Source organism: Malaclemys terrapin, chromosome 7 (genome assembly GCF_027887155.1).
Source record: "Malaclemys terrapin pileata isolate rMalTer1 chromosome 7, rMalTer1.hap1, whole genome shotgun sequence".
NCBI lineage: Eukaryota > Metazoa > Chordata > Testudines > Emydidae > Malaclemys > Malaclemys terrapin.
Genome location: NC_071511.1, coordinates 31801031 through 31867860, shown reverse-complemented (window position 1 = coordinate 31867860; position 66830 = coordinate 31801031). Strand labels below are relative to the sequence as shown.

The 66830-nt window shown below is 45.2% G+C and overlaps 1 protein-coding gene across 1 annotated transcript; it reads left to right on the top strand.

The window, feature by feature from the left end:
• The first annotated feature begins 9898 nt into the window (after positions 1-9898).
• Positions 9899-57468, top strand: POLA2 (DNA polymerase alpha 2, accessory subunit). Its single transcript, XM_054035594.1, has 18 exons — positions 9899-10022; positions 10730-10857; positions 11837-11922; positions 13246-13303; positions 13957-14063; positions 16257-16450; positions 18313-18401; positions 19694-19849; positions 20481-20543; positions 23440-23482; positions 24963-25087; positions 35176-35214; positions 35750-35823; positions 45853-45958; positions 48474-48580; positions 52722-52781; positions 53708-53834; positions 56918-57468. The coding sequence occupies exons 1-18, from the start codon at positions 9938-9940 to the stop codon at positions 57062-57064; spliced, it is 1794 nt and encodes a 597-aa protein (XP_053891569.1). The 5' UTR covers positions 9899-9937; the 3' UTR covers positions 57065-57468.
• The last annotated feature ends 9362 nt before the right edge of the window (positions 57469-66830 follow it).

The following is a 66830-nucleotide window of genomic DNA, read 5'->3' as shown; positions in this document are numbered from 1 at the left end:
ACATACCTAAGAGCCATTGTGACAGAGTGTGAGTAGTCTAAGGCTGACTCACCACTCTGTGCACTTGGTAAGTGTCCCCACATGAGCAGAAATTACAAGATAATTGAATAAGTACCAGCTGATCAACTAGTCAATAAGGGGATTCAGCTCATCAGCTGAGGATGTCAGAGAGACAGAGAGGTGGAAAGCTAGAGGGAAAGGCACATGAGCCCAGCATCTCAGAGAGGTGTGATGTGTCTTCCCCTCCTGCCCTGTGCCTTGGTAGTAGGTAAAGGCTTGGTGAAAAGCCTTATGTTGCAAGGAACATTGTAAATAAAGCACATAGCGTTGAATTTGCCAGTGGTGTGCATGAAGACTGTGCAGTAAGGAATCCAAGATGAGAGAACCCTGTCACTGACAGTCATGGACATTTTAAAGTGATACCTCACAGCTAGGGTTGCCAACTTTCTAATTCCAGAAAACTGAACACTCCTGCCCCGCCCCCACTCACTCCATCCCTCCATCGCTTGCTCTCCCCCCACCCCCCACATGCTCATTTTCACCACAAAGCTCAACAGGCACCAGGAGAAGACCAGGAGCTGCAACTAGGGTGACCAGATGTCCTGATTTTATAGGGACAGTCCCGATTTTGGGGTCTTTTTCTTATATAGGCTCCTGTTGCCCCCGACTCCCGTCCCAATTTTTCCACATTTGCTGTCTGGTCACCCTACCTGCAACAGTTTGAATATGGGAGATGGAATGTGTGATTCAGATACCCTTCACCTCACCAGGGAGAGATTTTAAACACTACTAGAAAATTAAACTTTTTAAACTATTTCTGAAGTGTAAAGAAGATACAAACAATATAAACCAAAAGTAGTTTTAATGAGAGTGCCAATTGAAACTACTTACATTTATACTTCTGGCTTTTTTTGCCCCATCATGCATGTATTAAGTCCAATAACTTGTTAAATAGTTTGTCTGGTTAAAGCAGGTGTCGGCAACCTTTCAGAAATGGTGTGTCAAGTCTTCATTTATTCACTGTAATTTAAGATTTCACATGCAGGTAATACATTTTACATTTACAGGGGCTGGCAGACGGAACCCCAGACTGGCAGCGGGCTGAGCAGGGCCAGTGGTGGGGACCCCGGCTGGCAGGGGCCAGCAGATGGAACTGCCTGCCAGGGTCTCGGCTGCTGGCCCCACTCAGCCCGCTGCCAGTCTGGTGTTCCGTCCGCCGGCCCCTGCAGCCGGGGTCCTGGCCGCCAGATCTGCTCAGCCCACTGCCGGCTCAGGGTTCCGTCCATCCAGCCGGCAGCAGGCTGAGTGGGGCCGGCAGCCGGGACCCTGGCTGGCAGGGGGCAGGCGGACGGAACCCCAGGCTGGCAGCAGAGTGCCACTGAAAAGAAGCTAGTGTGCCGCCTTTGGCATGCGTGCCATAGGTTGCCAACCCCTGGGCTAAAGCATATGTTCCAGAAGTGCATCTAGTCTTGATTTAAAGACCTTATGAGATGGAGAACCCACCACTTCCCATTGTAATTTGTTCCAATTGTTAATCACTCTCACTGATAAAAATGTGTGCCTTATTTCTAATTTGATTTTTTTCTGGCTTCATCTTCCAGACTTTTTTTATGCCTTTCTCTGCTAAATTAATATCAGATACTACAGGGCTCCTTATTTCCCCATGAAGATATTTCTACACCATAATCAAGTCACCTCTCAGTCTTCTTTTTGATAAACTAAACATATTGAGCTCTTTAAGCCTCTCACAGTAAAGCATTTTCTCTAGTCCTCAAATTGTCTTTGTGGCTCTCTTCTACGCTCTCTCCAATTTTTTAACATCCTATTTAAAATGTAGACACCAGAAATAGATATAGTATTCCAGTATTTCTTTCACCAGTGCCATATACATATACTCCTACATGCTAGTGTTGCTCTCGAGAATGGATGAATAATAAAAGGGTGAATAGGTCAAAGTGAATTTAAGCTTCAAATACAGGTGATTAAGACAGCTAGTAAGAATATAACTTGTAAAATTGATCCCCAATTTCTGTTTTACTTTCTTGGGGGTTAATGGGTAATCCAAAAGGGAAACTAAGAATCTGCTCCACCCTTAGCTCTATTTTCTTAATAATTTGATTTGCTCTTGACAAGTACAAAACCGGATTTGCTCATGTCACATCATCTGTATAAATGTTGTGTATAATGCAACATTGGTGCAACAATTCTGTTCCATCTATGAGAAAATGGACTACAGTTCACATTTGTTAGTGGTGATAACTTGTGGAAGTGATAAACCAGTAAATATATTTTTATTTAATAAATGGCTATATTGTAATTTTATGTGTGGAATTAGGACCACGCATTATCACAGCTGCAATGGGTCCATTAAAGCCCAAATACAAATCCATAGAGCACAACCACAGAAATGCACACCTGTCCAGATACTTATAAAAATAAATCTGTAGAAACTGACTCCCACACCTACATGCAGATACACACGTGTATTCATGTGTACACCTCTAGCATGCACTAACACATATACTTCCACGTTATTTATTATTATAATTGTTGTTTAGTGCCTATAGACCCCAACTAAGATCAGGGCTCCAGGGTGGTAGGTGCTGGACATACACATAAAAAGAGAGTCTGCAATAAAGAGCTTATAATGTAGCTAGACAAAGGTGGGGAGAAATGCATGACACATTGGCTTTTCTGCAATTACTAGTCAACAACATTTACTTTTTAAGAAATAATACAATACATTTCTTTTAGAGTTCCCTTCTCTTTTAAAAACTTGTTATGAAATGAATACACACACATTTATGTCATCAATTTTTTGTATGCAAGCCAGCAAAAGGACTAAAAGTCAAAAAGTTAGGCTGCAAATTTTATTCACACAGGTATACACACATGCGGCAATACAAGCACCTCCCTACACAAAGACACACAGTCTCTTACACACACAATGCATGCATGCATACACTTGCCTACAGAGACTTTTTCATACACTTTTCTGGGGGCTGCCTAAATCACCCAGCCAGGAAGGGAGGAGGGTGGGCTGGAGGGGAAAAGGTGGGGGGGGAAGAGAGGATGGGGAGGGAAAGAGGCCAAGGATAAGAGCAGGGTGGGGGTGAGAGGGGGCAGTGAAGGAGAGAGGAGGGGTGTGGGGGGATATGTGGGATGGGGATGCAGGGGGAGGCAGAAGGCTACAGGTGCATGAGGATGTGGGGGGCACAGGGTGTATAGAGACATAATGGGAGTGCAGCAGTGTATGGAGATGAATGGGGTGCAGGGATGTGGGGGGGTGACAGACATGGGGGTGGCAGCTCTGGGAGGTGGAGAGGATGGGTGGGAGAGCGCTGTAAGGGATACAGATCTGGGATGGGTAGGTGTGGGGGGCAGGATGGGATTGGATAGGGGAGGGATGCAAAGACGGGGATGAGGGTGCGGGGTTTTGGGATGGGGAGGGATGCAATGAGGAGGATGGGGGTGCAGCCCCATTCTCAGCACTCGGAGACGGGAATACACATATCTCCAACTCCTGGGTGCTACCAACTGGGCAACAGACCGCGGTTTGCCATAGCTCAAGCCCAGCCACATGAGAAGCATGAGGAGAAGAGGGCTGGGCAACAGTGGGAGAAGTGCACACCATGTGACCCCTCAACTGCTGCCTGGTGAGCGCTCACGAGTGGCACTAATTCCTCCCCTACTCTGACCCAGCCAATTGGAGCTATGCCTGAGGGCGGGGCAACACACAGACCTGGCAGCACCTAAGGCTAGGAGACAGACATGCCAGCTGCTTCCCGACCTAGGAGCCATATGGTCCACGGCTCGGCGGTTAGCAGGGAGCCTACCAGCCCCCTTGCAGCCCTACACAAACCAGACATTCAACGGCCCGATCAGCGGTGCTGACCGAAACTGCCAGGATCCCTTTGTGAGACCTGAGGGATCTAAGATTTGTTTTTTAAAGTTTTAATTCTTTTATGCATACCGATGTCCCTCTTAGGGAAGTTATTAAAGATATTCAGTGCCTACTGAGAAATCAAATAGAAAAATTCTTTGCAAGTCACCTCTAAATTTTACATTACAGATGTGATGAGTGGTCAGTTCTTATCCTGGTTACTTATTGTATTCACTATTGAATTCTACAAAATTGCTAATATTATTAGCCCAGAAAAGCAAGTATTACTATTAGCTGTATTGCAATGGTGCCTACCCTAGACCAGGGGTTTTCAAACTGCGGGTCGCAACCCAGGTCAGCATCGCCGACTGGGCCATTAAAAGTCCCATCGGCAGTGCTGCCTGGCTAAGGCAGGCTAGTCGCTACCAGTTCTGACACTGCGCTGTGCCCCGGAAGCGGCCATCAGCACATCTGGCTCTTAGGTAGGGGGGCCACGGGGCTCTGCAAGCTGCCCCTGCCCCAGCCCCAGGCTCTGCACCCGGCCAATGGGAACTTGGCGGCGGGGGGGGGGGGGGGGGGAGTACTGCCTGCGGGCAAGAGCCACATGGAGCAGTGCTTCTATATCCTGGGAAATTTCCCAAAATCTGGGAATTTTTGAGTAAAGTGGTTCAACTTGGGAAATTGGGAATTTTCATTCAAAACCTAAATAATCCTGGGGAAATTTCATAAAAAGTAAAAGACTTTCCAAATCTCAAAAATCCTGGGAAGTTTTCATAAAAAGTAAAATATTTGCACTTTTTAAATTTCCCTCAAAATGCATTCTTCCATTGGTGAATATTTGTCACGTGATTTTCATAATCGGGCTGTCCTACTCTCCTATTGATGGTGCTTCAAAGTACTATATCATGACGGCACAAGTGAAGTGACAAGTGCGCACATGCACACACAACAAACCAACCTCAGCAACAGCTGGCTGGCGGGTAATGAGGAGATGGTTATCAAATTTATCTTCTAGGTAAGGTTTCTTCCAATAATTAAATATATTGCAATACTTACTGATTATGATTAGTTTCTTGATCTGTCATTAAATCTCTAAAATTTTGTATTTCGTGCTTGCAGTTGCACAGAGAATGTGGACCAGAGCATTCGGCTGTTCATAAATTTGTAACAGCACCTTCCTCCAGGCAAATATTAAATATCTTCGCCTACTGTGTTAGGTAATAATATATAATATATTCCCCTCTTTGATTTAAATATAAATTGAAATGTACATTATACTAATTATCGCATTCCATTATTTCAGAGATCTCTTTCAATTTTTTATCTAATGTAAAAAATGAATAAAGAGACCGGTAAGGCTGGTGAGAAGAGGAAGTAGGAGTAGACAAAGATCTGTCCACGTCGAAACGAAAACAACGGGATAGCACCCCCGACAGAGTATTGAAGACTCGGGGTGAACCTCCACCAAAAGAGAAGCCATCTACTTTAAAAAAAGCCTTTCAAGACTCGTGGCTTCAAGAAGGTAAATACAAAGACTGGCTGCAGAAAGTAGAAAACAATTGTTTTTTAGCTTATTGCAAATGTTGTGATGTAAAAATCCAGGCAGGTATTAGCGAGTTAGATAAGCACGCTAATGGTAAAAAACATAAACAAAAGGTTGAGACAGTATCTAATACAAAGAAAATTGATGATATGTTTAATAAACAAGATTGTGAAATTAAAAAAAAGCACAAAAATTTGAAGAGCAAGTTAAAAATGCAGAGATTAGAATGGTCTGTTACTTTGCTGAACACAGTGTCAGTATTCAATCTGTAGAACACTTGACTGAAGTACACCTCTATCCCAATATAACGCGACCCGATATAACGTGAATTCGGATATAAAGCAGTAAAGCAGCGCTCAGGAGGGACGGGACTGCACACTCCGGTGGATCAAAGCAAGTTCGATATAACGCAGTTTCACCTATAACGCAGTAAGGTTTTTTGGCTCCCGAGGACAGCGTTATATCGGGGTAGAGGTGTAGTTAAAAAAATATTTCCCTGATTTCAAAATTGCTGAGGCTGTAACATTAAAGAAAGATAAATGTACTGCTCTAATTAGCAATGTTTTGGTGCAAACTGAGACTGAGGAACTTGTAGAAAAATTGAAAGTTAATGAATTTAGATTATTCAGGTCAATTCATGTTTGCAAATATATCTGAACTTTCTAAAAAGGTTTTCATATTACTGCATTCAAATGCAGCATGTCAAAGAATTTTTTCCATAACTGACATAAAAACCAAAAAAAGAAACTGTATGACAATCAAAACACTCAATTCTAGTATATTTATAAGGTCAGCATTGAAAGCTAAGCAAGAGAAATGTTCTAATTTTGTAATTACTATTAAGCACTTTTATTTACATTGTAAAAATATGTACAGTAAAAATGACAGTCATAAAACTAGTAAAAATATTAATGATGGTGATGATGTTCCTAGTGACAAGTCAGAAAATGGATAAAACACAGAGATTATAATAAGGAAAATTATATAAAAGTGTTATTTGTTAGGTTTGCTTTTTTTAATCTTATTTTATAATCATATGTTTACTTTTTATTTTTTCAAAGTAACTTTGATGTACAGTACACTGCTAATGAACTGTTATGCAATGCAATTTTTTTTGTTAGTTTTTTTTTTTGCTTTTACAAAGCTAAACTGCTACAAGTAAAGTTTAAATCTGTTTAAGAGCAACCACGTGAAAAGTTGCAGCCGTTTACCTCACTGTGTTTTACACAAGAATGCCCTACTGGGTCAGACCAAAGGTCCATCTAGCCCAATTAGGGTGACCAGACAGCAAGTGTGAAAAATCAGGACACAGGGTGGGGGGTAAGAGGAGCCTATATAAGAAAAAGCCCCAAATATCAGGACTGTCCCTATAAATTCGGGACATCTGGTCACCCTAAGCCCAATATCCTGTCTTCCAACAGTAGGCAGTGCCAGGTGCCCCAGAGGGAATGAGCAGAACAGGTAATCATCAAGTGATCCATACCCTGTCGCTCATTCCCAGCTTCTGGCAAACAGAGGCTAGGGACACCATTCCTGCCCATCCTGTCTAATAGCCATTGATGGACCTATCCTCCATGGAGTCATCTAGTTCTTTTTTCAACCCTGTTATGGTCTTGGCCTTCACAACTTCCTCTGACAAGGAGTTCCACAGGTTGACTGTGCATTGTGTGAAGAAATACTTCCTTTTGTTTGTTTTAACCCTGCTGCCTATTAATTTAATTTGGTGACTCCTAGTTCTTGTGTTATGAGAAATAGTAAACAACACTTCCTTATCTACTTTCTCTATACCAGTCATGATTTTATAGACCTCAATCATCTCCCCTTAGCCATCTCTTTTCCAAGCTGAAAAGTCCCAGTCTTATTAATCTCTCCTCATACGGAAGCCGTTCCGTACCCCTGATCATTTTTGTTGCCCTTTTCTGAACCTTTTCCAATTCCAATATATCTTTTTTGAGATGGGGCAACCACATGTGCACACAGTATTCAAGATGTGGGCGTGCCTCTATATAAATCTATGGTAACATGATATTTTCTGTCCTAGTATCTATCCCTTTCTTAATTATTCCCAGCATTCTGTTCGCTTTTTTGACTGCCGCTGCACATAGATTCATAGATTCATAGATTATAGGACTGGAAGGGACCTCGAGAGGTCATCGAGTCCAGTCCCCTGCCCGCATGGCAGGACCAAATACTGCCTAGACCATCCCTAATAGACATTTATCTAACCTACTCTTAAATATCTCCAGAGACGGAGATTCCACAACCTCCCTAGGCAATTTGTTCCAGTGTTTAACCACCCTGACAGTTAGGAACTTTTTCCTAATGTCCAATCTAGACCTCCCTTGCTGCAGTTTAAACCCATTGTTTCTGGTTCTATCCTTAGAGGCTAAGGTGAACAAGTTCTCTCCCTCCTCCTTATGACACCCTTTTATATACCTGAAAACTGCTATCATGTCCCCTCTCAGTCTTCTCTTTTCCAAACTAAACAAACCCAATTCTTTCAGCCTTCCTTCATAGGTCATGTTCTCAAGACCTTTAATCATTCTTGTTGCTCTTCTTTGGACCCTTTCCAGTTTCTCCACATCTTTTTTAAAATGCGGCGCCCAGAACTGGACACAATACTCCAGCTGAGGCCTAACCAGAGCAGAGTAGAGCGGAAGAATGACTTCTCGTGTCTTGCTCACAACACACCTGTTAATGCATCCCAGAATCATGTTTGCTTTTTTTGCAACAGCATCACACTGTTGACTCATATTTAGCTTGTGGTCCACTATAACCCCTAGATCCCTTTCTGCCGTACTCCTTCCTAGACAGTCTTTTCCCATTCTGTATGTGTGAAATTGATTTTTCCTTCCTAAGTGGAGCACTTTGCATTTGTCTTTGTTAAACTTCATCCTGTTTAACTCAGACCATTTCTCCAATTTGTCCAGATCATTTTGAATTATGACCCTGTCCTCCAAAGTAGTTGCAATCCCTCCCAGTTTGGTATCATCCGCAAACTTAATAAGCGTACTTTCTATGCCACACATTGTGTGGATGTTTTCAGAGAACTCTTCACAATGACTCCAAGATCTCTTTTTAAAGTGATAACTAATTTAGACCCCATTATGTTTTATTTATATATATAGTATATAGGGTTACCATACATCCGGTTTTTCCCGGACACGTCCGGCTTTTCGGCAATCAAACCCCCATCCGGGGTGAATTGCCAAAAAGCCGAACATGTCCAGGAAAAATACCGTCCAGGCACTTCCCCTCCCGCGGCTGCTCTGCGAGTCCTCCCCTCTCAGACTTCGGCTCTGTTTAAGAGCCAACCTGCCCGAGCCAGCGCTACGGGCTTTGGGCAGCCCCCATACCTCCGGACCCTGCGCTGCCGAAGCCCGGGAGGGGAAGCGCCTGGCCGGGGGCGCAGGGTCCGGAGGCATGGGGGCTGCCTGAAGCCCGAGCGCTGCCGGCTTCACGGTTTGCCGGGCAGCCTCCAGACCCTGTGCCCCCGGCTGGGCACTTCCCCTCCCGGGCTCCAGCTGTGCTGGGGAAGCGCTAGCTGGGGGCGCAGGGGCTGGGGGCTGCCCGGGAAACCCTGAAGCCAGTAACACTCGGGCAGCCCTTTTCGCGTGGCTGGGAGTGGGAGGGAGGAGGGGGCGGAGTTAGGGCGGGGGTGGGGTGGGGAAGGGGCGGGGGTGGGGAAATGGGCAGGGCCAGGGCCCCGTGGAGGGTCCTCTTTTTTTATTTGTTACATATGGTAACCCTAATATATAGTTGGGATTAATACCATGCAACACAACATTGTGTGTACACTAGGCCTTTAGAGGGGTGTTTCTCCCCAATCGCTTCTCTGCTAATCAAAGGACCCTTCCCCCCGCTTAAAACATTTCCCCTTCAGAGCTCCCCCGCCCCATCCCTGGGGCCTCCTGGCCTGTCTCCCACAGGGAGAGGTTATTAGCAATTCCACCCTCGGGGGAGGAATAGGGAGGCTCTATTTATCTAATCCCGCTCAGGAGGCGCCTTCCCAGCTCGCTCACTCTGCCCTCATCCTCCACCCTAACTGTCTCGTGCCCCCGCCCGCCTTCTGAGCGCTATCGGCAGCGCGAGACCAACCAACCAACGAACGAACCAACCCTCCCCTCCCCTCCCCTCCGGAGCTCCGCGAGCCAGCCTCCCCCCGACACCCGCCCTTCGTAACTCCCCTCGCGAGCTGAAAGAGGAGAAACAGCCCCGCCCCTACCGGTCTCCAGCCCCGCCGAGGGCTTCGCATAGGCTGCTCGGATGTGTAGCCACGCCCATCATCTATTGTTTTGGTCACAACCGACGCGGTGTTTCTGAGGGAGCTCCCCCGCCTTCTCCCTATTAGCTGCTCAGAGGTAGCTAGCCACGCCCAGTCAGAATAGACCCCGCCCCTTTGGCTGCTGGAGGCCGGAGCAGGCAAGGTGACGGCCGCCGTAAAGTACTGAAGTGTCGTGAGGGTGGCGGGTTTTTCGCTTGCTTTCTGTCTCAGCAGCCGGGGGTAGCCGATGGGGTCGGTTTGTGTCGAGGAGCTGCTGGAGGATCTCAGGGTCTTCGGGGTGGGCTATGAAGAAGAGGCGGTGCCCGACAAACGTGAGGGAGGCGGCACGTGCCATTAGGGGATGAGAGGGGAGGAGGAGGCGGGGGGCACAGGCGGGGTGTGGGGGGGAGGTAGCGGGAACCGAAGCGGGGTTTGAGGGAGAAATTGGGACGGAGGGGCTTCTAGGGCAGGTGCAACAGGGGTTGTGGGGGCGCAGGGAGCGGACCAGTCGTGCGGGTGTGTCCTGGAGCTTGTGAGGACGGGTGGGTAACGGGGCTGTGGGGTGGCGGCAGGTGTTGCGTGGTGGGAGTAAGGGGATGGGGTAAGCTGAGATCCTGTCGGCGAGGGGGATTGCGGGGGGGGGGGGTCTGGAGGAGAGGTTTTGGGGGTATGAGGCAGAAAAGTGATGAGCGGCATAATTTGCTCTTTGGACGCCGCTTCCTTCTGCGCTTAATGTCACTTGTTGCTCCATTTCCTGTGTTTAACATGGGGAAAACTAGTGTTGGGGACTAGATGCTGTTTGTATCACGGTTGCCAGCTGATAAAGTTGTGTTGTTCTGTCCCAGAGGCTGATAGAGAGGACAAAGTGCCTCTTTTGCTTGGTCTGAAAATAGCGAGGAACAATTGTGATTTGACTCTAATTTATCCTCTGCAGTGCTAAACAACTGTAGTTGTGGTGTCTGCCTATTAAAGCAAGAGAGATGACATCTGCAAATTCATCAGTGATTCAACTCTGTATAAAATATCTGTCCTCTTGCAGTGGTTGAACTATGCATGACGCACAGACTGGCACAGAGTGACTTGGCTAATGAATTAGTTGCCTTCACTACAACTAAAGAAGACGGGTCTCGTCTCACTGTAGAGATCCTGAATGTCTTTGAACATGAAGTAAGAATGATGTTTAGTAAACAGCTAATAGCGGGCTGGGAGGAGGTGTAGTTTGCCTTCTGTAAACTGGGGGAAAAGGTCATATTTTTAAGAACATATAGCTAACACTAAATTCCTACACTCTGTATATACCAGCAGGTCAACTTGAAACCTAGCTGGGCATTAATGAGACCTGTGCCTGCAGGCACAGCTAAAGTACAACTTGCCTTGTACATGGTGCAGTTTTAGAACGTGTTGACTAGAAACACTTTCTTTAATATAATTTTATCATAATTAAGACAAATCTACCGAGAGGGAAACAAATTCAAACCCTTGCCCTAAATATAGGAATAATTGAGTATGGTGTTTTGGCTTCTTGCTGCTCTGAAGATTATTTATCTTTTTTTTTTTCTATTATAGTAACACCTAGAGGTCCCCACTGAGAACAGCAGTCCTATGGTGCTGTGTCCTATATATACACAATTAGCAAGTCCCCGCTCTGAAAAGCAAACAATCTAAATAGACAAAACGTTCAAAGAGTGAGAGAAAGGAAAGCTTCATATTTTTGAGACACTTCATCGCTTTTAAAGCAGGAAATGAAACTGCTTTATAGGTTGATATTGGATCCCCCCAATCTTATACAGGTCTATCTATGCCATATTTTTAGCGGACACTAGACATCTGAGCACGTTCTAAAATCCCAAATTACTTTTGAATTTTTTTTTTAAACTTATTTTTCAACAGAAGTCTGAGGGCTTGAGCACAGGCTGGGAACTCCCAAATTCTAATCCTAACTCTGATGCTGTTTCTCTCTGTGGCCTAGGGTGACATTTCATCTCTCTGTGCCTCAGTTTCTTCGTCTGTGAAATGGTGGGGAAGATTAATACCCAGGGTTGGATTAATTGGTTAACACCCGTAAAGATCTTTAGAGATGTGAAGTGCTATATAATCAGGTGATGTGTACAGCTTGAAGTAGTCATGGACTTTCATTATTCCTCAGGTACTCAACAAAAGAGTTAATAAAGCTCATCAAAAAAAGGACAACAGATACTCTGGAATCAAGGATATCAACACCATTCAGGGACTGTATCCTTCTCTGCTATTTGTTTAATATTAGGACTTTTAACTGAAAAGGCAAAATAAGTCCCTTTTTAGCTGACTTTCTTGATTCAGCCTGTACTTTGGTGTTACTATATAGCATAGCTTACAGGAATTAATTACATGTAATCTGTTACTCAAGAGAGAGAGGATGGTTCAGTGGTTAGGGTGCGAGCCTGGAATTCTGGAGACCGGTTCAATTACCTGCTATGCTGCAGATTTTCTTTGTGACCATGGGCAAGTCACTTAGTTTCTCTGTGCCTCATTTCTCTATCTGTAAATTGAGTACAGTAGCACTGCCCTACCTTGCAGGTGTATGTCGCATTAAAGATTGTGAGAGTCTCAAATGCTATGATGATAGGAGTCCTATAAGTACCTAAGATAGGTAAAAAGAAGAACAGGAGTACTTCTTCGGATGCATCCGAAGAAGTGGGCTGTAGTCCACGAAAGCTTATGCTCTAATAAATTTGTTAGTCTCTAAGGTGCCACAAGTACTCCTGTTCTTCTTTTTGCGGATACAGACTAACACGGCTGTTACTCTGAAACCTAAGATAGGTAGTCAGCTTTCTCTAGTAAAAGATTTTTAATATTAACGTTCTCCTAGCATTAGATCAAAGATAAGTAACAACTTACTCTGCACCACTAGGAGAAACAGCTAGAGTGTCAGTGCTTGTACTGGGCTCCTCTGTGCTTGATTCTGTTCAAAATTTAGGAAGATACTCCAAAGAGCCTACAGTGTAATTTAAGATAACTGATGTAGATATGCTGGGACAAAAACTATGTAGACAACATCAGTTGGCAGTCTCCTGTGGTTGTTATGGCAAAATTGGATTTTGAGGAGGCTTCTCCATGCATAAAAGAGCAGGATGGGAGAAAGCTGTTAACTTTAAGGTTGGAAAATGCATTCCTTTTGTGTAATGTTTCTTGTCAATATCTTAAGTTGTTCTCAGAACTGCAAACTTTTGAAATACCTTAGGCACCTTCCGATAGTTCCTATTGGAATAAATCAAGAATGAATTTTTAGTGCTTGGCAAAAATCTTGTGACCTCCATTTTACAAGAAGGGCAATAGCCCTCTAAAGATAGTTTTACCTCTATAATATCTTTGTTTTTAATCACTTTAATTGAAATTTATGGACCAGATTCTCCATTGCACTAGTGTAAATGGCTGCACGTGTGTAGGGCAATACACTTCCAAGACAGAACCCTAGGATTTTGCAAATGACTGAGTAAAGGTGCAGGGTAACAAATGGTCAAATCCTATATTTCAGTAGATGGTACTCTGTTCTCTTCCATGACTAATATTTGTTAGCATTGACGTAGAGGAGGAAGAGGAGAACCTCTTAGATGCCTACACAACACCATCAAAAGTAAGTGTATAATGTTCTGTATGTTTCTGTTCCAAAAAGTGCTACCCAGCTCCATTCTCCTCTGAGATGTTGGAAGCTGGGTGGAATTTTAAGGCTTTGGGGCATATGTGAAAGTGTTACTGTTTTATTTGCTATTTCTTCTGTCTTAATGCAAGCAAAGATTTACTCTTATCTGGGGTGAGCACAATTTTTCCTTTGGATGTGTGATTAAATATTGTTTCCCTTTCATCAGGGTAAGGAAAGGAAGATAGATCTTGTGGCTGGGCTGGACAGTTTTCATGACTGTTGCAGGGCTATTTTTAAGGAATAAGGCCCCAGTCCAGCAATGACTTCTGCGTACTGCTTTGAATTTGGTGTGGGTGCAGGGGTCCAGCTGTGCAAATGTTATTGCGGGATCGGGGCCTGTGTCACTTTAAAAGTCATAGGCCTGATTCTTTGTTGCCCTATTAATCTGGTTTGGCAGCATTTTACACCCATTTTACATGGTGTTGATCTAAACGACTACACAAGGTGCTTTGCAATGGAGAATAAGGCCCTCTCATGTGTCTCCTGAGGAGTAATAGCTGACAGAAAATGGCATATGTGTAAAACCCTCAATTGAATTTCAAAGTAATCTGGGAAAGACTGACATATCTGTTCTTCCTCTATTGTAGGGCTCTCAGAAACGGAACATAACAACACCAGAGAATCCACGATCTAAAAAGACTTTATCCACCCGTAGCCCCCACCTAGTTTTCTCTCCAAACAGCTTCTCTCCAAGGTATGGTACTATTGGTCTCCCACTTGAGTTGGCTCTTCTAGCAGCTCCCTGACTCCTCTTCACACTAACTTTGAATGTGGTTTAAATTGTGGCTGAATCTTGACGCTAAAGCCTCAAGACATATGAAACTAGAAACTGAATTTCCTCTTGTATAAGCAGGGGAATACCGAGCAGGAGTAGGGAAGTGGTATTACCTCTGTGTATGGCATTAGTGAAACCATTATGGGATCACTACATCCAGTTCTGGTGTTCATATTCAAAAAAGATTTTGAAAAATTGGGAAGGGTTCAAAAAAGAGCCACAATTATTATCTGAGGTCTAGAAAACAGACCTTAAAGTGAGAAACTTAAGTTCAGTCTCTTTATTTTACCCAAAACTCTTGGTCACTGTCCTCAAGTATGTACATGGGGAAAAGTTTTTTGGATCGTAGGCAGCTCTTTAATTTAGCAGAATGAGATCAACTTACTGAAAACTGAAGCTAGACAAATTCAGGCTAGAAAAAGGTGCAAATTTTCAACAGTGAGGGTAATTGTTGCAACATTGTAGCTATGGATGTGGTGGATTCTCTATCACTTGAAATCCTTAAATCAAAACTAGATATTTTTTCTAACAAATATGCTGTAGCTCAAGCAGAATTTATGGGTTTGATCCAAAAATTATTGGATGAGGTTCTCTGGCTTGTACTATACAGGAGGTCAGACTAGATGATCATAATGGTCCCTTCAGGCCTTAAAATATATGAATCTTTCCAACTCCTGTCTTCACAACCCTATTGATGATGGACACAGACATAGGCGCCAACTCCGTGGTGCTCCACCCTGCCCTGGCTCACCTCTGCCTCCTCCCCTGAGTGCGCCACGTGGCCGCTTTTCCCCCCTGGCTCCCAGCGCTTTCCGGGCACACGAGCACCCACCGGTGCCGAGTAAAGTTGGCACCTGTGAACACAGATTATTAACAACTATTCGGTAGCACTTAGAGGCTGTACCTGAGGTTGGGACCATATTGTGTGAGGCACTCTACAAACATAACAAGAGAATCCCTGCCCCACAGAGCTAGTTAGACATTACAGATGAAGGCTGAGAGAAAAACGGGCAAAGTGACTTGCCCAAGCTCACAAAGTAGGTAAGTGGCAGAATTTGGGAATAAAACCCAGGTCTCCTGAGTCCTGGTTTGGTGCCCTAATCCACACTGCTTTCCCAGTCTCATGGTGTATGCTAATCTGATGACATGGGGGCAAAACTAGAGTAAGTCAGGGAGCAGATCTGTCTGTCCATTTTAACCACGTATATGGTCCCTATCACTAGTGTCAAATCACCTCACAACTCCCCTGTGAGGTAAGGCAGTGCTATTATCCCCTATTTAATGATGGGGAGCTTGGGTTAAGTGATTTTTTTTTCCCCTCAAGATCACACAGGGACTCTGTGGTGGGGCAGGAATTGAACCCATGTCTCCCAAGTCCTAAGCTGGTGCCCTACCCACTGGGCAATCCTTCTGAAATGACTGACCGCTGTGGGAGGCTATCTGACTAGAGATAGCTCTGCTTTTCCCTCCCAAAGACGGCCAACAGGGTAGAGACAAAGATCTATCACTACTGGGTTTGGGTGGGCAGAAACTACTGATTGGTTAGACTACTGCTATCTAAGAGACATACAGAGTATAGTGGGAAAGACTGCAACAAGCTGCTGGCCCAGAACAGTTTCTGGGAGGCCGCTTCTTCTCCTGATACTTGCACATGCCTTTGGATAGGAAAGGCACAGGTGAAAAGAGAAACTTACTACCAGTGCCTCAACCACTTAACTCAGTGGGGTCTTCAATGGCTATGGTTTGTTTGTGTTGAGGCTTTTTTCTTTGTAAGCCTTAGTGACAATAACCCCATCACCTGGTTAAATTCCAACTTGAGTACCTATATTCTTGCCTGCTTAAAACTCCCCCTGCAGTTTCATGTGGATACAGGATTATTCTTGTTCTAAATCATTGTATAGTAATGTTATACTGTGTTAAACAGCTGCCACGTCCCACCCAAAAGGTGGCTCAATTTCTGTGGCAGAACAAGTGGTCTCTGTCTAAGATATTAGATATCCGAATAAATCCATGTTACAGAAGGCTTGGTCTAACTTATACTGGATTTGTTGCTTTTTAAAGTCAGATGAGATCAAGTTACTTTTCACAGTTCCTTTTCTTCCCTCCATGCAGCGCTACTCCCTCTCAGAAATATGGCTCCCGGAGCAACCGAGGTCAGGTGGTAACCTCATTCGGCTCTGTACAGGACACCTCCTGGAGTGGAAAAGGAGGCCATGGATCAAGTGTGAAGCTCTTTGGTTCACCAGAACAGTCGCTCACCAAGAGTTACAAATTCATGTTCCAAAAGCTTCGTGACATCCGGGAAGGTACATTAAAATTTTTTTGTATGTAAGAACCCCTAATGACTTATGGTATCTTATACTTTTGGCTCTTAACATCTTTACTAACTAGGGAAGCCAGAAGCTTCTTCCCAATGAAAACTTTATATTCTAGTGAACATTTTGAAGGCTGCTGTGAGCACATCAGGCCTGTGTCCAAGTTCCTCCACTGGCTCCCAATTAGCTTCCGATGCCAGTCTGATGCCTGGGTCCTAATTTTCAAAGCAATTAATGGATCAGTCCCCAGTGAGATCAAAGAGCAAATTTTGATCTATGAACCACCATGACAGCTGCGCTCCTCTGGGACAATACAGACCACAAAGCACAGGATGAAGCATGTGAGAACTGGGGCAGTGCATTTTTGGATAAGGGGATCCAGCTATGGAGCAAACTTCTAGAGGGGGTTAGGCGAGTCCAGGCCCTGACCACATTTAGAAAATGCTGCAAAACCTTCGCTGCAAAACCCTTTCCACCATAAGAATAGCATGCACAAAACTGATACCCCTTTGTACTCAATAAGCCCCAAGCAACCAACCAACAAAACAAAACCTACACACAGTTGAGACCTTGAAAAGGGAGGAGTGCCAGAGACTGCTAGGAACTTCACTTTTGCATTTGATTTTTATGTGGAAGGAGCTCTGATACTGCAGTGATTGACTGAAAATCAGGTCTTGTATTTGGAGGTGCTAGCCATCGACAGCTTCCACTGAATTCAGGATCTGGGAACTCAGCATCACTGAAAGTCAAGCCAATAATTTAGTGAAAGGTGAGAGATTTGGTTTGCCCCTATAAATAGGAATTCCCGTACTGGTTCAGGGCAGCATTTTGTTTAGGAGACAAGATATTGGACAACAGTGGTCAGTGCTAGATACTTCTGTGGAAGCTGCTAGAAGCTTGAGGTGGTCAGTTATGGAATAACCTGCCCATAGGGCAAATTGGAAGTTGACTCAAGCTTTGAAGCAAGTGGGTTTATTTTCTTTCTTCTCCCCCCTTCTCCCCTCCCCCCCCCCCCACCCTCCGCCCCAACCCTCTTTAATGGAACTGTGGATAGTCTTGTCCATATAAATGCTGAATTCTACTCAATTCTTGATACCATCTTGTAGCTGTATGTTCCACAGGCTAACTATTTATTTTATGTGTGTGTGGCCAGTGAAGGAAGATTTTTACTTATCAGTTTTAAATTTGTTGCCTTCCAATTTCATTAACTGCCTCTTTGCTTTTGTCATGAGAGAGGGTAATTAGGAGCCCCCCAATTAACATTTTCTATACTGTTCAACATGTTAATATGGAATGATCCAGGTACTTCATACTATTCAAAGATAGCATTTGACCTCCAGTTAAAGTAGGCAATTAAGTTTGCCTTTCCTGATCTCAAGAAGTCACTATCTATTGGTATAGCTGTTCCCTTACTGGTTAGGCAGAGTACTTTCTTCTGCTTTAGAGTAGTATCAGACATTCGTGACTGCTGGGGTATATGGAGATAGGGGAGTTATGGAATTTTGTTAAGGCAGTAGGATAAAATGCGATCCTGGGACTTGGGAGACCTGGATTCAATTCCCTCCTCCGCCATGCACTTCCTGTGTGATCTTAGGTAAATCATTTAGTCTCTCAGTGCCTCAGTTCCCCATCTATAAAATGGGGATAACAGCACTTCCCTACCTTGCATGGGGTAATGTGAGGACGAATGTTAAAAATTTGTGAGACTCTTAGGTTCCCTGGTGAGGTGGGGCCAGATAAGTACCTTGGATTCTGAAAGAGAAACTCTGTTTTAAATTGGCTGCTGACTTCATGTTCTGTCTCCTTGTTTCTGCAGAAATCTTAAATGTTCTTACACTGTTTTATGATTTTAGTACTGTCCTGGAAGATAGAAGAACTCGGGGATGCACTGAAGAAACATTACAAGATCGAGGAGTTCACTTCTGTGTTAGTCCCTGCACAGGTAAGCACTGCATCTCAGGAGCTTTTTCACAAGTGTGTGTGTGTGTGTGTGTTTGCAAGTCTCTTCTGTTATTATGTCTTTGTCTGTCACAACATTGCATTGGTAGTGGTTTTTCCATTAAATATTCCAGGATATATAGAAGTTGCACTTTTGAGACTGTTGGTCAATGGCATGTTGTGTAGTTACCCTCTGCTGCCTTATTCTCAAAGAAACCTATAAGAATAGAGGACTTGCCAGACTGGATCAGACCAGGGGTCTGTGTAGCCTGATATCCTATCTCTGACAGGTGGGCAATACCAGATGCTTTAGAGGAAGGTATAAGGAACATCAAAGAGGACAACAATGGAATTACTCCTATAGGGGACCTTCCACATGCCTGTTATTTATACACTGGCATATGCCTTTAGGCAGGAGGGCTTAAATTCCTTCTAAACTTCCTGTCTTATGTAACAGTGGATGTTAATGTTATCCATATAAATTAGGCTTGAGTAGACTCCAGCTTTTACATATAAGGAGAACCAATAGCCAGGAAGTCCACAGTATGTCGGAACTGTCTGAGGGGATAGAGCCAGAAGACCAGGTGGAGCATGTGAGGATGTCTGTAGGATGTGGAGAGCAGCATAGCAGACTTGCACAACCTGAACAGTGAGACAGTCCAAACCGGAGAGGACGGATGGTCTAGAGTTTCAGGCACTGGCCTGAGACCTGGGTTCAATTCCCTACTTGGCCAACAGACTCCCTGTATGACCTTGGGAAGTCACTTAATTTTTGCGTGCCTTAGTTCCCCATCTGTACAGTGGAATAATAGTACTTTGTTTACCATACTGGGGTGTAATGAGGATAAATACCTTAAATATTGTGAACTTCTCAGATACTACAGTACTGAGATACATGTAAGTACTTTAGATACAACTGTGACCATGCATCAATTTGCTTGGTTTGCATTACCGCTTCCTTAAGCCAAGTTGGCCCAGCAAAAATGGGCCTGATTTTCAAACTACGGTAAAAATGTATGTCTGCAATGAGTTGCAGCCACAACTGACTCATTGGGAGAGAGCTTTATTTCTCTCCCAGGAAGTCCATTGTTAGGCTTGTTTATTGCAGGTCGAAAATTGGGCCTGAAAATTAGGCCTGAGGGGTCTCTTCCTTGCCCTGGGGTTCAGCTTAGTTTTTAAGGCAAGATCCATACACTGGAAATTTGTGGAGCTTCGTAGACTGCTGTCTTGCATGGGAGATGAATTGTGCCATAGGATTCCTTTGGCTAAGATCATTCTATGCTTTCTGTTCTGTAGGAACCAGTCACTGTGCTGGGACAGATTGGCTGTGACAGCAACGGAAAATTGAATGCCAAGTCGGTCATTCTAGAAGGGGATCGGGAACACTCTTCAGGAGGGCAAGTTCCTGTGGATTTATCGGAACTGAAAGAATACTCCCTCTTTCCAGGACAGGTGAGGTGTTGGATAGGGCATATTGCTGGGGGCAGAAGGAGCTAGGAAATCTGTCCATTACTTCGAGATGCAGGAATTCTATGAGAGTTTTCAAGGTTTGAGTCCTGGTTTCTAGAATGCTGGGTGGGGAGGGTTAGAATTGTCAAAGGAGCCTAATCAGTTTCAGTGGAATCTGGGTAACTTTGAAAATCACTTAATCTCTGTGATTCAGTTTATCTATCTTTTAAATGGGAGTGATCCTTAATTTGTTTTGTAAAGCACTTTGAGATTTGGATATGAAAATAATAGCCAAGGTCATATTACTACTTGGGGGATAGGCAGAAGTATATTACCTTATAATAAAACCATTCTGGTGTAGTAGAGACAACACTGGACTGGGGACTTGGATACTATCCTGGCTCTGCCACTGGTCTATCAGGTGATCTTGGGCAAGTCATGACCCCTCTCAGTGCCTCAGTCTCCCCTCTGTAAAATGGGGCTAATGATATTGACCTCTTTTGTAAAGTTCTCTGCAGTCTACTGAAGAAAATACTAAATAAGAGCTAAGTATTATCAATAGCCTAGCCCTTTCCTGAGTCTGAACAAGCAGTCACCCTGGTGTCATGGTTTCTTCTATTTAACTCTTTTCCAGGTTGTGGTGATGGAGAGTATTAACAATACGGGTGGAAAACTGGTTGCATCTAAGCTGTATGAGGTGAGTAAATGCAACTAAACACAAATTCTTTTCTACTCTTCCCATGTCTTTGTGCTGTCAATGAAACATCAGGAGCAGGTCTAGAACTTTTCCCAGAAACTGGCTTATCTGTTCTTACAAACATAGGCGCCGACTCCATGGATGCTCCAGGGCTGGAGCACCACAGGGAAGAAAAAAAAAAAAAAAAGGTGGGTGCTTAGCACCCACTATCAGCGCCTCCCACTCCCCCCAGTGCCTCCCACCTGCCACGATCAGCTGTTCCGCAGTGTGCAGGAGGTGCCATGGGGGAGAGGGGAGGAGCAAGGGCTGGATGCTCTCACGGGAGGGGGTAGAAAGGGATGGGGTGGGGTGGGGTGGAGCCTGGGACAGAGCCAGGGGGAGCACCCCCGAGCACATTAGAAACTCGGCAAATATGCTTACAAGCGATTTTTAGAGTTGGATGATCAAAACAATTTAATTGTGACATAATTCTGAATGATTAAATAATTAACCCTTCTGGAAAAGAAGTTCGTCTTGTCTATCTAAGTAACTTATATTCAGTACCAGTTAATCTTACCATTTGTGAGGCACAGCTGTTAAAACATGGGTCTAAACTGTCAATAGTAGGTAATGATTTTGGGGTGCCTCTATTTTTGAGTCCCCAATATGATACATTTAAAGAAGCCTGGCTTTCAAAATGTGCTGAGCACCCACTTCCTGAAAACTGGGCCCCTTTAGTGTGTCTCAGGTTGGATCCCCCAAATTGTGAGGGGCTTTTGAAAAATTTAAGCCAAGGTTTGTTTTTCAATGTATGTCTTTTGTGTTAGGTTTATTGCTTCTGTGTATCACTAGGTTTAGATATGGTGACACCCTAGAACATAAGAAAATACAACACTTATTAATGTGGCATCCAGAAATCAAACTGCTAGAAAGACTATCCACAACTCACTGGGAGTCCCATCACCTTTGATGGTGCCTGAGTAAATAGGCCTTGCAAAGTTAATAAAACAGGGCTCTTTTAGACTAAAGAGTGCAGAAGGGAATACTTTCTGTTCAGTTTCAATGCTGATTCTAATAGGCCAATGATTTGGCATACCATACGTCCGGATTTTCCCGGACATGTCCGGCTTTTTGGGCCTCAAATCCCCGTCCAGGAGGAAATCCCCAAAAGCCGGACATGTCCGGGACAATAGGGAGGGAGGGGCCGGCGGTGCTCGGCCGGAGCTGCTGGGGCCGGCGGTGCTCGGCCGCAGCTGCTGGGACCCGGGGCCGGCGGTGCGGGGCCCAGAGCCGGCGGTGTTCGGCCAGGGGTCCGGGCTGGGGCCGGCGGTGCGGGGCCGGGGTGCTCGGCCGGGACCAGAGCCGGCGGTGTGGGGCCTGGGGCCGGCTGTGTTTGGCCGGGGGCCGGGCTGGGGCTGGCCAGGGGTGCTCGGCCAGGGGTGCGGGGCCGGGCCGGGGGTGCTCAGCTGGGGGCGGCGGTGTGCTCGGCCGGGGCCCGGAGCCGGCGGTGTGCTCGGCTGGGGGCCGGTGTGCTCGGCCGGGGCCCGGAGCCGGAGCCAGCGGTGCGGGGCCCGGGGCCGGGTGTGTTCGGCTGGGGGCCGGATTGGGGCCGGGCCGGGCGGTGCTCGGCCGGGGGCTGGGCTCGGGGCCGGCGGGGCTCGGGGCCGGCGGTGGGAGGCCCGAGCCAAGCCGGGCAGGAGACGCCGGGGCCAGAGCCGCGCCTCCTCGCACCCCCTGCCCCAGCTTGCCTGCTGCTTCCGGCTTCCCGCAAATCAAATGTTCGCGGGAAGCAGGGGAGGGGGAGGGGCAGGGGGCGAAGCGTCCAGGGGAGGGGGCGGAGTTGGGGCGGGGCAGGGGGCGGGGAAGGGGCGCAGTTGGGGCGGGGCCGGGGCCCGTGGAGTGTCCTCTTTTTGGACACTTAAAATATGGTAACCCTACCAATGATATTCCCCCAACTCCACGTTCTGATTCCCAAACATCTCCTGTAGTGCTGATGTTCCTTGAAATCTACATACAAAAACCAAGCAATCTAACTTTACTTCCTTAGCAAGCATCCCTCCACCTGTTTGTGCTCATGCAGCTGGCGTGGTTACATTGCATCTTTATTCCGCAACTTAGGGCAGGTCTTCACTACGGGGGGGGGGTCGATTTAAGATACGCAAATTCAGCTACGCGAATAGCGTAGCTGAATTTGACCTATCGGAACCGACTTACCCCGCTGTGAGGACGGCGGCAAAATTGACCTCCGCGGCTCCCCGTCGACGGCGTTTACTCCCACCTCTGCTGGTGGAGTAAGAGCGTCGATTCGGGGATTGATTGTCGCGTCCCGACGAGACGTGATAATTTGATCCCGGGGAGCGATCGATTTCTACCCGCCGATTCAGGCGGGTAGTGTAGACCTAGCCTGAGACATCTTGCAAAGGCCTCTTAAGTAAATGCTTCTTACTAAGTATCACAGGGTTTGTCTGAGGCTATCCAAGTGCCCCTTTGGGGATGTATAGTTTTTGGATGGCTGTTGCAGCGATGTCATATCTATCAGTAATGCATGAGGCTGACTTTCCCCCCACCCTCAATTTCTTAATCTCACTAAGCCGCTATGGGCAGTAGATTTATAGAGCTTAATGCACATCATAGGTGGTTGAGGTCACTTGCTCTATGGTCTGGTGCTTCACAGTACCACAGAGGCATGTGTTAATTACCCAGGCATGTATTTGTCCCTATTAGTTGATCAAATCAGACTGTCTCCTCACTCCTGCAGAGGCTGTTACAGTGCAGGGATTGAGTAAATGTCTTTCATGTAGAGGCTATGGACCAAATCCTGCTGTGGGTTTATATTGGTGTTGCTGAGAGTAGAATTTGGCCATGTGCAATTATTCCCTTTGCTTGCAATGATTTTTTAAGTATCCTTTCTCTTCAGGGGGTGCCTCTTCCTTTCTACCAATCTACAGAGCAAGTTGAAGGTGAGTTCAATCATTTTTAAAGATTTCTCCCCCTTCCCCCTAGCTTAGAAAATCAAGGTTAGCTTTTCATACTGGTCCTGTAGAGAATTAGACAGATACACACTCAACAGCACAAACTGCAGCTAGTGCAGTTTCTCAGATTTGGTGCACATGAAACTGTTTAAAAGCATCATTACATACTCTTTACTGGGCATAGCTTCCTATTTTTTTTTTTTAATAGGTCCATTGTGGGATTGTTCTTGGATCCGATCCCAGTGATCTGTTGTTAAAGTAATCTCCTGTGCTCTGACTCTGCACTGAGAATGTAATGAAAGCTGAATTAATTTCAGGGGCTGGCTTAAACCCAATCAAAGGCATTCAGTTAGAATTTTTAAGGCAGGCCCAGATATATATGTATTTCAGCAGCTTTCCATCTGCTGGAAGGGCAATCCGGGAGGGAAACTGAGGAAAAATGATCAGTTCATCACATGCTGAGAAGTCACTCTTGATCTCTCCAGTCTGACTGTATCAGAGTCTCAACCTCCCCATGTCCCACCTTAGCACTTGGAGGCTCCCCCCACTACAAAAATACCCCCCCCACCCTTGAGCACACTAAGTCACAACAGCACCCACTGAAATTTGGCCCAGTGTCTCCTCTATCAGATGGAGGGGCGGCCAAGCCAAACCTGAGAGGTGATGCCACATCTCCCCTCCTGCGTACCAGATGGCAACACCACTAACTTAAATATGGCCCATTCCCTTACCCCTGGTCACGACGGAGGGGTGGATAAGCCAAACCTGAGTGGTGCTGTGACCTAACCACTGAACCATAAGAAAGCTCATCAGGCCCCCTCAAAGTCTGATGTGCCTCTTTCATTGAAAACCTCTGGCTTGATTTATTGTGCAATGAAGATATCAGTACATCTGGCTAAACTTGGGGTGAGCTGAACAGGGCAGTATGAATAACTCATGATGCTGAATTGTCTCTCTTCCTTCTACTTCTCATCCTCTCCATGCAAATACTTAACACAAGCAATGTCTTGGCTGTAGTCTTGGTTTTTACCCTCCTTCCCTCCATCAGTGATGTGGCACTACATGATTGCCTGGATAGCATCCCTTGTAAGACCATCTGACACATCAGAAGAGAAGTGGGTTTTTTTTTTTTTTTTTTAATAGAATGATAAAGAGAAATACTTTAAGTGGCAGGGTGGGGAATGCTCTTTTGTATTGCACACCCCAGCCAGAAAAACCTAACAGCCAAGAAATAGCACTGAGCTTGTGTGTGTGTGTGTGTGTGCGCGTGTGTGTATCACACCACAGTGCCTCTCTTTCCATATGCTGGATGCTTCTATGTACAACATCTGAGAGCAAGATCTTAGAGAGCAAAAACAGCACCAAGCAAAGGGAAATCCCCCACATGTATGATGGCAGGATAGAGGATGCCCTATGGGCAAAGGGGGAGCTTAGAAACTTGTGCTGACACTGTTGCAATACATTTTAGATTTGGAGCTGCAAATGGTCTTGGTTGCTTGTGGACCCTACACAACTTCTGACAGCATCACCTATGACCCTATGTTGGATCTGATTGATATTATCAACAAAGACAAGCCAGATGTCTGCATCGTGGTAAGAGAGAATATTCCTTACTTTTGGATTATTCCGGAGAAGAGTTGCATGTTTGGATTCGGATCCTGCAATGGATTCTATGCAGATGGACCCCTGCCCAGCATGGAGCCCATTGACTTCAGTGGGGTTCCATGCAGGGGTCTTTCCATATGGAGCTCCTGGCAGAACTAGGGCTGTGCCCCCAACTAGGGGGTCTCCTGAGAAATGGCTTTTGCCCTAGTAATTATCCTGAAATATTTCTTCTGTTTATGTAGGACCTGTTCTCCTCTACCTCCAACTGTTACTCTTATTACATCTGGACGTAAATTCTATTCTGATCTCCCAAAAACTTAAGCATATTTTATTATTATTATTTGTATTACCATAGCACCTAGGAGCTCTAGTCATGGACCAAGGCCCCCAGTTGCACTAGGTGCTGTACAAACACAGAACAAAAAGATGGTCCCTGCACTAAGGAGCTTAAACTGTAAGTATAAGACCAGAAACAACAGATAGATACAGACAGACGGGAGTACAGGGAAACAATGAGACAATATTGGCTAGCATGCTAGGCAGTGGTCTCGGCACACCAGCAGCCTAACTATTGTCACTTCTTTTTTTTGTAGGCATCACAGAAGTCTTGAGAGGGGTTTGAAGGAGGATAATGAGGTAGCTTTGTAGATGTTTTTGGGGAGCTCCTCTCAGTGTGAGGGGCAGCATGGGAGAAAGCACAAAGGTGCTTAACTCTAGGCACGTGAGTAATGCCATTGAAGTCAAGGGGACTGTTCATATGCTTTAAGCATGTGCATAACTTTTTGCAGGATTGGGGCTTTAGAATGTAAGCATTGTAGAGCAGTGTCTGTGTCTTTCTGTATGTTTGTACAGTTCTTAGCACAATGAGGTCCTGATTCCAGTTGTGGCCTTGGTCCATAATAATAGGATTCTAAAGCACAAATCCTCTAAGAATCATTGCAGCCGTTGGACTGCATAGCAGCACAACATAACTGTTTAGGACTAGAAAAGAAGATTCCTATATATAATTAGAATTGCAGGTGGGGAATTGAAGGAGGCAGAATGGAATTATTCAGAGCTGGAGTTTGGCCAGGACACTGGGGTTAATGCTCTTACGAAAAATGCTATGGGATATTTAATGAACACGGGCTTTCAGGACATTGGTTTTATTTCCCTTTTTTATGCAGTTGCTTTGTAACTAAATGGTATAACATGTAGCTGAAAACTGTTTCCATTCAAAAATACTAGGCTTAAAAAATGACGTGAAAATTCAGCTGTGATCAATTAGGCTACAATCCAAAAGCAGGATAACCATTCTTAGTCAAAGCTTATTGCTGCAAGTCCTCTTACAAGGCCCATAATATATGAATGCTTTTTTATCTCCATGTGAAGTTTTGAATTCCCTGATTCAAATGCCTACCTTGCTGTAATGTGCACATCATCTTGGTTGACAGGAATAGCCTTATCATAGAGTTAGTACATGCCTTTCTCTGTGCCCAATCCATAAAGGATGTGAATCTGTCTCTAGCTGAACTGTAACATGTTCACATCCTCTCTGGATCAGGCATGGAGGCAGAGACACTGATTAATGGATTACATACTTCCTTGGGACAGAGGAAGCTCATTCCAAAGTGTGTGAGGCCTACAATAGTTCAGATTCTAGGACCTCTCAAGCTGATCTGTCCAGAGGAAGTCTGTGATCTACTGTAAATTGGGCGCACAGGGCATGGGACACAATCACCCAGGCCAGGGGAATTACATTAGGATTTCTAGTGACTTGAGCATAGGACTGGAAGCCAGGGGCTCTGTTTCTGCCACTATCTTGTTCTGTGGCCTTGGGAAAGTCTGAGTGTCTCAGGCTTCCCCATCTGAGAGAGAAATAACTCAGTAACTTACAGGAGTGAGTGAAAGTGCACAGTAGCATTAAGAGGAAGCTCTGGTATTCTAGTATAGCCTAGAGCCCCAACTGAGTTCAGGGCTTTGTTGTCCAAGGTATTGCACAGATACAGTGAGACAGTCCCTGCTCCAAATAGGCAAGACAAATAAAGAGTGGGAGGTGAAACAGGCAGAGAGAGGGGAAGTGACTTGCCCACATTCACACAGTAGCAGAGCTGGGAATAGAACTTGGGTCTCCTGACTGCTAGGCCAGTGCTCTATCCATTAGCCCATGTTGCCTCTTCTTTGATTGTCTTTAAATTGAATTCTAAACAATACTAGCTGTAAACTGAAGAGCTTTTAGATTATGTACCACATAAGGGATAGGGTTTATCAGCTAGCCCACTAGAGGTCCTAGTGTGACTTCAAAATCAAGCCGTGTCTGCCCAGAAGAGACTAGTTGCAGTAACATTTTTATGTTAGATAATCTCATTTTATATCCTTTTTTAAAAAATGAATTTACACCAAAATGAAGCCCAGTTTCTGTATGTAACTATGTAAAGTTACCCATAGCCTCACAATCCCTGTGAGAGTGTCCAACAAATACAGGAAGTTATTAAATTTCCTTGGGAGTCGGTGATTTACCCTTCTATTCAGAAAAGGTGAAAGGCACCTTAAAAAAACAGTTACCTTCTTGTAACTGTTGAACAACACATCTCGAACATGTCCGTTCCAATCAGGCGTATGTGCGCGCGCACATGCACAGTAGCTGGAAGATTTTTTTCCCCTAGCAGCAACCGTAGGGTCAGCCTGGGCGCCCCCTGGAGTCGCGCCTTCATGGCACCCAATATAGAGCACTGCCGACCCTACACCTCCTCAGTTCCTTCTTGCCAGCTACTCCGACAGAGGGGTAGGAAGGTGGGTATTGGAATGGACATGAACAACAGTTACAAGGTGAGTAACTGTTTTTAGTTCTTGGGGTGCTTGTTCATGTGAATTCCAATCAGGTGACTCCCAAGGCCAAGTTCAGGTGGCGGGGTCGGAGTCATCCACTGATTGGAGCACCATTCTACCAAAGGCTGCATCTTCTCGGGCCTGCTGCGTAATTGCACAGTGCATGGTGAAAGTGTGGATGGAGGACCATGTCGTTGCTCTGCAGATTTCCTGGAGTAGGGAGCTGCGCCAGGAACCCTGTTGATGAAGCCTGCACCCTGGTGGAGTGCACAGTGATCAGGGGTGCGGGAACCCCTGCCAGATTGTAGCACTCGTGGATGTAGGATGTGATCCATGACGAAATGTGTTGTGACGACACGGGTAGGCCTTTCATTCTGTCCGTCACGGCCATGAATAACTTGGACCGATTTTTTTTGAACGGCTTCGTTCTCTCGATGTAAAAGGTTAGCGCCCTGCAGACATCTAGTGAGTGGAGTCTGCTCCCTGTTGCTAGAATGCAGGTTAGGGTAGAACACCGGGAGAAAGATGTCACAGTTTCACATTAACCAGGACACAATTTTTGTGAGGAAAGCAGGGTGAGGCCTGAGCTGCACCTTGTCCTTCTAGAAAACTGTATAAGGGGACTCGGAGGTTAGGGCCTTGAGTTCAGACACTCTCCTGGCCGAAGTTATTGCCACCAGGAACGCCACCTTGTAAGAGAGGTAGAGCAGGGAGCAGGTCACCAAGGGCTCTAAAGGTGGTCCCATGAGTCTAGAAAGGACCAGGTTGAGGTCCCAGACCGGGACAGGCTGACTGTTGGGGTATAGCCAGTCGAGCCCTTTTAAGAACTGGCTGACCATCGGGTTAGCAAACACAGAGCGGCCCTCCTCCTCTGGGTGAAAAGCCGAGATGATGGCTAAGTGCACCCTTATTGATGATAACGAAACCCCTGCTGCTTCAGATGGGGGAGGTAGTCCAGAATAAGCTGCATTGATGCTAGTGTCGGGGACGAATGGTGCTGCGCTGACCAGATTGAAAATCTCTTCCACTTGGCAAGGTATGTGGCTCTCAGAGAGTTTTCTGCTGCCAAGAAGGACCAGTCTAATGTGGCCTGAACAGGAAAGCTCAATCTGGTTCAACCATGGAGCTTCCACGCCATGAGGTGAAGCAACTCGAGGTTTGGATGTTGAAGACAACCGTGATCTTGTGTCAGAAGGTCCGGGAAGAGTGGCAGGGTGAACGGGGCCTCCACGGACATGTCTAGGAGAGATGTGTACCAGTGCTGACTGGGCAGGCTGGTGCTATCAATATGACCTGAGCTTGTTCCATCCGGATCTTGAGGAATTCCTTGTGAATGAGCAGTATGGGCGGAAAGATGTATAGGAGACCTCCTCTCCAATGGAGGAGGAAAACGTCCGCCTAGAGCCTGGGCTGTGATTTTTTGGAAGGAGCAGAACTGCTGGCACTTCCTGTTGTATTGTATCGCATGGCGAATAGGTCTATCTGGGGAAAGCCCCACCTCTGGAAGATTGAAATTGCGACGTCCAGGCAAAGGGACCACTCATGGCCGTGAAATGACCTGCTGAGGTGATCCGCCAGCTCGTTCTGTACCCCAGGGAGGTACGACGCTTGCAGGTGTAATGAATGTTCTACACAGAAGTCCCACAGCATGAGGACTTCCTGGCACAGGGGAGAGGAGCATTCACCCCCCCTGTTTGTTGATATAGAACGTTGCCATGGTGGTGTCTGTCATGACTGATACACGTTGTCCCATTAAGTATGCCTGGAAGGTCTGGCACGCCAGGCACACTGCTCTCAATTCTCTGACGTTGAAGTGAAGAGCCAGATCTGTCTGAGATCAGAGACCCCGAGTCCTGCGGTCTCCTAGATGTACTCCCCAGCCCAAGTCTTATGCATCCATCACTAGCGACAGAGATGGCTGCTGACTGGCGAAGGGGATCCCTGAGCGTACCTCGTGAGGGTCGAGCCCCCTAGGAGGGAGTTGAGGACCAGGCGAGGCAGGGTCACGATTCTCTCCAAGCTGTCCCTGGCTGGGCAGTACACTGACACAAGCCACGACTGAAGAGGTCAAAGCCTTAGTCTGGCATGCTGCACCACATAGGTACAGGTAGCCATGTGTCTGAGAAGCTTCAGGCTTCTTTCTTGCTGTGGTGGTGTGAAACTGAGGCCTCAAATCATATTGATCAGGGCCTAAAACCTCACTTGTGGCAGGCATGCCCTGGCCTGGGTCGAGTCCAGTATTTCCCCTATAAATTCTATCCTCTGGACCGGGGACAGAGTCAATTTCACTTAATTTAGAAGGAGACTCAGGTTGTCAAAGGTGATTCTGATTAATCTGATCTGAGCTTCTACTTGGGTCTTGGAGTGACCCTTGATCAGCCAGTTGTCGAGATAAGGAAACACCTGTACCTGATGCCTGCACAGAAACGCAGTGACGACAGCCATGCACTTGGTGAAAACATGAGGTTCTGCTGACAGGCCGAATGGGAGGACTGTAAATTGGTAGTGGGTGGTGTTCACCACAAACCTGAGGTACTTCCTGTGGGGCTGGGTGATCGCGATATGAAGGTACGCATCCTTCAAGTCGAGGGCGACATACAAGTCTGCTGGATCCAATGAAGGAATGATGGAGACCAGAGAGACCATGTGGAACTTGAGTTTCTTCATGAACTTGTTGAGTTGTCACAGGTCCAGGATGGCCTGAGGCTGCCTTTGGCTTTCGATATTAGGAAATACCAGGAATAGAAGCCCTCACCCCTTTTGCTCCTGAGGAACCTCCTCCACTGTCCCTAAAGATAGAAGCAACTGCATCTCCTGGATAAGGAGCTGCTCCTGAGAAGGGTCCCTGAAGAGGGACGGGGAAGGGTGGGAGGGCACAGAATTGGATGGAGTATCGCCTCTCTACCGTGCGGAGCACCCATCAGTCCGAGGTGATACAGGACTATGCACGGTAGAAAGGGGATAGTCGGGACAAGAAGGTAAGGCAGGGTGGATCCATTGTCAGGTGTGGTACACCGCCCTCGAAGGCTTGGGTTGTCCCGAGCCCTGGTGAGAGGGTTGGTGTGGCCTTCTCCTGCTATTTCAATTCCTCCTTCTGGACCTATCTTGGCAGTTCTGCTGCCCGAACCGCTGCTGGAGCTGCGGACGGAAGTGTCTCAGCTGCGTTGAAGGAGTATAGAGGCCCAGGGACCTGAGGGTGGCTCTGGAATCTTTAAGGCTGTTTAGCTTTTTGTCCATCTTCTCTGAAAAGAGTCTCGCTCTCAAAGAGCAGATCTTGGATGGTTTGCTGTACCTCAAAGGGGAGACCAGAAACCTGAAGCCATGAGCCCCTTCTCATGGCCACTCCAGTAGCCATAACTCTGGTTGCCGCATCTGCCCCGTCAAGTGCCACCTGAAGGGATGCTCTGGAGATCAGTTTCCCTTCCTCAACCAAAGCTGAAAATTCAGCACGGGAGTCCGAGGGGAGCAATCCATAAATTTAGCCATCACCGAGCAGGCATTGTAGGAGTACCTGCTGATGATGGATGGCCTGCTGGTTGGGTATGCGGAGTTGCAATCTCCCCGTGGAGTAAACCTTTTGCCTGAAAAGGTCTAATTTTTTGGCGTCCCTATTCATGGGTGAAGGGCCTTGAAATCCTTACATCTCCCACTGGTTAGCGGCGTCCACCGCCAGTAAATCAGGCTGAGGGTGGGAATAGAGGTGTTCATAGCCCTTGGAGGGCACAAAGTACTGGCGCTCATTGCACTTGGCCATAGGTGGCAATGAGGTTGGGGTCTGCCAAAGGGTCTTGGTCATGTCTGTGATTGTCTTTATCAGTGGTAGGGCGATACGGGCAGGGCCAGAGGGAGCCAGGATGTCCACCATCATCCATAACTTCCTCCGCCTTAATGCCCAGACCCTGGGCAACCTGGCGCAGCAGCTGCTGCAACACCCTGGAGTCTTCTAGAGCTGGAGCTACTGAAGTGCCCTCTAGGGCAGGGGTGGGTAAACTATGGCCCACAAGCTCGTGCTGGGGAGCAGGGTCTGGGACTTGCCCTGCTCCGGCACTCCAGCCGGGACGCTGGGTCGGGGGCCGCACCATGTGGCTCCCGGAAACCACAGCATGGCCCCGCTCCAGCTCCTACGTGCTCCAATGGTCCCCCTCCAGCGCTCCAATGGGAGCTGCAGGAGCAGTGCCTGTGGATGGGGCAGCGTGCAGATTCGCCTGGCTGCACCTCCACGTAGGAGCCGGAGATGGGACATGCCACTGCTTCCGGGAACCGCTCGAGGTAAGCACCGCTTGGAGCCTGCACCCCTGAGCCTCTCTCCATGCCCCAACCCCGTGCCCCAGCCCTGATCCCCCTCCTGCCCTCTGAACCCCTTGGTCCCAGCCCAGATCACCCTCCTACACCCCAATCTTCTCATCTCCAGCCTCACCCCAGAGCCAGCACCCCCCAACCAGAGCCCTCACCCCCTCCCGCATCCCAACCCCAATTTTGTGAGCATTCATGGCCCGCCATACAATTTCTATTTTCTGATGTGGCCCTCAGGCCAAAAAGTTTGCCCACCCCTGCGCTAGGGCCTCATCTGATGATGAGGAGGAGGAGGAGACCACCAGGAGAGTTGGTTGCTCCTTACCATTACCACCTGAGGGATCTCTTGACCCTGTAGGAACTGTGGTAGGTTGGCCTGGTCCTGGTGCTGTGAAAGGCGCAGGTGTCAGTGCTGATGTCAGGCCCCATCCTGGTGCCGGCACCTGGTGCAACATGTGTACCGGGGTTCCTGTAGCGTCAGTGCCGAGGGTGTGCCATAGCTGATGCCTCCGGTGCTGAAGGTAATGGTGTTAATGACTGAGACACTGGCTTCGGTGTCAATCATGACGGAATGAACATTGCGGACATCACTGATGCTGCACCCAAGTGGGACCCTTGGCTCCGACCCTGGGCTTGATGGAAAGCCCAGAGTCCCAAAGGAACACTGCAGTGGATTTTGCCATTGAGGGGCCCACTGCTTTGGGTGGGACTGCCTATGGTGCTATGAGGAGGATCTTCTGCTCCTGCTATAGTCGGAGCGGTATGAATCTGACTCAGAGTAGGAGGACCAGGGTGGCACTGCTCCTCTTGAGGTAGAGTGTCGAGAAGCAGGGGACCGACTGCGCTCCCTGGATGGCGGTGCTGGAGTAGAAGGGTGCCGAGGTGATGGGGATCAGCGTGCCATCATTGCTGGCTTTTCCTTAGACTGCACGGGGTGCCAGGATGGAAGCTGCAGTGCCGGGACGCTCTCCTGTCTCAGCGGCGAAAACGGCGCCGTGAGCCTCAATAAATCCTGCGCCGCCTCGAAAGCCTCTGGGGTGTACAAGAGCGGTAGATGCTCCACAGGTGTGGTGAGCAAAATGGGCCCAGTCTGGACTGTCTCACCTAGGCAGGAGTCAACGTGGCCCCACTCTGAGTCTCCGAGCCGTGGCCCGACTGAGATGCCACTGGTGGCTGGTCCCTGGGTCTTGCTGAGGGAGATTGACCTCTATTTCTTCTGCACCGGCGATTGGGACTGGTGCCGAAGGCTGGAATGTCCCTGAGAGGCTCCATGACTGTGCTGAGCTTCCTTGCCAGCATCTTTCTTCAACGCCGCATCCTTCAAAGACAGCGCCGGAGCACTTTGTACTGAAGACAACGTGCTGGGAGCAGGATCAGTGGCGCCTGGGTCCGACTGAGGTCGGAGAACTGCCTCCCTAAGGAGAATTTTGACACACTGCTCCCTCTCCTTAACGGTTCTCAGTCGGAATTCCCAACAGATCTTGCAGTGGTCTTTCTGGTGACCCTTGCCCAGGCACTGTAAGCAGGAAGTATGGGGGTCACTTTTTGGCATGCACTTCGCCCAAATCGGGCAAGTCTTAAAGCCCAGGGATCACGGCATGTCCTGGTAACAAATGTGGGGGGAACCCCCTGTAACTGAAACTTATAAAGAACTACTAAACAAATAGTAAGAACTCTGTTTTTCTCCGACAGTAACTACTGGAAACTAACTATGTACAGTGTATAAAGCTCTGCTAATCTACTTGCCGGAGCAAGAGAAGAGCAAGGGGAAGTTCCAGCTACTGTCACTGGTGGTAAGAAGGAACTGAGGGGGTATAGGGTCGGCAGAGCTCTATATTAGGTGCCATGGAGGCGCGACTGTAGGGGGCTCCCAGGCCACAGTTGCTGCTAGGGTGGGGATTCTCAAACTGTGGGTCGCGAGGTTCTTACATGGGGAGGGGGGGTCACAAGCTGCCAGCCTCTGCCCCAAACCCTGCTTCGCCTCCAGCATTTATAATGTTGTTAAATATATTAAAAAGTGTTTTTTTAATTTATCGGGGGGGGGAGGGGTCACACTCAGAGGCTTGCTGTGTGAAAGGCTTCACCAGTACAAAAGTTTGAGAATAACTATGCTAGGGGAAAAATCTTCCAGCTACTGTGCACGTGCGCGCGCACGCACACACCTGATTGGAATTGACATGAATAAGCACTCTAAGAACAACAAGGCGATCCCCATAATTGTCCTCCAAGAGGCTCCTATTTCTAAAGCATCTGGTGATGGCCAATAGCCTGAGCTAAATGGACCATTCGTATCCAATGTTGCAAAACCTATGTTCAGTGATCACAAAGCACTTTCCCAGTATATGATCAATCACACAGCTTCCCTTGCTCTGATAGCACTTCTCAGAGTGCTTTACAAAGGAGGCAAGTAACATAATCCCCATTTTATAGATGGAGAAACTGAGGCATAGAGAGAGGAAAGTGACTTGCCTAACATCACTCAGAGGCCAGTAGCAGAGCTGGGACTAGAACCGAGGTCTCCAGGGTTCCAGCCCAGTGTTCTGCCCACTAATCCACATTACAGCCCTTAAGTTAGACGTTAGCCCTTGGGTGGGGAAACTGAGGCACAGAAGTACAAAGTGACGTAGTTGTTCTATGCCCACTTCTGCCCAGTAGACCTGACTCCCACTCCCCTGCTATCATTCACTAAGTTATGTTCCCTCCTTAACTCAGGAATCCTGACTCTCCTTCCTCTGTTGTCCATTTGACCACACACCTTCCCTGAGCCAGGAGATGGAACCCAAGAGTCTTGGTTCCCAGTCTCTGTTCTAGTATCTAGAAAACTTTCTTTCCAGCTGCGGCTTGTATATTACCTATGTTTAATGCAGCCTGGGTCACAGTTCAGGGCTGGAGCACCAGTCAGTGAGCAGGCAGGATGCAAGGGATAGATTTTTCTCTTTGAATTCCTTTCTTGACTTCTTGTTTTCTTGTTCCAGTTTGGTCCTTTTCTCGATGCTAAACACGAGCAAGTTGAGGTAAGTTGCCCCCCAAGGGAGTTGAGAATCCACAAATATTTCCTCTCTGCGGTCTAGTAAATACCACGAGCTAACATCTTGGGGCGGCTATGGAGCAGGTCCTTGGAAGGCTCTCCTACCCTTCAGAGTGACAGCACATCAAAGGCAATGCCAGTGCAACAACCATGGAGGGATATTCCTGGACTTTGCCCAAGAATTTAGATGAGTTTTGTCAGAAGTATTTACTGCCCATTAGAATCCTTGAATTGCCAGGCAACCCAAATATCCATGGCTTCTTTACGTGGATGAATCCTGGCCTCCCTAGGAGGCTATTGCCATGTTACCAAATGAAACCAGGTTTGATTAACTTCATGGGCAGCCTTTTAAAGAATGACCTTCAAGCTTTGGTTGGCATTGCCCCATTGTTCCTTGAAGGTGTGGGGAGGCTACCAGAGTCTTTCCCAGTCTGTTTGGCTGAACTCTGCTCTTGACATGGTCTGTGACTTTCCTCAGAGAAAACTTGTAACAAATCAAGTTGTTCTTTCTTTGTCTGTAGAACGGTCAGCTCATTGGATCATTTGAGGATATCTTTAAACATTGTCTGAAGATGATAATTGAAGGGACAAGAAGGTATGTATTAAATAGCCTTTGTGCTCTTTTGTCAGCTTCCAAGGATTTGAAAGTATTGGGAAACGTACTGAATTAAGATTTTTCCATCCCTTGTGTGTGCTGTATCTCAGGGAGGTGGTTCATCCATGTTCACAGAGCGAGTGTATGACAATACTGGGACTAGAACACATGAATCCTGATTCCCAGTCCCTCCTTTAGGTTACTAGAAAATGGTTCCTTTCACAATACAGAGCCTAAGCTAGTCTGATTCTCTAGTCTGCCTATGAGAGGAAGGATGGCCTTGTAGTTGGGGCATTAGACTGGGATTGTGGAGATAAGGGAGTCAATTTTGTTGTCTGCCAGAGACTTGCTGTGTGATCTCGAGCAAGTCACTGTGGCCTGTTCTACCCTAAAAAGTTAGGTCAACTTAGCTACGTCACTTGAGGGTGTGAAAAATGCACAGCCATGAGCAGCATAGTTAAGCCAATCTAACCTCCAGTGTTCACAACACTAAGTTGATGGAAGAATTCTGTCAACCTAGCTGCTGCCTCTCAGGGAGGTGGATCATCTAAGATGATGGGACAACCCTTCCTGTCAGCGTAGGTAGTGTCAGCGCTGCAGTGGTGCACCTGTGCTGCTGTAGAGTTTCAAATATAGACAAGCCATCAGTCTCTCTGTTCCTCAATTCCTTGTGTGAAATAAGTGTAATAATCCTTCCTTTCTCATGTTCATTTAGATTATTTATCACTTTGATGCAGGTAGGTCCTACTACTGTCAGCCAGATCATGCCCCTTGTACAATAAAATTTTCAAAAGCTCCTAAGTGACTTAAGAGCCTAAGCGCCATTGATTTATTTTAATGGGACTTAGGCTTCTAAGGGTATGTCAACACTACTCGCCGGATTGGCGGGCAGCGATCTATCCAGCGGGGGTCGATTTATCGCATCTCGTCTAGACGTGATATATCGACCCCCGAGCGCTCTCCCGTCAACTCCTGTACTCCACCACTGCGAGAGGTGCAGGCGGAGTCGACGGGGGAGCGGCAGCAGTCGACTCACTGCAGTGAAGACACCGCAGTGAGTAGGTCTAAGTACGTCAACTGAAGTTGTATAAGTTAGATTGATTTCCCGCCCCCCGGGTAGACCAGTAACTAAGTGCTTTTGAAAATTTCACCATTAATTAAGAAACTCTTTAGGGCAGAGACTCTCTCCCTGTGGGTATAACTTCACTGCAGAATTAGCTGAGATTTTTACCTGGGTGTTGCCCCAATGCCCTCCCATCCACACATGCAAACTCCTCACCTGAGTTGAGTGGTGCTTTCAGCTCAGGCTAGCTGGCTTGACTGGTGTGGGGTGGTAACCCATCCATTGCGCATTGAGGATGTAGTGCTGATAGTCTTCCAATGCCTTCCCAATTCCCACCATGTGCCCAGAAGAACATGCAAGTTCTCCCACAAGTCACTGGGAAAGAATCCATTGAGCAGCTCACCTGACTGCAGCACAAAGAATGATAGGATATTCCCCCAGAAATCCAGTGAGCCACATGGGAGAATGCAATACTGGTGAGAAGAGAGTAACTCAAGTATGACTTGCAGTGTGGCTGCTCAGACCTGGGCTAGGCTAACGTGCATGCTCAGACCTAGGTACCAATCACCAGTGCAAACTCTGCCGTGAAGACCTACTTTGTGACAGTGCAACATCCAACACAAGGGGGTGGGGGGAGGGGGCTTCATCTTGTGGCCTCTAGTTTCTACGGTGATACAAATAACTTTAACAATAGTCCCTTTACTGCTAGTGCGTGACTGTTCCCATCTGTGTGCGTGCTCTCTCTCTCTCTCTCGTAAGACTGAGTAGCCTATTACTTGAGACATTTAAAACTAGACTATAAAACTGATAAATGGACAAACAATCCTGCATGCCAGGGAGGTGAATTAGTCTTCTGTATTTCTTAACTGGTGGGTCACAACTGCTGGGGCAGAGTCATGAGGCATTGAAAATTGTATTACAATCCAAAGACAAGAGAAGAAACTTTTCAGAATAACTTCAGGGTAGCCAAAACCTTTAAAGCTTGTGAGGTTAAATGTAGTAGTAGTTTATCATTTAAACAATTTTTACTTTTGCGAACCAGAAGAGGTTGAGAAATACCGAATAAAATGACATGAAGTTTTATTTATGTGCTTACAATTAATCTTCCCAAGGGAAGTGGAAGACTGTTCGTAACACTCCCCTGATAGGATAAACTTTAGGAAAGGTATGATATTTGTCCCCCTCACCGCAAAAACAGTTCTTTCCCCTTCCTTAAAGCTGCCAACGCTCAGATAGCTGCAGACTACAAGCACAAAGGATTAAGACCCAGAAATAGTGCTGGTGGAAGTGTAACATGGGTGGAGTTCCTGACTCTCTTTCAAACAGACAAAGCTGTGAACACAGCATATCAGCTATGTGCCTAAAGGACGGGCAGGTACTAATGAGAAAGGGGAGACTTTATTTCAGGAAGAATAGAAAGCCAAAAATAGGGTTTTTGGGTAGCCAGCAGCAAACATCCTTGATTACTCTGGGAGAGCATAGAAGCTAAACATGGCAGAGGTGCTATCTTGATTGACTTGTTGGCTCATGTACATTTTGGGATTAAGGCCTTGTCTTGGTTTTAGCCACCTATATCTATAACCTAGTGTACAAATCCCTAGTGTTACACAAGCAAAGCACTTGTCTATACTTACAGCGCTGTAGCAACTGCGCCACTGTAGAGCTTAGTGAAGACTAGGGCTGTTAAGCAATTAAACAAATAATTGTGACTAATTGCACAATTAAAAAAATAAATTGCAATTAATCACACTGTTAAATAATAGAATACCACTTATTTAAATATTTTTGGGTATTGTGACAAAGTTCTGTCCTTGACTCCGTGGGTCCAGGTTTCCTGACAGATTTTTGCTAGCCTCAGAGGCTCACTGTGACCCTCCACATAGCCCTTCTCTCTCTAGAGGCGAGGGTCACAGTCTACTCAGCCATTTTCATCATAAGCCAGCAAGGGAGGGGAGGAGAAACAACCCTCCCTCACACAGTCTCTGTTGTCTCCGAGTATCAGTGATTAATCAGGGAGGGGAAAGGGGAGCCCAGGCCCACCCTCTATTCCGGGCTCCAGCCCAGGGACCCTAAATTTAGCAGCTATGAAAGCTCCCTTTTTGGAAATAGGGCGTGTATAATTCCCTGGGCTACTTCCCCACAGCAGCCCCCACTCAATATCTTCTTCACAATTACCTCAGGGCCTCCTTCCTTGCACCTGATATGGATTCGTACTACTCCGTTCCTCCAACAGCACAGCTCCCTCCTATAGCTCCTGACGCCCACACTGCACTGACTGAGAGGCTTTTAACTAGTTCTAGCCAGTCCTTGATTGGCTTCAGGTGTCCCAATCAATCTAGCTGTCTCTCCTGCCTTCTAGAAGGATCTTAATTGGCCCCAGGTGTCTTGATTAACCTGGAGCAACTGCCATTTGGTTACCTTGGTACCAGGGATTTGTTTAGCCTGGGGCTAACATACCTGTTCCTCACTACTTTACTGTAGCCATGTGGCCTTGCCCCATCACATATCCCGCCCCTCTGCTCAACACCATAGAGTTGGGCAACTTGGGACAGGACAACACCATTCCAGGGAACATGCGTCCATGCTAATAACAGGCTCTGCTCGATAACCATCCAAAGCAGAGTGGACTGACGCATGTTCATTTTAATCATCTGAGTCAGATACCACCAGCAGAAGGTTGATTTTCTTTTTTGGTGGTTTGGGTTCTGTAGTTTCTGCATTGGAGTGTTGCTCTAAGACTTCTGAAAGCATGCCCCACATCTCATCCCTCTCAGATTTTGGAAGGCACTTCAGATTCTTAAACCTTGAGTTGAGTTCTGTAGCTATTTTTAGAAATCTCACATAGATACCATCTTTGCGTTTCGTCAAATCAGCTGTGAAAGTGTTCTTAAAATGAACACGTGCTGGGTTATCATCCAAGACTGCTATAACATGAAATATATAACAGAATGCGTGTAAAACAGAACAGGAGACGTACAATTCTCCCCCAAGGAGTTCAGTCACAAATTTAATTAACGCACCGTTTTTGTAACGAGCATCATCAGCATGGAAACATGTCCTCCAGAATGGTGGTTGAAGCATAAAGGGGCGTACGAATGTTTAGCATATCTGGCACGTAAATACCTTGCAACACCGGCTACAAAAGTGCCATGCAAATGCCTGTTCTCACTTTCAGGTTCATTATAAATAAGAAGCAGGCAGCAGTATCTCCCGTAAATGTAAACAAACTTGTTTGTCTTAGTGATTGGCTAAACAAGAAGTATGACTGAGTGGACTTTTTGTTTTTAGTGCAGTTATATAAAAAAAAAATCTACATTTGTAAGTTACACTTTCACAGTAGAGATTGCACTACTGTACTTGTATGAGGTGAATTGAAAAATACTATTTTTTATCATTTTTACAGTGCAAATATTTGTAATAAAAATAATATAAAGTGAGCACTGTACACTTTTGTATTCGGTGATGTAATAGAAGTCAATATATTTGAAAAATATAGAAAAACATCCAAAAATGTTTAATACATTTCAATTGATATTCTGTTTAACAGTGTGATTAATCACGATTAATTTTTTTTAATCGCAGTTAATTTTTTTGCGTTAATCACGTGAGTTAACTGCCATTAATCGACAGCCCTAGTGAAGATGCTATCTGCATAGGTACTCCACCTCCCTGAGAGGTAGTAGCTATGTCAACAGAAGAAACCCTTCCATCAACATTGCACTGTCTATAGGTTGGTAGTAGTGTCGTTATAACTACATATCTTTGTAGTGGAGATTAGGGAAAAGCTGTGATTGGCACAGATACAATATTTAGATTGTGGTTTGTAGCATAGACAGGCCCTGTCGCATGTAGAGGCACTCCCAGGGTAGACTATTAGGCTTTTTTTTTTTTTTTTTTTTTTTTTTTTTTTTTTTTTTGTCATAGTCTCCTTCATGATAGACTTATAAAGAAATACACACACTGAAACTTCAGATCGAAGTGCATGCTTCCAGCCTATCTTGTAGAGGGAATTCTGGAGGCATTTGCCTTCCCTGAACAATAGGGGAGAAGTTGTCCCCTACAACTTTAATTTACGCCCAGTTAACCATCTGATAAATGCGAAAGGAGGCTGGTTTATCAGTGAGTCAGCATGGCAAGCCCCTCCCTTTGATCATCCCATGACAAAAGCCACTTCCTGCCAGCAGCCTGATTTTTAATGAGCATTTGTATCTCATTGGTGCATCTTCAGCAGTGAGATGCTAATCAATTCATTAAGCAGCTGTACTCCAGACTGACACCAATAAAGCTATCCCTTCAGCTTGGAGGAGATGAGCTCGGCCTGTTGATCTCTCTTCAAATTTGAATAGAGCGGAAGCAGGAAGCATAATGTAAAGTAAACTGCTTTCTTAAATTCAGACCAGCAGCTAAATTACTGGGTTAGTTTGACACACATTTGGTTGTTCCCATCTTGTCTGGAAACATAACTAATCTTCAAGTATCAAAGGGGTAGCCGTGTTAGTCTGGATCTGTAAAAGCAGCAAAGAGTCCTGTGGCATCTTATAGACTAACAGACATATAGGAGCATGAGCTTTCGTGGGTGAATACATGCATCTGAAGAAGTGGGTATTCACCCACGAAAGCTCATGCTCCTATATGTCTGTTAGTCTCTATCAGGTGCCACAGGACTCTTTGCTGCTATAACTAATCTTGACACCAAACAAATTGAAGAACCAGCTAGCTGGTCTTCCAAGTGCCTTTGTAGACAAGGGGGAATAGGGATACAGCCGTCCTCTGTCCTGATTCTAATACTGTCCCCCATTTCATAGGGTGGGCTGCCCTTTTTCTGAAACCGTGTTTCAGAGTCAGCCTATGTAATCAGGTCCCTTGACTCAGTTGTGCTGTAACTTGACCTGCAGTTCCAGTCTGTCCCCAGGAGAGGGTGGTGAACTGGGAGTAAGGAAACCTGGGTCCTATTCCCGGCTCTGCCACTGACTTGCTGTGTGACCATGGGCAAGTCACTTCACCTCTCTGCTTCTGTTTCCTCACCCACTCTCTGGGCTTGGCTTAACACACAAGTTGTACTGCTTAACTGTATCAGTATAGTCAAAGTGGTACAACTCCCCTAGTGTGGATGCAGTTACACCAGTATAAATGTGCTTGTCTATTTATATCTTACTCCTGTACAGGAAGGGGAATAAGCTATACCAGTATAACTATACTCACATTGAGGGGAGCTGGGGGTTAGTAGCTGCTTTTTTTTTTTAAACACACCCCTAATGAAAACAGGTATAGCTGTATGAATTCTGGGTGTAGAGAAGGCCTCTGTCTGTCTTGTCCATTTAGACTGTAAGATCTTTGAAGCAGGGACGATCTTGTTGTGTGTCCGCCCAATGCCTAGCACAGTGGGGCCCTGATCATAGTTGGGGCCTTTAGATGTTGCTGTAATAAATTGTGGTGCTGCCGTCTCTTGACCTCTTTTTCCCTCCTACTTCCCAACCCAGAGACTTTCACATAAGCAGAGTTGTACCTTAAGAGGCTGTAAACTGGAATCCCAAGGCTTAGTCTAAGCTAGAAAAGGTTTGCTGATAGCTGTACTGGTAAACCCTACTAGAGTATACACAGCTTATGCGGGCCAAGGAGTGCTTTTATTGGTATAGCTTATACCAGTTCCCTGAAAAAAATAAGCTATATTGGCAAAAATACTTCCCCCCCCCCCCCCCCCGTGTGAAAAGTTATTAAAAATTACACCCCTAACTGACATTATTGTAACTGCAATAGTTTGTGTAGACTCACTTAAGGCTTTCTATAGCAGTGTAGCTGTATGGTTAAAGATGACTTGTTGTTTGGCCAGTTTACATCTAGTGATGGTACTGCCTTTCTTGTTCCTTCCCCAGCTTCCCACATCCTAGCCCCTGCATTAAACCCAGATGACTTGGGATGGGGGCCTCATAGTATCTGCTGTTGGTTTTCATCCTCTCTGATCTCCCTATCTTGTTCTTGGTGAGGGTGGGGGAAAGAGGAATGGAGAAAACAAAGAACAAACAAGACATTCTTTCCTTGGGGTGGGCGCTGCGCACCACCAGGTTCTTTCATCTGCTGCCAGAGTCTGTCATACACTGGTATCGGGTCAATACCTCCCCTTTTTAAAAAGCACAATACAAATTGTATTTGAATGTGGATTTTGAGAGCGGAATATTTAAGCAGCTACTGACCTGATTCTGTCTGTCATCATTTACTACAAAAGCTGCTTGGTATATTGGGGGTTAATTAAAAAAAAAAATTGCTCAGCTCTTTGCACCTGTGCATATCTTCCAACTGAGCATAGAAATGTCATACAAGAGCGTACCAGTGGCTAATCTAGTCCATTAGCCTCTGATAGCAGCTGTTGCAGGTTGCTTCAGAGGAAGGTGTAATTCCACTCCCAGAATGCATCTACGTGTACTATGGAACGGGGAAGTTTTTCATCCTCTGCTGGTGATCAGGTAATGCAAACTCTTCATGTTTCAGTGTTCTTGTTCTGAATGTTTTTTTTAGATTAACACGGAGAGTGGAATTTGTATAGGGGGTACTACATTAGCAATAGATGTTTCAGGGCATGGCCCAACCTCTGATGGGGTTAGGAAGAAACTTTCCCTGGGGGCAGATTATCCCACATCTACCTACTGCAGTGTTTTTGCACTTTTCTCTGAAACAGCTGGGCACTATTGGAGATGGGATTCTATTCTATATAGGTTCTTATCTTACTTCCCTATCTCACGGGGGTGTTGTGCAGATAAATACATTCAAGACTGAAGCGCTTTGAGATCTACTAATGAAAAGTGCTAAATAAGAACTAGATGGTCTTCCACCCTCATAACTATAGTATCTGAATACCTGCATTAAGTGACATGTCTAAATCTATCATATGTGGTTGTCTCTCCCATCCTTTCCCTAAGGGAAGTATTGTGTGCAGGACACTATTTTGTCTGGGTAGGGTTAGTTTCCATTTTTGTTGTGTGTTTTTTTTTTTTTTTTTAATGTATGCACTGGCCTGGGTGTGTTGGAGAAGGCATCTCAGAGCAGCACACCTTGCACTTGGCACCAAAGATGGAAGTTCTGGATGGCCCTTGATTCCTGGGGCGAATCTGTTCCCACTCTCAGACTGGCCTCTGAGAAAGCTCTGTCTCCTGTGCAGATGAGCTCTACCCTAGAAGTAAAAGGTTCTGAATACTGGGCTACCTGGATCTCTGACCTGAGCCAGTGTGACAATTCATGTGTTCCTGTGTTTGGGAAGGAAGAGATGGGTAAGCATCTGCCAGTGAGCCCTGAAACCAATCAGTAGCCTCCTAAGAGTGTTGTGCGTCACTTCAGTACACAGTAAAGATATTATTTTTCCTCTTCTGTAGCAATGGCAATTAAACCAGTGCCACCAACAGAATTGCAGCTGCCTGTGCAATGGCAACCCAAACACTTTAAAAATCAAAGTTCAGACTTATAACGGGCCATTAAGAACATCAGAACGGCCATACTGGGTCAGACCAAAGGTCCATCTAGCCCAGGATTCTGTCTTCTGACAGTGGCCAATGTTACGTGCCCCAGAGGGAATGAACAGAACAGGTAATCATCAAGTGATCCATCCCCTGTTGCCCTTTCCCATTTGCTTCTATTGAGCTTTCTTGTATCCATCACAGAACTCTCTCATGGCCTCATTATTACATTCATTCAAAGCAATCTGTTGTATCATCTGATGGTTAAAGAACTAACTATAGATCTGGTTCCAAGGTCAGGTTTGTGGCTGCATAGTTGTTTCCAGGAATCATAAGGCAATCTTAACTCTTCACTAGTGAACAGGAGTTTCTCCTTAGTTTACCTATCTTATCTCCTAATGAATGCACAGCAATTAGTGTGATCAGAACTGCTGGGACTTGAAGAGCTCCCTTGTACCTCAGGCTGCAATGCAGCAGGGATAGACTATTTAAACTGGTTTCCTGGTTGTTTGTATTATGGGCCCCAGTCAAGACTGAGCTCCCACTGATGAGCTCTACTTAAACATAGGATATGTTTTCACTGTAAAAAAATGTAGCTAGCTAGCTCAGCTGGGGATTTGGTTAGAGCTCAGGTTCCACTTTCACTTGAACTAGTAACCTACTCACTTTGCAGAGAGGACGCAAGCTAAATCATTGATGTGATTATGGTCCTCCCCCCATTCTCCCTGTCTGCCAGAAGGACAGACAAGTTCTCTCACAGTTCACTGGGAAAGAATCCTAGAGCGGCTCATCTTACAGCAGTACAAAGAACCATGGGACATGCCCCCAGAAATCCTATCAACACTCTCACAAGGTAGTACAGGACCAGTGAGGAGGGTATGGCTTGCAGTTTGACTGTTCACATCAGGCTCAGCTGACACCCCCAAGCTAGGCTAACCCAGGTTCCAATCATCTGGGCTAACTGCAGTGAAGACATACGGTAATACAGTCCCTGATCCAAAGAGCTTACAGTCTACACAAATGAAATGGAAAAAGTGAAGACAACTATCCCCATTTTATAGATGGGTAACTGAGTCACCAATTTAAATCAAAGGCTTACAAGAAACTAGTGACTTTTTTTGGGGTGCACAGCTGGACTCCTTAAGGGGCCTGGCTTTCAGAAAGTGCTGAACATCCTCTTACTGAAAAAAATCAGGCCCCTTTAAGGTGTTTCAGATTGGGGCAGCCAAAAATCATTAGTCACTTCTGAAAGTCTTGGCCTCATACTTGCCCCAAGCTCACACAGGGAGCCTGTAACAGACTTGGGTATTGTACTCACAAAACTTGGGTTCTTGTCCAGATCAACTTTTTGGAAGATCTGATCCATTATTGCAATTTCCTATGTAATGAATTTCAAAGGCTTTCCACAGTAAGAGGTGGAGGACTCTAAACTCGTTGTATTAATGTGCTTGGTTTGTCAAGTATTGGGTTTTTAGGTTCCTGGTCTCCCTCTTAGAATGCTTCTCTTTCCTCTGCCAACAGTGCTGGTTCCCAGCTCGTGTTTGTACCATCGCTGAGAGATGTGCACCATGACTTCATATATCCTCAGCCGCCTTTCAGCTATGAGCTGTCTAAAGATGACAAACAGGTAACTTCCTATAGCTAACCACCTAATTTGTTTACTTTTCCTTTGAGTAGCTCACTTAACAGAGAGAGAAAGTGACTGACAGGTTGTTTGCTGGACTGGCAGGTCAGGAGCCTGAAAGAAGTCTCATATTTCAACCCAAACAGGAAAATGGCTAAGAGCAAAGTGGATTTGATCAGTTGCTACACAGCCTGTTTAATCAAAGTTTAAAACTAGAAATCCTTTGGATTCCTTATAATGTATCCTTGGCACAAGCCAAGATTTCCAAAAGGAACTACGTTTTTTTGTGTGCCCAACCTGAAACATTTCCCCCACTTCTGATATATTGTCCCTCTGCTGAACAATAGCAGATGTCGGTGGCCTTGGAAGTCTGCTTCCCAGTGGAAGAGAAATCAGTGACTTCTAGTCCAGGTATTTATTTACACACGTCCACCAGTCCTGACATAAGATGGTTAAACAGCATGCATTGCAATTCCTTCTTTCAGGAAACTCAGCCCACCACCAATCCCTGGTTCCCAGGGAGTAACTAATTGACTCTTAAGCAGAGTCCAAGGCAGAGAGCAAACTCTCTTGCAGCTCCCTTTCACCCAAAGCTGATGCTCTCAAAAAAACCAAACCTAAACAAAAACCACTTGTATAACCCAAAACATAATGCTTCTCTCAAAGTGTCAAAACTTCTTCATACTGGGAAGACTATGCAACAGCGCCACCTGGAAGTACAGTGCTCTCACACTCTGAAAATCTGGTCACTTTTGGGAAAAAAATCTTGCTCGGTTTTATTTTTTTCTCTTTTCTCCATAGAGTGTGATCACTCATAGTGCTGAGCCTTGGTGGGATCTCACCCTGGCCTGGGTGCTAAAAAGCTGGTCATTTCACTCATTCCATGGCCTGGTACAATCAATGTGCAGCAAAAATGAAAGATTTAAGCCTGTTGGGGAAAGGTGCACAGAACAATTGAAAGTCCAGAATAGAAATTCATAGACGCTGGAAATGGGAAAAGCTTTATCAGATCGTTTGTCCTCTTGTAAATGCAGAGCTGAAACTTTAGTCAGAGACCAAGCTGAAAACAGAATTCAGGCTATGCTGGCTCCTTGCCCTGTATCTGAGACCCTGCACCATGTGGCTTTAACACTCAGATACCCCATGAGGAAATGAGTGGGAAATGAAATACAGGGTGAAAAACTATCTCTGTGCTTGTTGCCAGGAAATCCATATCACTTAACTTTGTGTGACTGGGGAAGTGGGGAATTGTGACATCAAGCATACAGCTGTGAAGCTGCAATGAGCTGTATGTTAGTCATGCTGCTTTACTGAGAATGTTTCCACTTAAGGCTTGTCTATATGGGAAAATTATTGCACAATAAGATAGGGTGTGAATTTAAACCACAATAGCTATTGTAGGATAGCTCCCTGTATGGGCACTCCTATTCCGGGCTATGAGTGCCATTTTTTTTTTTTTTTTTTTTTTTATTATTTAGTGCAATCCATTTTTAAAATTGAATTAAGCTAAATTGGAAAAAGGCACTCTTGTCTTGGAATAGGAGTGCCCATACAGGGAGCTTTTCTACAGGGGCTAGTCTGGTAATTTCTCCTTTGTAAACGAGACCATAAAGAGGTAAGATCCTCTGAGGTGTATCCATAGGCACGGTTATCGCTTGATTAAGCCCTGTGACAATCACGAAAGATTTAGAAAAGTTTCCCAGTGGAAGAGGTTGTTGCTTTCATAAAATGAAACTACTATTCTTCCCCTTTGAATTCCCCAAACACCTCCATCTATTCAGTCCAAAGAAAGAAGCAGCCTGTTAAGTTAAAAAGCGTCTTGAATAGTGCCTTTCACAACCCATCCTCACTAAACTTCTTTTGTAGGTTTAACATGGTCTTGCCTCATGTGGTGTCACACCCCGCCACTGCCTCGGTTTTCCTCCTTCCCCAGTCAAACTGTCACAACTGGTGCTTCTGAAGTACGCTTACCCTTCTGGGTTCTGGTTTATTAACATAAAATAACAGTTCAACTCTAAGCCAGAATCTCCCAGCGTTCTCCTGTGGGGCTCCAGTGTGCCCCTTCTCTGCTCCTAATCTCCTCTTAAGAAGTTTTCTCCGGCCCGTCACTGCAGGTAGCTCCAGCCAGATCTTTCCCTCTGGCTGGTATGGAAAGCCTCTTCCTCAGTCCTCCCTGACCCTGGCTCTCCTTTGGTTCTCTTTATTCTTTGAGCAGAGGAGTTCTGCCAGACCCATTCCCCCAGACTCTGGAGAGACCTCTCATGGGTCTTTCCTAGCCCTTGATCTCCCCCTCCCTGATGGAACATTCCCCCTAACCAGCTACTAGCATGTGATGCCTGGTCACCTGACCTAACCATGGGCCCAAACCCAAAATCATCACCTGGAACTGGATGACAGATGGGGCCCAACTCCCCTGAAAGGGCCAGCTCACCCTGTTCATGCACCCATTCATCAAGCTGGAGGATGTTGGTAACAGCTGAATCCAAAGTGCACTTTGCCCTTTCTTTTCTCATTTCAGCGAGTACACTTTGTGTCTGACCCCTGCACTCTGGCAATAAATGGAGTAATTTTTGGCCTGACTTCCACAGACCTGCTCTTCCATATGAGTGCTGAAGAGATTAGCAGGTATGTCACAGCTTGTTCTAAGCTCAAACTTTAGGATAAACAGTTCCTTGGAAAAGTCCTTCGTAGTTTAAACAGAGACCAGCTGTGGGGCCCAATGCTCGTATAATTTTGATTGAAAACATTTGGTCACCTCTACCAGGCCATAACACAGCGGAAGCTTGCGGAGAAAATGAAGTACACTGGGTTAAAGGGATGTTGAGTTGAAAGTCATAGGTCAGCAGCAGCTGGTGACAGTTGGTGTAGCCCTATTGAAATCAATGCAGACTTACACTGATTTACACTACCTGTGGGTCAGGGCCTATATCTGAAAGATGATGATTCACATTTAAGCCAAAAGACTCTTTTAAAAAAAACAATTAGTTTGTTTTGTTAACACTTACATATTTTGTTTAATTTCTAGCACTTTACTCAGCAGCCAGTTAAAATAGGGCTGCATTTTATTGTGTAGTCCCTTTATTTGTTACACTTCTGGGTTCTCCTGCATAGTAATGCAGTAATTGCATGCAAGGGAATCAAGATCTGAGTAACACTCATTGATGTGCTAGTGATGCTGATCAGCTGCTTTGCCTGTCTGTGAAATAAGCCTCTCTGCAAGGTATAATCCTTAATTCCTGTTTGCAAAGCCCTTTGATCTTCAGTGGAAGATTGTGTCTGCTCTGGGTTTGAAGTGATGCAGCTGCACCTGTGCTTAGGGCACTGGGACTTGGGAGACCTGGCTTCTGTTCCTAGCTCTGCCCCTGACCTGCTTTGTGACCTCAGGCAGGTCACTTCCCCTTTCTGTGCTTCTGTTTCTCCTCCCACCCTATAGTTTTCAATTCTAAGCTCTTTGGGGCCTGGACTGACTCTCTGTGTCTGGACCAACTATCCACCACAACAAGAGCCTGGCCTCTTGGCTCTACTGTACTACAAAGACTAATAATGTATCTGTGATTAAAATCCCAGGGTAGACAAAGCCTAAACTGATTTGTGTCCTTTTTATTCTGTGTCCGTGATGTTGCATGCAGTCCCCTGTGTGTGGTTATGACTGACCAGAGGGATAGCTCAGTGGTTTGAGCATTGGCCTGCTAAACCCAGGGTTGTGAGTTCAATCCTTGAGGGGGCCACTTAAGGATCTGGGGAAAAATCAGTACTTGGTCCTGCTAGTGATGGTAGGGGGCTGGACTCAATGACCTTTCAGGGTCCCTTCCAGTTCTAGGAGATAGGATATACCTCTCATGGTATTTTGCTGCAATACAGTTGTTCTGGGGGGCAAATGTTATTGGCTGTAGCAAGGCATTTTTGTTTGGACTTGGTGGTTGAACTCCTATGATATACAATGGAGGGGAAGGAACATTTGAAGGGATTCACATGTTAAATGTGTGTTGTGTGCTTGCTGGCCAGGGCTATTCACATGCTGGGGTCATAGAAGCAAAATGCTTGACTCTGTCCTCTGTGGAGTTCCAGGTCTCTTGCACAATTCAGTGTTTTTTCTTTCTCCCCTGTTAATCTCCCACAATATTGCTTGTCTGGGTGTTGAAAAGAGACAGCCAGAAGGAATGTGTGTATAGGGGCCAATGTTTACTTCCCCATGTAGGTAACAAGGAAGCTGGGAGTTGGTGCCTTCTAGGATGACATTAGGCATTCCATGCTGCCGCACTTTTAAATAGGACAATGGCTCTAGCAACTGTAGGGTATGCCTACACTGCAGCTGGGACTCCCAACCCAGGTAGAAAGACTCACACTAGTGGAGCTAGAGCTAGTGCACTAAAAATAACAATGTGGATGTTTTGACTTGGGCTGTCGAGCCCACCCGACCCCCTAGCTTCAGAGCCTGAACCACTATGTCCATGTATCTGTTTTTAGCGCTCTAGCTTGAGCTCTGCTACTGGTAGCTCAAGCCTCGCTAGTGCAAGTCTGCCTACCCAGGGTGGCTCACTCCTACCTGCAGTGTAGACCTTCCTCAGAGGCCTTATCTATGCGCTGCCTGGTACCAGTTTAGTTAAGCTAGTGCAAACCATTGTTTGAATACTTATTTTAAAAGCAGCTTATTTTGATATAGTAATTCCTAGCTCTTATATGGTGCTTTGCATTAGCAGACCTCAAAGCACATTACAAAGTATTATTATCCCCCATTTACAGATGGAAAAACTGAGGCAGAGAGAAGTGATTTACCCAGGGTCACCCAGCAGGCTCGTGACCAAGTTAGGAATAAAGCTGAGGTCTTTTAAGCCCTAGTCCAGCGCTTAGGCCACAGTGTCTCCCTAAACTAAAGTGCTTTGTCTCCACTGTGTTTTTACAGCAGGATAGCTAACACATATTATTTATCCAATGGTAAAAACATACCTCTTTTTGTCAGTGAAGACATAGCTAAAACAAATTAAGCCTGACTTAAACTTAAGAGAAGTGTGTCCAAACAGTCTTTTGTATCAGTTTGACTAAATGGGTTTAAAAAATTCCTTAAGTTAAACTGGTATGACTGAGCACATAGACAAGCTCTGAGGTACTCAATGCATCCTGTGTGTGTGCACCACATGCATGCACCTCACTGACCATCTTAAATAACTCCACGCTCACGTTGGTGTTTACAAATACTTCTTAGCATTTATCCTTATCTCCCCTACCCCTATAGCCATTGTCTAGTCAAGACCTGCATATTTTCTTCCTGTGAATCATGCCTCATAAATCATTCCCTCCAGCCCTTTCAGCCCTTTGGTTGCTTCTCTCCAAATTCCTGCCAGTTAACTGTTGTCTCGTTGGCTTGGAAACCCAATACAGGGCTCTGGGTTTGTGTAGTAACCAGTCCATAAGGTGATGCCCCTGCAAATGCAACCCCAAAGCACCTTGATCAAATCTAACCTTGAATAGATCACCCATCTCCATTGTCTTGTCTCCCCTGGTTACAAAGTTGCTGAGTATCTTTGTTTTGGGGAGAGAATTTTTGAAAAACTCTGTAGCAAGAGAACCTCTTGGCATAAAGAAGACTTGATCAGAGCTAGTGGGGCACTGGACAGGAGGAGGTCAAAAGACCCGTGTTTTAATCGTGGCTCTACCAATGACCTTGAGCAAATCCCTTTCCCTCTCTATGCCTCCATGTTCAGCTCCCACTCTGTCTATTTAGACTGTAAAGTCTTTGGGGCAGAGGCTGTCTTTTATGCTTACAGGGTACAGTGCTTCGTACACTGGAGCTCCAATCTCTATTGGGGCTTCTAGGAACTACCATAATACAAATCTTAGCAGAACCTTAGAAATTTGGGGCTAAAATAAGCTACTGCAAAACTCCTGCATTGTCCTCAGGGTTATTTTAATTAAGCATGCACTCCCTGTTTCCTTGCAGACTGTTTCATTGGCGTCCTGCCTGCCAAATAAAACTTGGATGGCATTTTCTCTCAAGGCGTTTTTCTCCTAGCTGCAGCATGTTAAGATGTGTTCACAAGTCAAATGTCGTCTGTTTTAAATTAGAGAATTTTATTTTAGTAAGAGTCTGAGGCTCTTAACAGAATGTAAAAACAAAGTCAAACTTGTTGTGTTACCTGGTTGAAAGACTATTATTATTTTGTACTAGGGTAATACCTCGAGGGCCCAGCAAAGATCAGGGCCCTGTTTTTTGGGCATTGCACAGAATCTTACTATACGGTCCTGGCCCAGAATAATTTTACAGTCAAAGGCCTGGTCCACACTAACCCCCCACTTCGAACTAAGGTACGCAATTTAGCTGAATTAGGAGTACCTTAGTTGGAACTTACGCGGCAGGCAGGCTCCCCGTCGATGCTGCATAGTACCGGTGTCGTCCGGGATCGATTTATCGCATCTAGACAAGACGCGATAAATCTATTCCAGAAGATCGATTGCCTACCACCAGACCCGGAGGTAAGTGTAGACCTACCCTAAGAAGACAAGACTGACAGAAGGGAAAATTTATCCCTATTTTAAAGATGGTGAACTGAGGCATAGAGAGGCCACGTGACTTCCAAAGGTCACACTAGGAGTTTGTGGTAGAGCTGGGAACTGAACCCAGATGTCCTGAGTTCTAGTCCAGTGCCTTAACCACAAGACTGTCCACTCATTAGAAAATAAAGAAATTACCTTATTCTTAAGAGACATGGTTCTATCCCCTCCCCCTTGGTTTTCATAGCTAAATTTTGGATGTTTCTCTTTAAAACAGCTCTTCCGGTGTCTCAGACAGGTTCACCCGAATCCTTAAGCATGTCCTGACACAGAGGAGGTGAGATCAATTTCTGGATTTAGAGTTCATAACAAAACATTTCCTTGTCTAAAGTGACAGTGCCTGCCACTGATATATTGGGCCTTATACTCTTTTGCCAGCACTTTGTGTAATCACTTACACAAGTGGAGAGTGGTATAAAAGTGCCACCATCCTGACTTGGTAGTGTTTTACACCTGCCCCGCACTGGTGTAGATGACCCCATGAGATTCATATACATTATGGCCAGAAGGGGGGAGGGATAGCTCAGTGGTTTGAGCATTGGCCTGCTAAACTCAGGGTTGTGAGTTCAATCCTTGAGGGGGCCACTTAGGGATCTGGGGAAAAATCAGTACTTGGTCCTGCTAGTGAAGGCAGGGGGCTGGACCTCAATGACCTTTCACAGTCCCTTCCAGTTCTAGGAGACAGGATATCTCTATTTATTTATTTATTAAGGGACCGTTACGATCATCTAGTCTGACCTCCAGCTTAACACAGGCCAAAGAATCTCACCCAATAATTTTTGCTTTGATCCTGTAACTTTGGCGCTAAAGCATATCTTTTTAGAAAGACATCCAGTCTTGACTGAAAGACTATTCCAAGTGATGGAGAATGCTAAGTCCCTACCTAAGTTATTTCAGTGGTTAATTTCTGTCATTGCTGAAAGAATATTTGTAGTCTGAATTTGTCTAGCTTCAGTTTCCAGCCACTGGATTTTGTTCTGCCTGGTGCATGGTAACAGAGAATCAGGCCTTCCGTTTCATTTTTGAACAATTTTCTGCTTCTGTAAACAGAGGCACCTGCTGATAGCATAATGCACAAGCCTTAAGCTGCTGGAGGAGTGGAACTGATACCTGTTCACCTGGCTGACAGCAGGGTGTGTGGGGAGGACAGAGCAAAGATGGCTGTATTTAAGTGTTATCAATAATTAATATTGATCCATGCAGTTATTACCCACTCTACCCTCCCTCGGAAGAGATGAACGTCGATTATGAGAACTTCTATAATTACGTGCCTTTGCCAGTCACCCCGGATGTCCTCGTTGTTCCATCTGAGCTGAGATATTTTGTTAAGGTAAGCTGGGAGCGTGTAAACATTTTGTCTGGGATTTTCAGTGGTGCCTAAGGAGTTAGGTACACACCACTCATTGGAATTCAGTGGGAAGTGGCTGCTTTTGAGACTCCCAGCCTCAGTATAGAACTCAGCCTACGGGAGGAGCAAGATGAGTGGTAGGAATGGGACTCTGCTCTGTTAATGCCATTTCTGTGCTCTCAATATCACAAACATTGGATACAATTTTCAACAGTGCCTAAGATCCATTTTCAGAAGTGACAAAGGTGCCGAAATTGCATTGGTTTTCAGAAGTATCCGGGACACTGAAGTGTCTAAGTCACTTGAAAAATGGGTTTTAAGCACCTAAATTATTTAATTGCTTTTGAAAATTTTACTCAACTAATCTGCATGACTGGACTTCCCCATGTTTCAGATAGTGAAGGCTGGGTCCACGCTGATCTTCCTCTTTCATTTGGTGAGCTAGTTTTTTTCCCATCCCTAGCTGAGAGAAACTATTTATTACTGCAACTCCTTCTCTCATTGTAGGCAAGGGGTTAGATGTCACAGCAGAATCCCTAGTCTTCAGTGTAAATGTTTTTGAGGATGTGGAGTAACTTTTAAGGAGTTACAGTGGGAGCAATGAGAGCCTTGTTGTCTCTTTGCCACTGAAATTAACCTGTAGAGAGCTTAAAGAGCTTAGCAGGATTCTAAAAGGATTAAGGCATTTAGGTGGATAATAGGAATCTCTAGAGTTACTCTAGTAAGGATCAAAACATAACCAAGAGTTTTGGAAGGGATAGTAAACTTCCTGCAGCAGGACATAAAACAATCTCTAACTCCCCTTATGGACAGCTTATACCTTAACTACAGGGTTTCTTTCATCTTTCTCTGAAGCATTTGGTATTTGCACTGTCAGAGATTGGATACTGGGCTAGATGGATACACTGATCTTGATCCAGTCTGGCAATGTCTGTTTCTAGAGCTGTTAAAAGCACAAACTCAGCCTTGTGGTTTGCAGCTGCAGGAGGGCTAAAATTGTCAAAATATCACTGGAATGCAGCAGCCCAGGTAGTATAGTTAGTGGATAGGATCTTGAATCAGGAGCCCTGGGTTCTATTCCTGGCTCTGCTACTGACTCAGTGATCACAGGCAAGTCATTTCCCCCTTTGTTTCATCGCCCATCTTTTATTTAGACTGAGAGCTCTTTGGGGCAGGGACTGTTTCTCGCTACATGTCTCTGCAGCACTCGGCACAATGGGGCCCCACTCTCAGTTGGGGCTTTTACTATTATAATTTATTTATATTTCTGTAGCACCTGAAGAGGTGGAAACTAGGGCTGTTGATTGATCGCAGTTAACTCACGTGATTAACTCAAAAAAATTAATTGCACTTAAAAAAATTAATCGGTTTTAATCACACTGTTAAACAATAAATACCAATTTAATTTTATTAAATATTTTGGATTTTTTCTACATTTTCAAATAGATTGATTTCAATTACAATGCAGTATACAAAGTAGACTGCTCACTTTATATTGGGTTTTTTATTACAAATATTTGCACTGTAAAAATGGCAAACAAAATAAATAGTATTTTTCAATTCACCTCATATGAGTACTGTGGTGCAATCTCTTTATGGTGAAAGTGCAACTTACAAATGTAGATTTTATTATTATTATTATTATTTTTGTTATATAACTGCACTCAAAAACAAAGCAATGTAAAACTTTAGAGCCTACAAGTCTACTCAGTTCTATTTTTTGTTGAGTCAATCACTCAGACAAACAAGTCTGTTTACATTTGCAGGAGATAATGCTGCCTGCTTCTTGTTTACAATGTCACCTGAAAGTAAGAACAGGCATTCACATGGCACTGTTGTAGCTGGCATCACAAGATATTTATGTGCCAGATGCACTAAAGATTCATATGTCCCTTCATGCTTCAGCCACCATTCCAGAGGACATGCTTCCATGCTGATGATGATCATTAAAAAAATAATGCATTAATTAAATTTGGTGCTGAACTTCTTGGGGGAGAATTGTAGGTCTCCTGTTTTACCCGCATTCTGCCATATATTTCATGTTATAGCAGTCTTGGATGATAACGCAGCACATGTTGTTCGTTTAAGAACACTTTCACTGCAGATTTGACAAAACACAAAAAAGGTATCAATGTGAGATTTCTAAAGATAGCTACAGCACTTGACCCAAGGTTTAAGAATCTGAAGTGCCTTCCAAAATCTGAGAGGGACGAAGTGTGGAGCATGCTTTCAGAACTCTTAAAAGAGCAACACCGTGATGCAGAAACTACAGAACCTAAACCCCCAAAAAAGAAAATCAACCTTCTGCTGGTGGCATTTGACTCAGATGATAACAATGAACTTGCATCGGTCCATAGTACTTTGGATGGTTATTGAGCAGAACCCACTATCAGCATGGAAGCATGTCCTCTGGAATGGTGACTGAAGCATGAAGGGACATATGAATCTTTAGTGCATCTGGCACATAAATATCTTGCAATGCCAACTACAGTGCCATGTGAATGCCTGTTCTTACTTTCAGGTGACATTGTAAACAAGAAGCAGGCGGCATTATCTCCTGCAAATGTAAACAGACTTGTTTGTCTGAGTGATTGACTCAACAAAAAGTAGAACTGAGTGGACTTGTGGGCTCTAAAGTTTGACGTTGTTTTATTTTTGAATGCAGTTATTTTTTTTGTACATAATTCTACATTTGTAAGTTCAACTTTCATGATAAAGAGGTTACAGTACTTAGGTTAATTAAAAATACTATTTTATTTTTTACAGTGCAACTATTTGTAATCAAAAATAAATATAAAGTGAGCACTGTGTGCTTTGTAATTGAAATCAGTATATTTGAAAATATAGAAAATATCCCAAACTATTTAAATAAATGGTATCCTATTATTGTTTAACAATGCAATGAATCATGCAATTAATCATGATTAATTTGTTTAATCGCTTGACAGCCCTAGTGGAAACCATTTCAAACAAACCAATAGCTTTGAAACCTGCTGTGGTTGTTTGTGCCTGAATTCTTACCTGCTCTATAGTCATTTTAATATGCGCTCCCTATCTATCCACAGGACATCTTAGGCTGTGTGTGTGTGAACCCAGGACGACTCACCAAAGGCCAGGTTGGGGGGACCTACAGCCGTCTGTACATACAGAGGCAGGATACAGAGGAAGAACGAAAGAGTCCCTGCATTGCTGCCCAAGTTGTCAAAATCTAAACAGACTCTCTGCACCCTACCCTTAAAACAGAGATGCTGGCCTTGAGTTCAGTAGGGGTTCAAATCCAGCCTGGTTGGACATCTGTTAGATTTGGTCAAAAGATGCAAGGATGATCTGGCAAAGGGGCTCTGAGAGCCATGTAATACCTTTCCTTCTCTCAGGACTGCTGCTTTCGAGAATCTTTTGCATAGATTTTTTTTTGTCGCAAATCAGACATTGTATTAGAGTGTTTTAAGGCTCTTTGGCCTGTTACAATCAGGAATGCAAACCTTGTCAATGCACATGTGTACCGAGAGCCCTGACTTGGATCAGCTTGTTTTCTATTGTAATTTGCCAAGGGGAAAGTTGTCAGCTCATCGAAGTGAACTGCAATTGAAAATACACCCTGAGTTTTCTAAAAGTTCATGCTTTCAGCTCTCTTTCCAGGCTGTCCCTTTAGTTTCGTCAGTATCAGCAGAGGCTTCTGCTCAAGGTGAGCTGGATGTTCTATTTTCGGATCCTGCTGTTGATCATGCTCGGTTTTTGTCTATCTTATTAGATAATATGGCCCTCAGCACCAGAGTGCATCATAGTCATCTCCCCATTTCACAAATAGGGAATTGAAACACAGGGTAGATTGTGATTTACCCAAGTTCACACAGCACGTAGCAGAGCCAGGAAGAGAACCCAGTTCATCTGAATCTCATTCCATTCCCTTATCCATTATATCACTCTGCCTCTCTTAGGTAATATCCACACTTCCTGGACCTCTGCTTGGAACCAAGCAGAATGATCTGTTTCAATCTCTGGCATCATAAAATTTCAGCAAACGAAAATTAAATTGATCCCCACTGAGCTGGGAAAGTACATTACACCCAGGCTCTCTCTCCTCGGATAGCCGTGTGGGGTCCATCATATTTTATGTAAGGTATGCATTGCCGCAGCATTGCTAGGCCTGTCCGACTTGGAAAGGCAGGTGTTACTTGTCCAAACCTGTGGACAATTCTCAGTGTAAAGCAGTCTATTTTTTTTTTTTAAACAGTTTTTGCAATTCTTTCATGCAACTATCAACTGGAGGAATTTAAACTCTGATCATTGCACTGGTTAATTCCAAAGGTCTTTGTTTGGACTTGGATTGCTGTAAACTGGCTTGTGTGGGTGGTTAAATGCCATATGATCTGCATTTCTATTATACGTTAATCAAAATACTGATATCCCATTGGACTGAGACACTTGGATCTTCACTAGGAGGCCTCTGTGCTGGTACTATATAATCTACTATATGTGAATCATTTCAGTCCTACCTCCCATTTATTTTTATTATGTTGCAGAAGCAGCTAGAAGCCCTAGCCAAAATGGGAAACTCATTGCTGTGTTCGGACCCATAGTGAGAGAGAATCCCTGCCCCAAGGAGCTTGCCGCCTAAACAGACAAGACAAGCAAAGGAAGGGTTACTATTCTCAATGTATAAATGGAGAATCTGAGGCACAGACCAGAGGGGACTTGGCTAAGGTTACACAGGAATTTTCTGGCAGAATAAGGACCCAGATTTTCCTGAGTTTCAGCCGAATGCTTTAACCACATGCTATTCCTTTCTCTTGCTGGAATTATTTTTCCTTGATGCCAAGGTACTGGCACAAATACATGTCTAGCTGTCTGAGCTTCCAAGTGTTGAACATTGTGCGGTCATTCCTCCTAAATCTGGCCTGATTTGGGCCTCTTTCATATGAAAAAACAGGACTCGACTGGTAATAGTGGGCCATATGATCTATGTGTAACTTTTTAAAATCCTATCAATCAGTGTGTGTATATGTGCATGGAGCTCTCTCTCTAACACACACAACAAGCTCCTATTTTACCTCTACTATTAGGAATCTACTAGCAGCTCAGAGTGACTTATAGGCAGCCTCTAATCTTTCCCAATGCTTGGGTTCTGTGTAAACTGTCTCCCTATTCTTTCCCCCGCTTACTCTAGACTGGATCCCCTCCCCCAACACAAGTACAACTCCCAAATGCACAGAGCAGCATGGTTTTCTCTCTCAGGTTGATAATCTGCTCACGCCGCAGCCCTATGTTTTTGGTGGCACTGATGCTAGTGGCAAATGTTGGGCTGGCCAAGTGCAGATGCTGCAAAGTGGAAGTCACCTAAGTAAAGCCATTTGGGGTCCTGCAGAGTGGGCAAGCAAGGTCAATGCATTAGAATGTCCCTATGCTGCAGAAGAGCTCTGTGTAACTCCAAAGCTTGTCTCATCAACAGAAGTTGGTCCATTAAAAAAGTTACCTCATCCACCTTGTCTCTCTAAGCCGAAATGGTTAACTGCTTTTACCTAGGGTTGTTGGGAGATCTTACCTGCAGCTGGAGTGCTGATTTCGAACTCTAATGTGAACTTAAGGCACATGTTCCTGTTTTTGGAAGGCCCCCTTACAACTTTTTATTTATTGTTTGTATCATAGTAGTGCCTGATGATGCACCAACACAGAGGAAGAAACAGTCCCTGGCCTGAAGCTATTCAGTCTAAGTAGGCAAAGAAACTGGATTATCGCTAATTTACAGATGGAGAACTGAGTCACAAAGAGATGAAGTACCTTCCCCAAAGTCACACAGTGATGATAGCAGCTCCTGAGTCCCCATCCCAGGCCTTAATCATAATTCTCAACAAAGAGAAGGTTAAAAGGTGACTTGATTACAGGCTCTAAGTGTGGACCTGGGGAACAAATATTTAATAATGGACTCCTCAATCTAGCAGACACAGATATAACCCAATCCAATGTCTGGAGGTTGAAGCAATACAAATTCAGACTGGAAATAAGGTGTAATTTTTTGACAGTGAGAGCAATTAACCATCAGAACAGCTTCCCAGCGGGGGATTTTCCATCGCTGACAATTTTTAAAACAAGATTGGATGTTTTAAAACATCTGCTCTAGGAATGATTGTGGGGAAGTTCTGTGGCCTGACCTCCTGCATTTAATACATGATCACAGTTGTCCATTCTGGCCATGTACTCTAGGAAAAGCACTAATTGCTATTCTATCTATCTTAGGTGCTTATGGCCCCCATTACCAGAGTAGCTGGGCACCTTGCAATCTTCTTACAACTCCCTTGTGAGGCAGGGCAAGGCTATTATTCCTATGTCGTAGGGGGGGACACTGAGCCATAGAGACATTGTGACTTGTCTATTTCATCTACTTTATAAATTGTACATGCTTTGGGGCAGGAACTCTCCCATTATATATGCACATCACCTAGCACAGGGGTAGGCAACCTATGGCACACGTGCCGAAGGCGGCACACAAGCTGATTTTCAGTGGCACTCACACTGCCCGGTCCAGGGGTCCCTGAATTTTAATTTATTTTTAAATGAAGTTTCTTAAACATTTAAAAAACCTTATTTACTTTACAAACAACAATAGTTCAGTTATATATTATAGACTTATGGAAAGAGATCTTCTAAAAACATTAAAATGTATTACTGGCACGTGAAACCTTAATTTAAAGTGAATAAATGAAGACTCGGCACACCACTTCTGAAAGGTTGCCAACCCCTGACCTAGCACAATGGGGCCCTGATCTCAGTTGGTACCTCTATGAATAATTAGTACATAAGCAGTCAGACCAGCATCTTACTTGCACAATGTTTGCATTTGCTGAAAGGCTATTAGCCTGAAGGGATCTTGAGAAGCCAGGCATGGTGGTCTTGGCATGCAGAGTAAAGCAATTAATTGGCTGGATGATGGTTGCATGCTACCCATGCTACTTATCGGAGGGGCTGCAATACGTGATAACATTAATTCTGCTGTTCTAGGCCGCGTTTTCTGCGAATAGCTCTTAGTAGTGGTGTGTGGCTATAAAGCCATCGTAATCCTTTCTCAGAGTGCTCCAGTCTTTGGACTAACGAGAGTTGAGGCCCGTTGCCTGGAGACAGTTTGAATGTAATTGGTGGGGGAACAAACAGGGCGCTTAGAGAAGATTTTTCAAATTCAAACTCTGCTGCAGGAGCAAATGTGGCCTATCACAGAACCAGTGAGCAAACTGAGCCCACACTGGGGAACTTCCACTCTGTCCTGCTTACCGCTGGAACTAATAGGTGGCAAATGCTGTATCTTCACAGTGTCTGCTTCACTTGCTTAATATTCTCGGTCTAGTTCCCCAGCGCTTTGTATTGTCCCAGCAGCCCAGCTACTTGGGGAGATGTTTCTGTCCCTCTGAACTGAAACAGGCATAACAAAAATCTCAGGGCCAGATCCTCCGCTAATGTAAATAGAACTCTTTGAACATCAGTGGGCTACCCTGATTTACACCAGCTGAGGATCTGGCCCTTAGTTATATTCTGCCCCTCTTTTTGAAAGTCCACTGGGCATGGGAAAATCAGACTGTGGATTTCAGGACTCTCGGAGCCTGATCTCAGCTCTGCATCGTGACCCTGGATGCTAGATGGTGCTGTGCCTCAGTTTCCCTCCTGTAAAAAGAGGATAATGATGCTTCCTCACAAAGGGGCTATAAAGAAGAATGCCTAAAGAGCCGAGTTACCTGGGCCTGATCCATTCACAAATTTTGTTCCTGTCTAACTATGGTGGTTAGGGGGGTGATTTATTTTATTTTATTTTTAGTGCAATAGTTATACTGCTACAAACCCTAGTATGGATACAGATATATTAGTATAAAGGTGCCTTGTGCTGGTATAGCTTATTTCCCTTTTTATATGGGAATAAGCTATACTGCTATAAGCACCTTTATACTGATACAACTGTCTCTACACTGGGAGGGTGGGGGCAGGTTCTACCATTTTAAATATAGTGATAGCTAAAGCGGTCCAACTTTTTGGTGTAGACTGGGACTAAATCTCTGAATTTCAGCCCCCATCTGTAAAATGGGCATAATAATCCTTCCTTTATTTAGACTGAAGGATCTTTGGGACAGGGACCATCCCTTTCTCTGAGTATGTGCAGTGCCTAGCACAAATGGAAATAAGGTACTAATTTTTAACAGTGAGGTCAATTAACCATTGGGACAGTCTACTGAGGGAAGTGGTGGATTCTCCAACCTTGGAAGTCTCCAAAGCTAGCCTTGGATGCCTTCCTAGACGATATGCTTTAATCCAAACGTTTCCATACTGTAGTACAGGAACTTGATGTTCCATCTCTTTACTTCACAACTGGTTTTTAAGGTGTGAACCATCAAAGTTTGGCAGCATGGCTTAGCCAAACACAAGTAATTGGGCTCCATGCAGTTGTAACTGGAATGAAATCTTCTGGCCTGTATTATGCAGGAGGTGAGACTAGATGATCTAATGGTCCCTTCTGGACTTAAATCTATGAATCTTTGGTGTTCTGACCTCATTTAGGGCCTCTAAGTCCTATTGCAATACAAACAACAATACCTTTTTAAAGTGCTTTGAATTCTCCCCCCTCCCCCGCCAATTAAACATGTAACATATAAATATGATTATAACTAAAACAGACTATCACTGTAGATTCAAGGATGAGTCGATCAAGCCTAGTTTGCGGAGCTGAGAGTTGTTTAGCTGCTTCAATGTCCTAGAAGAGAAGCAAAACAATCAAGAAGTTTCTATAAAATTACCATTCAGAATTCTTGAATGAGAGGGACAGCAATTAGAGAGGAAGAATAGGCCACCCCCTCCCTATTGCCCCTACCCCCACCCTCCAGTTCACTCATTCAAGCAGAGTTTAGATGTAGTGCTCAGCAGCCAGTGATGGTCCCACACACTTTGAACTGAGTGTTGCTTTTGTTCCCTGGCTGTTAGCTGCTATGTGGGGAGAATTCCAATAGCCCAAAATCCAGTCAAGGGCTGGGGTTCCTGTGTGATGGGATTTGAACAGCAAAGCTGGGAAAGGGGGCTGAGTTGAGGTGGCAGTTCATACTTCAGAAAGGAATTATTTATGTGTAATGTATTGATCTGACCCCGGTCAAAACAACACGAGAGGTTTGTTGTAAAATTGTTTGTGTAGGGATTTGGTGACTTTGATTCTTCTGGATTGTTAGCATAGGAGTCCTAAATTGGTAGATACCCTGCATAGACAGAAACCCCTAGCCTGTCATCCCAGCTTGGAACCTTTACTTAGCAAACCACCTCAAACTGAACATTGTCTGTCCCAAGTAACAAAGCACTGTGGTTCTGACTTGCAATTTGTTTGGAATGTCTGGCGGGTTTGCTAACGGACAGTGGTGGGGAGGACTGGCTGGCTTCCCTGGAGGAATGGTTTCATTGTGCTTCTCCTCCCTGATTTCAAGTTTTACTCATGACCCCTTGAGATCTGCTGTCCTTTGAGCAGGCTGCCTTCATGTAACTGGAGTTGGTGTTTTTAAGGGAGAAAATGGATCTACCACTAGGTGCTGCCTTGGTGGCTGTCATTTAGCAGCCAGGGCAGCTCTAATGTCAGTGCCTGTCTGTGTTATTCCATTCACTTATCACAGAGGATGCTAGCAGAAAGTTTGAACCAACACCAATGCTATTTAGATGAATGTTAGGAGTATAATATTAGGCTATTAACAATATACTACACTTTTGTACCACATTCCATCCTAGGATCTCAAATTATGAGACTGGCTCAAAAACAAGGAGTTTTTATTTTTTACATAATTGGTTATTTTTATTTGAGCCATTAATGTGCAGTCAGGTCACATTTTCAGGCTTTTCTCCACAGCTATGAAGGCAAGAAACATACTTTTTTTGTAAATGAAAACTGAGATTCCCACATAAGATTTAATCTCCACAAGCTGGGGCTGTAAGTAATATAATAATATATAGCTCTTATTAGTAGATTGCAAAGCCCTTTACAAAGGAGATCAGTATCCTTATTCCCATTTTTACAGATGGGGAAACTGAGACACAGAAAGGTAAAATAACTTGCTCAAGGTCACCAGTTGGCTAATGGCAGGGCTGGACCTAGAGAACAAATTTCCTGAATTAAAGTCCAGTGCTTTATCCACTAAGCCACATTGCCTCCTCCTTAAGTCAAATACCATCAGATGCATGATAAAATCATGAGAGTTATTAAAACCTGAAATACCTAGGTAAACATGAATGAATGAAGCCCTTCACAACCTTCTTGTGAGGCTGATATTAGAACAGACAGCTCTTACTGCTGAAGTGCCCTTTTAAATAAATACACAGTTCAACAACACAGAAAAATTCACCAACTAATTTTCTTTAAACAATAACTGGTGCCCTGAAAGACACTACAATTAAGGCAAAGCGATATAGGAGGCAGTGTGGCAGAGTGGCTAGGGCAATGACTCAGGAGACCTGGGTTCTATTCCTGACTCTGCTCTGTGACCTTAGACAAGTCACTTCTCTGCCTTGGTTTCCCCTCCCATTCTTTGTCTTGTCTGTTTAGACTAGATGCTCTCTGGGGCACTGTCTCTTATGATAGGACCCTGATCTCTGTTGTAGCATACAAATCACAAAGAGGGAAATGTGAGAGCTTTAAAAAGGGTCCAGATTAGGACTACCTGCAGCTCATGGAAAGCAAGGGCAAAAAGCTAAAGCATAGTCTATTAGACCGTGAGCTTTTCCAGGCAGGGGCTGTCTACTGTGGTGCCTAGCGCAATGGGGCCCCATTCTCAGTCGGTCCCTAGGGACCTCCATAATAAATGTGATGAATAGTAATAAGGGCACAGGGGAAGGAGAGGACTGAAAATTATCAATGGAGCCGGCAGCTTTGCTGTGGCCATGTCCGATTAGTTTAATTAGTAAACATGGTTTTCTGAGAGCAGCCTTGGAGAGGATTCTAGAGCTATTTGCTGCTGCGGTTGGCGCCTGTGGTTGCTGCCAGCAGTGATTAAAGTTCATCCGCCTTTGAAGTGGGTTGCGTACTCGCAGAGCTGTTGCTAGCAGGGCTAGAAGTCCATGGCTTGGGCTGCAAGGGAACTGCTAGATGTAAAACTTGCTGGAAGCAGCCTCCCTTTCATCATCACTGAGTCAGAACTCTTCTCTCCATATAAATGAGCTTTTCCTAGCTCACCTCTGTGCCACTGTGGTCATGGCTTGGCAAAAGCTGGAGGGATGTACCTAGCTTCCATTTAACTTCAGGGAAGAAGCGGGGTCTCGTGGTCAAGGCACTTGGCTGGGCTTCAGGAGATCTCTGTTCATTTCTCACTCTTCCACAGCCTCTATGTGTGACCTTGGACAAGTCACATAATTCAGTGAGAGCTGTGTGGCTAACTCCCAAATGGGTCTTTTAAAACCCAAGACCGACTTTCTCTCTGGGACTCACCTCCCTATCTGTGAAATGGGGATAATAATTCTGCCTTGTCTATTTAGACTGTGAGCTTTTTGGCTCCGGGAGTGTCTCTCCCCATGTTTCTGTACAGCACCTTGCAGAACGGAGCCCTGATCTCAATTGGGGCTTTTGTGCTGTCATACACCAAGCATTGTCAGTAATGCAGCGGCTTGTAAGAGTCGTCAAGTCCCATCTGCAGCATACAATAAGCTATCCACTACCTAGCAAGTTGTCATATTTTTACTAGAACAACTCATTAGTAAGAAGCAAGTGTTCAACTTCTCTCCTACTCCCAGGCGTGAACCCACCGCTGCTTCCTCTTCTGCTGATTCTTCATTTTTCTGCATTTATAATGAGTCCAAGCGTTGTCTCTGATCACCAAGTCTCAGAGTGGAAATCTGATTCCCCTCCCTTATAGGGATTCTCCCTTCTGCCCCCTCTGAAAAGGATGTCTCCAGATTCCTTTCCATCCCAGTCATCCTTCCCTCTTAAGCTCACTCCGTGTCTGCATGGGATTACTTCATTTCCCTAGCTCTCTACACGGACTGTGAGGGCGCAGGATCGCTTTGGTGGCTGGGTCTGCCCCAGGAAATCTCCCATCAGCTGCAATTTTTGGAGCACTAGTGTAGGCGAGGGGATGGCATTTCAACCACCAGGAGATTTGACCCTGCTCAGAAGTAAGAGGGGTTAATCTAGCAGTATATCAGCTGGGAGGAATGACAATCTTGTGGATAAGACACTGGACTGGACTGGGACTCAGCGACCCTAACCAAGATCAGGGCTTCTCTGGGGCTAGGCACTGTACAGACATAGTAAGAGACAGTTGCTGACTTAAAGAGCTAGCAATCCAAACAGACAAAGGCAGGATTGCTATCCCATTTTCAGGTGGGAACACTGAGGTTAAATTACTTAATCAAAGTCACCCAAGGAGTCTCTGTCAGAGCTGGGAATTGAACCCACATCTTCCAAGACCCACTTCAGGGTCATCTCCCCTTCTGAGTTTTGCTGTCTTGTGTCCGGTGTTGTATCTTTTATGGGGCTGTGCCTCATGAATAATAATGATGTGATGCAAAAAGCTGCCAGCCAGCCACGCACATGGGAATCAGCCGTGAGACAACACTTGGTAATGTAGGATTTTAGTATAAAACCTCTCCCCAGTGCATCCTGCTCCTTCAAGTGGTTGGTAATGATCACACACCTGGCCTGGCAGGACACAGGTGAGGTGATCTCATAGGACTCCTACTGGAACACAGTGGCAATAGATTTTCCTGCTTAAAGCTCCCAGCACCAGGACTGGATTAAGGCAATGTGTTGTCCTGGGCATATAGGGTGACCAGATGTCCCAATAAAATCGGGACTGTCAGGATATTTAGGCATTTGTCCCGCGTCCCGATTGATCTTCGGTTGGGACGCTGCACTCCATCTTTTTTTTTTTTTTTTTCCTTTTTTCCCCTCCGCTGCCAGCAGCACTGGGACACAATAGGGAATTGGGAGAGGGAGCTGTTTGTGTCGTTACACCGGCAGCACTCGGCTTCTTTTTGCTC

Coding starts and splice junctions, on each gene's coding strand:
- POLA2 (XM_054035594.1), top strand. CDS start 9,938: ATGGGGTCGGTTTGTGTCGAGGAGCTGCTGGAGGATCTCAGGGTCTTC. Junction 35,824..45,852: donor ATAATTGAAGGGACAAGAAG/GTATGTATTAAA, acceptor CTCTGCCAACAG/TGCTGGTTCCCAGCTCGTGT. Junction 48,581..52,721: donor AGTGCTGAAGAGATTAGCAG/GTATGTCACAGC, acceptor TCTTTAAAACAG/CTCTTCCGGTGTCTCAGACA.